Genomic DNA, 72,089 nt, shown 5'->3' on the forward strand with positions numbered 1-72,089 from the left:
TGCATTTTCATATTTAACTTGGATCACGTCAAGCCTAGTCTTCAAGTCAACGATCTCTTGGCAAACGGTCTCAAGCTGCATAGAAGTGGGGGTAGAGATATTGGACCCCTTCAAAGCGACCTGCTAAAACTCCAACTTTCTAATATTCTCGGTAGAAGAATAAGCTTCAACTGCTATAGTTTTTGCCATCTCCTTAGCAGCCTTGGTATCCTTATGGTCAATGAGCATAGACTCGGCTACTAGAATCGCTTTTTTTTTTTTGTATCATTGCAAACAGAGCAGTCCTCCTATATTCCATCGTATGCTTTGCAAAGGAACTTAGGCAGACAACCCATTTAACACCATCAATAAGCTTGGCACACGCGTCCATGTATTCAAGCATATATGGTTTCAAGAGTGCATAAATCTCAGCAGCCTCCCCAGAAACAAGCATGGTGGATTTCTCATAACTACCCACGTGAGCAGTCTCCTATTTCTCAGTAGGCGAATCAATCTCAATAGCGAGGGGAGTGGGTTTTGGCGCCACTCTAGCAGCAGAGTCTACCTTATCGCTCTTCATATTAGCATGTTTCTCCAAAGGTGAACTAGACTTAGCCCCGACAAACGTTTTGGCATAAATTTCGGCATTGGGGGCACGATGGAACTTCTACATTAAGCAATCCTATCAGCAATCATACTAGCCACCTTTGGCACAACAAGTGTCACTGGCTCAGATCTAGCAACCTCATATTTCTTCCCCTTGGAAGAAGTCAAGTCAATCACAAACTTATCAGCAACAAGCAGACCTTCACGAGCAGCGGAGGAAGTCTTTGGCTTTTTCTCAACCGACATCTCTTGAGTAGGTGGGGAAGATTTGTTTTTTCCACCTTCATTCGCAGCAGGCTCCACGACAGCGATTGGACGAGCCAATGTATCTGCCTTGATCATCTTCATCTCTTCTCTCCGAAGCAGCCTACCTTTCTCCTGGCAAAGATGACTATGCGGCCAACACTATTCACGGTACTTGGCAGGGGAGCTCAACCCATGATGGGTTTTCCCTCACTTTTTCTCTCTGACTAGCAGGCAGGAGGCCTACATGCCTAGCATTCTAGCAGCTCATAAGGCCCGCAACCTCTTCATTTATCTCAATCATCAGCTTGACCCCCATCAGGTCCAAACACCCAAAGGACATGAGCCATGCGGTTCGTTTAACGCCTCAATTCGCAGCCTGAGCCGCATAACTACCTTTGGCTCTAGCCAAGCCGAGCAGCCCAAGTAATGGTCCTTGCCACAACACCTCCTCGGCCCATACTAAGTCGACTCCTAGCCCCTGCCAACCGACATGCCGCACCACCCTGACGACTGCCTCACGACAGAACTATCCAAGAAGAAGACAAGGAAAATTAATTTTTCTTAATTCGGTGTGGCGATGAGATGACAAAGAAAGCAACGAAGGACGATCCTTTGCACGTGCAAGTGTAGAAGATTGCTAAGGGAGAGGGAACAAATATCCTTTAGCTTTCTCTCTCTTGTAGGGTAGAATACATTGCTCTCTAAAGTTGATTAAAGTTGATTCAATCATCTACTTACGATAGAATTAAATAGACTTTAGAAGCAATTTATTTCCCTTTCGTAGAATGATCTAATTTCCAAATTAAGGAGGAAATCTACATCAAAATAAGAAACAATATTATGTTTCCTAAAGCAAGGGAAGATCTCTACACCTGCTGTCTTTTCCTACGAGCAGCTTGATAGGTGTAAGGGCATTTGTGGAGCAAAAAATAATCAAGAAAAATATGGAGGTGACACATAAACTTTTGAGTAAAGAAGATAAAATTACCCTTGAGGCACACTGGGACTCCCACGCGTATGCAACATACAATAACGGCTTAATCGATGTCAAAGTTATCAAAATAGTATTCTTTTAAACCCTCTCGTCACTCCTCATCAAATCTTCACCTACAAGGTAACTCCCAATTATTCTTTTCAAATTGGGATTAATTGCCAAAATTAATAGATTAATTACCACATTAATTGATTAATTACCTAATTCATTGTGGGGTGAGACTCTTGACCTTGATCTTAGGTATTATTTGTTTTGCAGGTGCATTTTCGTACAAGAAAAAAAAGGCGGAAATTTGCATCCACAATAAGGTCTCACTCTCTCAGCTCCTCTGTCTTAAAAGTCCAAATGTTTCATCCATGTCTAAAATTAAGAGTACTCCTCAATCCTCATTACGTATGATCTGGAACTGCACATGATGCATCAAAGCGCCGACCAGTACAGCCTAGCTGAGGTTGGATTTCTATAACTAGTCGGCCAGCCCAATCCTTTTGTTTCAAAGGTAATTAAAATCCACAAAACATATAAATAATGGATTGTGCTACACCGTTTTTTAATTTTCGCATACCTTTGTTAATTTTTGTCCTTTGATATTTTTGAATTCAATGGATCCGGTTGCTGAAAATTAAAAGAGTTGTGTGAGAGGTAAAACTAGGTGTATGGATAGCACTATCCTAAATGATATGTCAATTAAATGAATTGTAAGAGATTCATGATACCAAAAACGTACTGCCCCACTTTTCAGATAAACAACGATATATCTACTATAATTAGTACAAGGGAGAAAAATTTGAGAGTGATTGATCCAGAGGAAATAAAATGGGAAAGGGATCCTCTCTGGATTCCTTTCATCAAATCCATCAAATCCACCAATCCAGGACCTTGAAATTTAATCAAATGGTTAAAACCAGGAGCTCCTTTTAAAAGTTACAATAATTTTAGCTGTTGGATCAAATTTCAAAGGTTTGACTTGGTGGATTTAATGGAAGGGATCCGGACCCTTTCCAATAAAATGGTCCAGGTCAAGATTTTACAGATTCTCGGGATCACTCACAACCCCTCCCTGTACTGAAGGAGTTATTTGGACCGTAAATGATAAGGTACAGTCAATTCATCAATCCTAAACCGCAAATAATTTCTTCATCAGCTTGATATATAGCCAATAACTGAAAACCTTTAGCTAATCACAAAAACTACATCCCCCCAGGTAGATACTGTTTCAAGAGAACAACTGGATTTGCTTAAGGAAGCTGTTTATGATGTAAGCCTTCTTAACTTTGTTTGGTGATTCCTCTGTCTTTCTTTTGTTTTTTGCTTTTTAAATTCAACAATTTAAGTCTACTAAATCTGAAATTTTGGCAATCGTTAAATAATGAATAAAACATTACTACTTTACAGTTAGCTGCCTTCATTTTGGAACAAACTAGCAAAGGTGCCTGTGCAATGCTGCAGGCGTGAAACTGAACATGTTCAAATGCATTCTTAAGTAGTATCAATTTGAATACAATTTATCAAAGCACAGGTTGCAGCATACCTTGTAATTTGTCCAAGGTGGAATTATTTTGTGATAAGGTACTGCAAAAACAAAGTTTAAACCTGTTACAGAACAATATTTCAATCAAATGAACGAATATGGAAATGTCGAAACAAATTAGTAACACAAACTGTGCATGAACTGGTTTGTCTATGTTCATTTTTTTATATAATTGTTTTGTGTTTTTATATAAGTTCAGATTTTTTTGCTAAACACAGATTACATAATGTTTGTTAAGATTATCTAGATCATAGATAAGCAGATCATGAGGAGTGGCAGCGTACCTTGTAATTTTTGCAAGGTGGAGATGTATAATATCAATAGTGATGTAAAACTATTGTAACACATTTGAAAAACTACAGCAAAAGGTGTAATTGTACGATATCCTTATCAAATGACACAAATCCATGGTGTAGAGAATGAAAAAAAGGAAGTTGCTAGAAAAATTTATTGGCCAAGAATGGAAAATAAAAAATAATATAAATATTGTAATAACGATAACAGAGAATGTTGAGAGATGGATCAGACATGCCTTATTATTTTTTATCTTTGTGGTAGACAAAGGTATGATTTGGCGAGTTGTTTGAACTTTGATTTATTTTTTTTTGGTATTATCATCATGTCCACGAGAAAGGATAAGATTAGGAATGAGGATATCCGGGGTAAAGTAGGAGTAGCCGAAATTGAAGGAAAGATGAGAGAAAATCGGTTACGGTGGTTTGGACATGTGCAAAGAAGGCCTACTGACGCTCCGATTAGAAGATGCAACTATAGGACAGAGGTTCAGGGCCGAAGGAGTAGAGGAAGACCTAGGAAAACTTTGGAAGAGACCCTAAGAAAAGACTTAGAGTACTTGGATCTAACGGAGGACATGACACAGGACAGAACACAATGGCGTTCTAAGATTCATATAGCCGATCCCACTCAGTGACTTGGATTTTCCAAGTCTCCAACCGAGAAGTTTTCCTCACTCGGGAAATTAAGGGAACACTACCTCAACCTACATGCTCCACTCACAAAGCTTCAACATACAAGCTTCAACAAAAAAAAAATTCAAAGAACTTAGCGAAGAAAGCTTTGGTGTATTTAACACAATACGTTGAAATGAAGGAAAGCTTATTTATTGATATCCCCGATAAGTTACAAATATGTACATATACTTGAGTCAAAATAAACAAACAAGAGGGAACCTTCACAAAGGTTGCTTAGGAGAAGTTTCAGCAGTCTGTAGAGCCCTAGAAAGAGAAGGCACCGGAGGGGGATCATTCAGAGCCTCAGTACTGGACAGAACCCTAGAAGGAGGAGGCATCGGAGGTTGATCATTTGGAGCTTCATTACACGGTACAGCCCCAGAAGACGAAGGCAATAAATGCCTTTGGAACAAACCCACAAATCTCTGATGATCAAGTAAAACCTGACCATCAGATTCCTTCATCTGGTCAAGCTTCCTCTTCATGTTTGTAGCATAGTCATGTGCGATCCGGTGCAACTGTTTATTCTCATGCTTGAGCCCTCTAATCTCCTGTTTGAGACTCATCACTTCAGCCGCCAATGATTCAACTTGGCGGGTTCGAGCAAATAGGCGCTGGGCCATATTAGACACAGAACCTGCACACTGAACACTGAGAGCTAGAGAATCCTTAACAGCCAACTCATCAGACCGTTTGGAAAGTAATCTGTTATCTTTGGGAGTGAGAAGGTTCCTGGCCACTACCGCAGCGGTCATATCATTCTTCATCACGGAATTCCCAACGGTAAGAAGACCAGTAGGGGAGACGAAGGATGGGCGCCATATGTTGTCTGGAGAAGGCGGGGCTGCCTCTTCAACAAGGTTTAAGTCAAAACGACGGTCGGAGGGGTCAGACATTTTCAAAGGTGTTGAAGAGAGAAGAGGTCGGACAAATCAAGATCTTAGAAGTGTAAGAATGGAGCTTCTACTGGTGGATATTCAAGTGTACTTTGGAACTTAATGTTAGCCCCTATAAAAATCGGCACTCGACGAAGCTTCAGAAATCGAAGAGGCGCCTGCTCAGAAATCGAAGAGGCGTTTGCTTTCTCAAAAGCTGGGCTGCTCAGAGACCACGAAGGGTCGATCTCAGAAATCGAAAAGGCGTTTGCTTTCTCAAAAGCTGGGCTGCTCAAAGACCACGAAGGCCGATCTCAGAAATCGAAGAGGCTTGCTTTCTCAAAAGTTGGGCTGCTCAAAGACCACGAGGGCCGATCTCAGAAATCGAAGAGGCACCTATCTTTCCAGCCTTGTCAGCACCTGTCACACGCACACTCAACTTTGCGGAAATTATGGGCATTTTGTCGAAGATTTCTGGCGAAGTAGAAAGCACATGAATCGTACTGTTCAATCACCCACTTCCCACACGCAACAGTAGCTCATGGGTACCACAGATAACTTTGCCAAAGTTCTCTGACAAAGTTGAGACACGTGAAGCTTGCAGCTCCCACTACATCGCTCTGACCAAAAAGGGTAAAAGAATAGCAAAGAAACAACACTAACAAAGTTTAGACACATAAATTTTGAATGTCTAGCTACCATATTATTACCCACAAGGGTAAAGGGGCAGTACCACTGCTGGATAATTGGAAAGTCCCGGTGTGTCAACCTCTGTGCTTCGTGGCAAGGTAGACTAGCAAACATGCCCAACCTTTACTCACATTCGAGAAAACACTCCCAACAAGATTGCTTGCTCCAAAATCGAAGAGGCACCGCCCTCCGAAACTCGAGAGCCAGACTCCCAACATGATTACTTTCTCAAAAATCGAAGAGAGGGTAAAGGAACAGTACCACTGCTAGATAATTGGAAAGTCCCTGTGTGTCAACCTCTGTGCTTCGTGGCAAGGTAGACTAGCAAACATGCCCAACCTTTACTCACATTCGAGAAAACACTCCCAACAAGATTGCTTGCTCCAACATTCGAGAAAACACTCAGCTTTCTTTCCCCCCGATAATACCTTTGTAAACAAGCTATACTAGAGCAAGAACATCTCATATCATCAGGGTTAAAAGCAAGAGTATCTCATATCATGCTTTTTCCCTGTCTTTTCCTTTGGCCTTGTTCTTACCTGCAAGACAAGGAGAAAGAGAGCAATCAGTCAGCACTTGGAATCAAGCTTCCAGCCATGAACTGACTGCCTGGAACCCCTTACCTGATTACTTACCTGGCATTGCTCTCGAGTACTCATCTTCAACATCTTATGCTTCCAGGGAAGATACCACATCTGCCTGAGGAACAGATAGGGCAAGTGAGAAGGATACAAGGAAGCATGTGGAGACAAGCGTAACAGCACACGTGCCGATACATCCAGTACTCTGTCAAAAGCAAAAGTATCCCATATCAGCAGGGTCGAATGTACTCTAGATTTGATGGACTTGTTTTGACCCTCAAATTCTTCAATCGGCCTTATACTTTGGAGGAAACCAGAAAACCCTCCAGCCTAGTTCAAGAATAAGCCTGTGGAAAGTTACTTCTTCAAAAGCAAAAGTATCCAATATCATCTCTTCTCATTTTTCTTCTCTTTATCCTTCATGCTGCCTGCAAGATAGGGAGAATGTGAACAATCAGCCGGAGCTCTGATTGCTTACCTTGTCTGTCACCTCTTTCAGCAGATCCCCTAGCTCGGCGACTTGGGGGACTCCTACTACATGGTTTGTATCGCGCTTGACCAAGCCTGAAACTACAAGTAAGCTTCAAGTGAAATTGATACATTACCTTGTGCATCTCCACCAGTTACAGATACCACCCATGGATGGAGGAAGAGTACTTTCAGAGAAGATGCCACATCTACCTATGAGACAGATAAGGCAAGTCAAGACGATACCACACTCCGGTACTTAGAAGTTTCGTGGTTACGAGATCATTCTCCCACAATATTTCCTAATGTCATTTGTACTAAATCATTCACTTGTACTCACTAAAGGAGAGCTTGAACCTATGTACTTGTGTAAACCCTTCACAATTAATGAGAACTCCTCTATTCCGTGGACGTAGCCAATCTGGGTGAACCACGTACATCTTGCGTTTGCTTTCCTATTTCTATCCATTTATATACTTATTCACATTAATGACCGGAGCAATCTAGCGAAGATCACAAAAAGTGACCATTTTCGCTACCTAGGATCTATTTTGCAAGAGAACGGAGAATTAGATGGAGATCTCAACCATAGAATACAAGCTGGATGGATGAAGTGTAAGAGTGCATCCGGCGTGTTGTGTGACCGTCGTAGGCCACTGAAGCTCAAGGGAAAATTTTATAGGACGGCAATAAGGCCAGCGATGTTGTATGGCACAGAATGTTGGGCGGTGAAGCATCTAACACGTACACAAATTGGGTGTAGCGGAGATGAGGATGCTTCGTGGGATGTATGGGCACACGAGAAAGGATAAGATTGGGAATGAGGATATCCGAGGTAAAGTAGGAGTAGCCAAAATTGAAGGAAATATGAGAGAAAATCGGTTCCGGTGGTTTGGACATGTGCAAAGAAGGCCTACTGACGCTCCGGTTCGAAAATGTGACTACGGGACAGAGGTTCAGGGCCGAAGGGGTAGAGGAAGACCTAGGAAAACTTTGGAAGAGACCCTAAGAAAAGACTTGAGTACTTGGATCTAACGGAGGACATGACACAAAACCGAGCGCAATGGCGTTCTAGGATTCATATAGCCGACCCCACTTAGTGGAAAAAGGCTTTGTTGTTGTTGTTGTTGTTGTTGTTGTATCATCATGTCCATCTTTCCTCTTCAGAGGAACTGACTGTTACCAATACATAAACTAGAGTTTCTTCTTTTCACGTGCGGTAAACACACGACAAATTGTTTGGCTATTCATTGATGGATTCAGGATGGACATCATATAGTATGAATCTAGATGTTTTAACCATAGGTATATTTTATGGATATCCTTTGATTGAACAAAACAACACAATATGAAATGGAAAATTGTTAGAGAAATGTATTTTGTATGAGAAATAAAGCAGATGATGAATCGCGTAACTGGGCGAGTGATGAAATGGGGGGTACCGCCCAAGCTTGAATTTTCATGCCCTGAAAATTTAGAAAAGAAGGTGTTTCAATCCACACATGGACACATTCAATAAGAAAAATACACGGAAATATAATGAGGTTCAGAAGCCCAACCATTTTGGTAAAATCCTCAGGTCAGGTTGCTCAAGGATGACCTCCTAGCCCTTGGAGCAGTCTGGGGACTCGGCTTACTGCTTCCAAGTTTAAAAGGAAGTAAAAGGTTCAGAGAATAAGTAAAACATAACTTGCATTTGTGTAACACTAAAATTATGTACACTTTTTAGTGAGAGTTGACTTGGTTTCACAATTCCAGACTCTCAAGTATTTTGGCACACCATTTTGTAAGGGACAAGTGACCATTTCACACAGAAAATTAAAATAGTAAGTATGCGTTTGATTGGAGCAAGATTGTAAATTTGTAAACCCTAATTTTTGTATTAATTATTGCAGAAGAAGGTGAGCCTGTGTGCAATTTGTTAATTTGTTCACCTTGACTGGGGTCTTCCATCTTCTTGCTCCTGTACAGATGATGAAAAGCAAAGCCAGAAAATGTAGAACAATATTAATCAGATATATACCTTAATTCATATTTAATCATAGTATCGAATCTTATATATAATTACTTGAAGATGGCTCTGAATCATTAATTCACAATTATTAATACTCCATTAATTCAGAATCAACATTAATATCCTTATGTAACCGTCAACTTGTTTGATTCATATGAGCGACTAAAGAATCTATGAACTGAATAAAGTTTTTTATGGTAAAGAGGAAAAATTTGGAATATGAAGTTTGTATGGTGAAATGATGTCACATGGTTTAGATTAGAACATTTTGTAAGGTGAAATGATGTCACATCGTCATGTAAGAAGGAATGACTCCTTAGGCACGCAGTGTCTTGAAATGATAATACATATACCAATATTGCTTATTTTGCGTTCATTTGATTCATTTTCGCTACACTCTAACTACAAAATTTCTAGTTAGAGAGAAGACGAGAGAATACAATTCAAATTTAAGTCAGATGATTACACATCCAATACATGCATGCGATTAAAAATTATAGTCTGAAAAGCTTCAAGAAGCTACCTAACTGATCCAAGTAGATCCTCTCAGCGACTGTCCTATGTAGATGAGCGTACAAAAGCTATTCACCCTCGAAATTTTGTCCCATGAATTCTTGTTAAGCCATCATCAGCTGCCCTATTTTCTTCTCAGAAGATATGCCAAAACCTCACTTGCTGGAGCTGGAAAGGAAGAAATTCCATTTTTCTTAGCGACATGCATTGCAATATGGTAATGCTAGAGAGACCAAATTTGGAGACTAAATTTGCAAACTAAATGATGTGTCACCAATAAGAATAAGCACGTTTATTAACGTATAAGTAATAAGTCAATCATCAACTTCCATGTCTTTTAGTTTTCAAAACTTTGTCTACAAATTTGGTCTAGCTAGCATTACTCATTTTTATTTCATTCGATCCACATTTCACACTATTATCTGTTAATTCATGTCCCAGAGAAAACCTGGACAGTCCCATGTATCACTATCATCCGGAGTCCATTTAAGATGATATAAATCGGACCCGACACTATTACAGTCCTGATTATAGGTTGTTCCACTTTGTTCACTTGATAGCTCAGATATCCAATCTGCTGATAACTGGGTTTCGTATGGAGAATTTGTTGCCTCAAAGTCCGATAAACCAAGATCATCAGAGCTAGTAACCTTGGTTTCGAATAAATTCTTGACTGAGACATGGTTTTGATCAAAGTCGTATTTTTCCTCATTCATATCACCTTCCTGACAGAAAATACCTTGTTGGTTTTTGTTCAATGTACGTTGGAAATTTCCTGCAGACAGAGCAACTGTTAGTAATGTGGGGCTTTGAAGAAGATAAAACAAGCGTTGGCATTTTCCACAATATGTTTCAGAAATCAGAAGAAAATGATGAAGTACAATATACCATCTTGAATTTGTATTTTCTTCTTTAAATGAGTTCTCCAGTAATTCTTGATCTCATTATCGGTTCTTCCTGGCAGCGCTTGGGAAATCATTGACCACCTACAGATTGATATTGTTGATGCACAAGACCGGAGGGGTCTTGGAATAATATAAATCCGACCGTGAATCTGCAAGAAAGTAAAGAACACAAGATGTATCGTGGTTCACCCCAATGTTTGGGCTACATCCACACTGATATTGTATTTCTCTGAGAGAATTGAGGATGAGAGGGTCTCTGTAATGAGAGTGAGGCTTTGGGGATCTCAATCCTAATAATTGGCCTCCTCCAATAAGGAGAGTGAGGAGTCCTTTTATAGAATAAAGGCTCTTCACTTATTACATATTTGCCCCTTCATTTATTACATAATTACATTTGAGTATCCCGAGTATTTATATGAGGTCTAAATACAGAGGCCCTAAGTATGGTATAAACAGTAGTCCTCCAAGTCTTCAGTCAAGAGTCTTTTGGCTGGAGACTTGAAATTTAGTCCATGTGTGGGCCGAAGTAACTAGATGTCGTCTAGGACTGATACTCGATATGAGACGGGGCTCAATCTGAAATGATGCTCAACTAGAAGTAGCACATGTTGCAAGGCTGCTCTGCTTGTGGCTTATGTTGCCTTGGTTGGCTCAGCTTATGGCGTTGAAGGTGAGGGAGTCCATTTTATAGAATAAGGGCTCGCTCCTCAATACATAAATGATGGGTTAGAGTTGATGTTCGCGGCGAGGCGGTTGCTCAGTAGGCCGTGATGCTCTCTAATGATGGTGAGGGAGTCCCTTTTATAGAATAAGGGCTCGCTTCTCAATACATAAGTGATGGGTTATGAGTGATGCTCGCGGCGAGGCGGTTGCTCAGCAGGCGGCGATGCTCTCTAATGAAGGTGAGGGAGTCCCTTTTATAAAATAAGGGCTCGCTCCTCAGTACATGAATAATGGGTTATGAAAGTAAGGGAGTCCCTTTTATAGAATAAGGGCTCGTTCATCAGTACATAAATAATGGGCTAAGTCCCCCAAGTATTTTTCATGAGGCCCAGTTGAGGCCTAATATATGGTACATAATGTAATCCCCCAAGTCTTCGGTTAATAGAGTCTGTTGGCTGGATACTTCAAATTGAATCCATGTATGGGCCGAAGTGGCGGTTGTTCGGAGGCGGTATTTGTATACCCTGCACTGAAGCTTTGTAGGTGAAGCTTTGCAAGTGAAGCTTTTGAAGCTGGAGCTTTGTAAATGAAGCTTTTGAAGCTGGAGCTCTCGAAACTAGAGCTCTGTAAATGGAACTTTCGAAGCTAGAGCTCTGTAAATGAAGCTTTTGAAGCTAGAGCTCTGTAAATGAAGCTTTCGAAGCTGGAGCTCTATAAATGAAGCTTTCGAAGCTAGAGCTCTGTAAATGAAGCTTTTGAAGCTAGAGCTCTGTAAATGAAGCTTTTGAAGCTAGATTGACATGAGTGATGCTCATGAATGTTTATGTTGATTGACATGAGTGATGCTCATAGATGTTGACATGAGTGATGCTCATGAATGTTGACATGAGTGATGGTCATGAATGTTGACGTGAATGATGGTCATGAATGTTTATGTATGATTGACATGAGTGATGCTCATGAATGTTTATATATGATTAACATGAGTGATGCTCATGTATAATTTTGGAGTATCGGACGTACTTTTGATCACCTGGTTGGTGATAATAGAGGTAGGCTGCCGAATAATTTTGGAGTATTAGGCGTACTTTTGATCACCTGGTTGGTGATAATAGCGGCAGGGTGCCAAATAATTTTGGAAGTACTAGGCGTACTTTTGATCACCTGGTTGGTGATAAGAGCGGTAGGGTGCCGAATAAATTTAGAGTCATAGGGCCTAACTCTTTTGGGCATATAGGCCTTCACTCTCCACATGACATTGTAGCCCATTAATTTGGGCTTGCCGTTTTTTTTATTACACTCTGATGGGGTTATACAGATGTCTCCGAAAGATAAGAAAAATAAATTACATCATTCAAAAATAAAGCTACTGAAGGTGGGTATGGCAGATGGTGAGATAACATGTGCAGTTGGCAGTTGTAGGGGGCAGAGCCTGCTCAATGGGTCACTCCCATAATTATGCCATTCAACGTCTACTTTTTCTTTATCTTCTTCCCTTTTTCTTTTCTCTGCTGCACTTAATGGCCAGCCATGCTTTCTGCTTTTTTTTTCTTTTTTTTTTCTTTTTTTTCTGCTTTTGCTTTTGTTTCGATTTTTCTGCTTTTGTTTCTTTTCCTGTAGCTTTACTGATGGTCTCCTTTTTCTTATTCTTTTTCTTTTGCGTTGTCCCCCATGTGTTCCCCCATGATTCGGAAGCAAACACAAGTCATGAAATGTAATGTACAACAATTAGCAACTAGTAACTAGCAATTACCTCGATGGTCATGGGAGTGAAGATGAAGAGATTGGTGAGATTGAAAGCAAATGCAGAGAGCAAAAAGTCGAGCTGGTACTTGTCGACAACAGAGGAAGAGCTCCACGGATGCAAATACCCAAACTACCCAGCCGATACTGCAAGGCATATCCCCATCATCGTGAAGTACACCGGAAACATCTTGCTCTGAAGATTCCCGAACTGATGCCGCGAAAGATTCTTGAACATGATGATGCCGCCTATGAAGGTGACCCAAAGAGCGGCGCCGAATGTGGTGGAGAAACAGAGCATATGTGCCAACTTTAGGTAGTGGAGAGGGTGGGCGATTTTAGACCATCCGATTTCAACCCAAAGGTCTCCGGAGAGAATATCACTTTGATGGCCAAGAAAGCCACGGCTACTTTCTTTCTCTCACTATTTTCTTTTCTTCTTTTCGTCTGGATAACTATTTTTTAGCCAATACATGCTTCAATTGAAGGAAAAATTTTGTCCTAGCTAAGAACATGTGAGAATATTTGAACACATGTGCAAACTATTAACACATTAAAGTAGGCATGCATTCAAAAGCAATTCTAAAACCCATGACTTTGAAAGCCTAGTGAATGATGAACCATAAGACTCTTTAACAACATTAAAGAGAAGGTAAGATTTAGAGATTTATTACCCTTGAAGCTCATCCTTGTTTACACAAGGGATTCACCCAAGTGGAGGGCCTTCAAGTCACCTCCTAGTTCCTTGGATCTTCCTTGTGATTTCCTTCCCTTTTGTGCTCCTTTGCTCCTTGAGGATGTAAGGAAAGGATCTCCAAAAACACCAAAGGTTTGGTGTCTCTAAGTCTCCACACCAAGGATGAGGTGTGAAGATGAAATAGATGACTTAGAGAAGAAAAGATTGCTAGCTAAAACTTCTCTAAGTGGCCGGCCTCTATAGAGAAAAAGAGAGAAAATGTTTCACCTCTTTTCATCAAGAAAACCCTAATAAGAAATAAAGCTATAAAGTTGATTTTATACTTCATTTCAAGTGAGTGGCAAACTTGTAATTAATCCAAGTTTGCAACCATCACCCTTATGGCCGGCCTTACCTTTGTTATTCGGCTAATTGCCCATTTTGTTTTAGTTGTCATATAACTTAAACATAATGGGCCTTGTGGACCAAAACACTTTTGGGCCCCGAAGCCCAAAACCAACTTAAAAGCCCAATACGAACATTTCGTATAATTAATTAACTAATTAATTAACCTTGACCATTTTTCAATTAAACCATTTAATTGCATATCCATTTCATTTAATTTCTTCACTTTCATCCTTACTCGGTGTACGATCCATTAGGTTCCATTTAGCGAGGTAGTGGGCGATTGTTACTCTTAACGATCGATTGTGAATTGAAACTATTTCAATTCTCCCTTTGATTAGTGTTTGCTAATCTTCAGGGCTTCCACAAACCATGAGTGACACATAGCAGTATGTCATGGTTACCCAAGCTAAGTAGAAGTGGTTGGAGAACCTATCCAATTACAACTACAATGCAATACAGTCATTCTCTAATACAATACTCTTAATCACATTGTTTGAGTGATAGTTTGTTTCATGTCTACTATCCAATGTGATACTTCTCTATATGATTCAATTGAATATGATTTGAAACAAACTTCCTAAGTCATATTCATATGCTTTGGCCAAAGACTCTCGAATCATATCTTAGAGTATTCTCCTTCCACCATGGAAGGTTAGAGATCCCTTGTTGCGCATTCATATGCCTACATGATTAGATAGCTTGACCCCAACAATGCCGTGGACACTCCAATGGAATGCCTTTGACATGATCAAAGATCAAGGACCTAACCATTAGACATCTATAATGCCTCAGGTCAAAGGACTACTTTGCATATTGCAACTATCGAGTTCTTACATGACATGTATGTTCAAACTCTCTTTTGATTGTTGTTTAGTGTACTCGATTACTCTTTCGAGCACCTATGTGTTTGTCTTAGTGTCCAACACTAATTGACTTGAGACTAGTCATACTCACGCTTGAGTCGACATAACACATACTAACCTTAGCGGATTGTCAATGCCCAATTGGCAATCCTATGGCTAGGAACGTTTTAGGAATGAACATAAGAGAAAGGTCTCGTTAATCTAACTTGCTTAAATCACTTGTCTCTTAGATCAAATACATTCCTTGGATTCTCTTATTGCTTAAACAAATGATACAATAAATAGTGATTAACAATAAGCTTTGCCCTTCATTAAACATATAAAAGTTTAATACAATAAGTATTCCAAAAGCTATTACATCAAATGAGTGGCTTTGTAGGCATACTTCCAACATCAATATTCTTCCAGTCATGATCAAACAGCTGGAGAGCTTCGAGAAACTTGTCGTGTTCTTGCTCCGTCCAGCTCTTATAGATTGTTACGGGAAATCAGTTACTTTTCTTCGTCCTGGACTACCAGAAGTTACTTTTGTGGGTGAAAGAAGTGGAGTGGGACATGGTGTTATTTCTACCATGAGAGCAAAGAAGTTTGTTATCAAAAGGTTGTCAAGGATACTTAGCACATGTGGTGTTAAATGATGTTATTCCTAGCAGTGTGGAGGAAGTTGGAGTAGTCAGGCACTATCCTGATGTATTCCCTGATGATTTGCTTGGATTGCCGCCAGACAGAGATGTGGAATTTTCTATTGATTTGCTTCCAGGTACGGATCCTATATCTTTGACTCCATATAGAATGGCTCCAGCTGAATTGAGAGAATTGAAAATTCAGTTACAGGAATTAACTGATAAAGGTTTCATTCAACCTAGTACTTCATCGTGGGGAGCTCCAGTGTTGTTTGTAAGGAAGAAAGATGGAACTTTGAGATTATGTATTGATTACAGGCAATTGAATCGGGTAACGATTAAAAACCGTTATCCATTGTCTCGTATCGATGATTTGTTTGATCAGCTCAAAGGTGCATGTGTATTCTCTAAGATTGATTTGAGATCTGGCTATTATCAGTTGAAGATTAAAGATGATGATGTACCTAAAATGGCTTTCAAGACCCGTTATGGACATTATGAGTTTTTGGTGATGCCATTTGGATTGACTAATGCACCTACAGCTTTCATGAGGTTAATGAATGAAGTATTCCAGCAATATCTTGATAGATTTGTCATTGTTTTTATTGATGATATTCTGGTATACTCTAAGTCGAAAGCAGATCATATTCGACATCTTAACTTGGTATTAAAGAAATTGAGGGAACATCAGTTGTATGCCAAGTTTAGCAAATGCCAGTTTTGGTTGAATCAAGTGGCATTTTTGGGACATGTGGTATCGGCACAAGGAATTCAAGTAGATCCTCAAAAGATTGCAGCAGTGGAGAATTGGGAACAGCCACGAACCGTCACTGAGGTGCGAAGTTTTCTTGGTCTAACAGGTTATTATCGACGGTTTGTTCAAGATTTTTCTATGATTGCTTTACCACTAACGAAGTTAACCAGGAAAGATGTTAAATTCGAGTGGGACGAGAATTGTGAGCAAAGTTTCCAGCAGCTGAAATATTGCCTCACTCATGCTCCAGTTTTGGTGCTTCCTGACGGTAATGGTAACTTTGAGATTTACAGTGATGCTTCCTTGAATGGTTTGGGATGTGTTTTGATACAACATAATAGAGTGATCGCTTATGCTTCTCGACAATTGAAGATTCATGAAAGGAATTATCCTACTCACGATCTTGAGTTGGTAGCCATTGTTTTTGCTTTGAAGATTTGGAGGCATTATCTCTATGGTGAGAAATTTAAGATCTTCACAGATCATAAAAGTCTTCAGTATCTTTTTACTCAGCATGATCTTAATCTTCGTCAGCGAAGGTGGATGGAGTTACTAAGTGATTATGACTGCACTATTGAGTATCATCCGGGTCGTGCAAATGTGGTAAATGATGCACTGAGTAGAAAACCTCAAGGTCAACTTAATGCTTTCTATGCTTGCCGTGTTCCTCTTCTTGCATATTTGAGAGCTACTGGAGTAAAGTTGGAGATCGAAGAACGAAGATAAGCTTTTCTTGCTAGTTTCCAAGTCAGGCCAGTTTTAGTCGATCGTGTACTTGAAGCTTAGATGGTTGATGAAGAGATCCAGGAAATGATCCAATTAAGAAATGAAGGGAAAAAGAAAGACCTCAGAATTCGTGATGGCATGCTTATGCAAGAGAACAGAATGTATGTGCCGAATAATGAGGAATTAAAGAAAGAAATTTTGGATGAAGCACATTATTCGGCTTATGCGATGCATCCAAGAGGAACTAAGATGTACCATACCATTCGACCATTTTATTATTGGCCGAGTATGAAAAGGGAAATTGCAGATTATGTAAGTAGGTGTATTGTTTGTCAACAAGTCAAAGCAGAAAGAAAGAAGCCTTTTGTACGGATGCAACCACTTCCAGTTCCTCAATGGAAATGGGAAAATATAACTATGGATTTGTGTATAAGCTTCCATGTACACATAATGGATTTGATGGCGTTTGGGTGGTTGTAGATCGAATTACCAAGTCAGCACACTTCATTCCAGTGAGAGAAAAGTATACCCTGAATAAATTGGCTAAGTTGTTCATCACGAAGATTGTGAAGTATTATGGAGTTCCAGTGAAAATTATTTCTGATCGAGATCCAAGATTTACTTCTAAGTTTTGGATAAGGAAGCTCTTAGTACGAAACTGCGTTACAGCACTGCTTATCATCCTCAAACAGATGGACAATCAGAGAGTACTATTCAGACGTTAGAAGATATGCTAAGATCTTCAGTGTTACAGTTTGGTGATTCTTGGCATGATCGCCTAGACTTGATGGAATTTGCCTACAATAATAGTTTTCATTCGAGTATTGGTATGTCACCATTTGAGGCACTTTATGGTAGAGCTTGTCGTACGCCATTGTGTTGGTCAGAAGTTGGTGAAAGAGTGCTAGAGGGTCCAGAGATTATGGATGAAACTACTCAAAATGTTCAGGTGATTAAGTCTAACCTAAAAGCGGCCCAGGATCAACAAAAGAGTTCAGCAGATAGACATGCTACTGATCGAGTATATGATGTGGGCAATTTGGTATTCTTGAAATTATCACCTTGGAGAGGTGTAGTGCAGTTTAGAAAGAAAGGCAAGCTAAGTCCTAGGTATATAGGACCTTATGTGATCACTGAAAGGATTGGTGAAGTTGCTTACAGATTGGAGTTGCCTCCGGAATTATCTAAGGTACATAATGTGTTTCATGTCTCGATGTTTCGACATTATGTTTCAGATCCTTCACATGTGATTCCTCCTCAACCTTTGGAGATTAATCCGGATTTGACATATGATGAGGAGGAACCACTCAGTGGAAGAAGGCACCAAAATTTATTTATGAATATTAGTAGATTGAATGTTGTATGAATTTCGAGGATGAAATTCTATAAGGAGGGGAGATTGTCACAGCCCGTCCCGAAATTTATTTATCGTGGATGTAAAATGACGGAATTGCCCTTAAAGGCTATTAAGGTACGTGTGACATGTTATTCGAATAAATGTATACTCTCCTAAGTTCTTGGCAAAATTTAATTAAGTAGATTAAATGGTATGCAAATTGTGTGGTTAGGGACCTAAAGGAATTGGATGGTGATTGTTTTGGGTGGACCACACACACACGGGACAAGCACTTCCCCGTGCTCTCTCTCTCTCTTCCTCTCAAAACCGTACGGACAAGGCACCAAACCCTCAAATCTTCACGGATCGACGTCAAAAAGGTGAGTTTCTTCATCCTTGCAACCTCCTGAGTTGAATGGTACCATTTTTAGAACTGGAACCCCTCGAAATCACGTAAAATCCAAACCCCAGTTTGATGTCACTGTTCATGCACACGTGAAATGTTGATTTTCAGGGAATTCTAAGCTTACAGGGAGCTTAGTAAGGTCCCAAGGAAGCTCAGAGTACTTAGTTTAAAGGTTTTGGACGTCGGGATCGTAGGGTTCGAAGTTGGCCGGTTTTCTTGGATTTTCTTCAGTGAGATTTCGTATGTTTTTTAGCCTTAAACTAGTATAGCGTGATTCTACATGCTTAGGGCTTCATTTTGATATAAAATGCGTAAAAAATGGTTGAGAATTAAAGGAGAACAAGGAGATTGAAAAATCTCCAGTTTTCCGACACTGGCGAAACTAGTCCGGCGACTGGAGGAAAAAGATGACTCTCGTGGGGGCGCATGCAGCATCGAAATTTTTTTCTAAAAATACCTCGACGTCCGTGACATCGAGTAAGTCACTGTGGTATATTCATATACCCAAATTGAGTATCGTATGAGAAGTTATTACGTATTGTTGGTTGTATGCTTTAAATAACGTTTTTATAGTTGTTTCGCATATAGGTGAGACCTATCTCTAGGACGAGCGCGTTCAAGGGCGTCACGGGGGTTACGACCCTTCGACTTACCAGTGAGTGGGCAATATTTTCTGTATTTACTTATATACTATTGATTTTTCCCAGAAATTGAATTTAAATGAAAGTATGTTTTCAAATGCCATGCATGCATATTATATGTAATACATGAATTGGTATTTGATGCATATATGTGAAATGGTGCTGCGGACGCATAGGTCAGTATCAGGTGAGTTTTATGTTGTTCATATGGTGTATTGATGATGTGAATTGTGTTGAGAGCTCATAACATGCACCCCTGGTGTTAGTGCTTATATTCTTCACCCTGCACCACACGCTCACCTTGGATCCAAATAGGTGCATGTCGTACAAACCATTGGAGGGTTCCGACATGGCGTACAGACCATTAGAGGTGGTTCCGACTTATAGGTGATCTTAGATTATTATACAGCTGTTGATGAGAGAAACACTAGAGCGTATTCTTACACTATTCTTATCGTACATACTACTTTAGGTAGTTCCGATTTATGTGCAGAGTAGCGCTGTACAGGTCACAGTGGTGACTCCGGTTGGATTGGATATTGAGCTATAGAATTAACCGTACAGGACAGCTGTAGGGTCTCCGGTTGATTCATTATTTCACCTGTTATATGGATGCATTCTTATTCTGTTGTTGACATTTATAGCATGGCATACTTTCTGGTTTTTTATAAAGATTGGTGATTTGAGATGTTTGAAGAATTATATGCATATTATGTTATTTTCTGGGAAAGTATACAGGTTTTACAGCGAGGGGTTAGAAATGTTATTAAATGAAATATTTTCGAAAAGTTTTGTTTTACTGACCAACTCAATCTTGTTTTGCGCCCCTCCAGGTTCTAGTTAGCAGCATTGGTGGCCCACGAGGATTCCCACGGCGTACTGACAGACTACATAAATGTAGGACTCACCTTCGGGTGTTGTAATTTAGTTATAGTCTTACTTGACTACACCTAGTACTTATGCTCTGAACATATTTATGCTCTGAACATATGTGTTTAACACTTAAACTCACTCTGGTATGCTAGTTGGTTATTATTGCTAGTAGATGGATTTTATTCCTTTGTAATTCTTTTATCTTTTACTTCTGTATCGCACTTTTGGTTACGTCATGCTCACGTGACGGCTAGCACGCCTTGATTCTAGGATCGGGGTGTGTCATAAGAATCATTTGTAATGTGCTTACCTGATTCCTTCGCTAACGCATGCCACCTCCTACCCCCCTTAAGATTTACATAGGTCTTGAGTCGCTCATCTTCCTCTTCGAGCCACTGACCTTTGCGCAAGTTCTCTCCTTCCACAGCCGCTAGACAAGTCATTATTGGTAGTGTGACAATCCAAGAGAAATTAAACCCTTATATATGTGAAGTAGGGTGGCATAGAGTTGGGCAAACGAGGAAAAGGAGACCTCTTACAGAAACCCCACTAGTTTGTGGGAACTCCACCATTGGCTTTGGCTTACATAAACTTATCGAATTACGGCAACAAATTAGGTCGTCCAGGAAGGTGAACAGTTGATGATTCTAGTTCTCTCTCCTTTTTTGCATCACATTTTTTTTTTTCTCTATAGCCATTTTGTCTCTGTCTATTGATCATACTATTCATATAATATATGATTAATTGGGAAGAAAAAAGGAAAGGATAGGGAGATAATGTTTTGGAAGGTAGTCCAGGGAAGCAAAGATTTTGATTAGATTAATAGATATTATGTAGGGAAGGCAATGGGGCGGATTGGGTTCGGATGTGCCATCCCCATAACTGAACCCATTTAATTTCCCCAAACCCAAAACCGTAAAATTCCTGAATGGGGATTCCCTGTAACCGAACCCATTGGGTTCGGATTCCCCATTGGGCAATTAACGGTTTTCCCCATTATGATATTTCTTTCTTGTGAAAAATTAAGCAAATGTTTGTAACACTTTCTAAAATTCAACTAATAAAATAGTGATTCTTAAACAACATTACTTGGCTATTCTAGAAAAGTTCATCATAATCCAAAGTAGTACAGAGAAAAAAAGGAAATTCAGTAGAAAAAAAAAATTCCAAAATGCTCCAGCTAATGCATTGCCCACATAACATATTAACATCTAATATTTCTCGCATCCACAACACAAGAAGCAATGCTTCATAATGTTCCTCCCTTACGACCATCTGCATGATGTTCCTTATCCACGTTCATATCCTCAAAGTTTGAGCAGCAAATGAGCAGCAACCAATATGTTCATCATCAGAAGAAAAAGCTGTTTATAAAACAATAGCCTAAATTAGTTTGTAAAATTCAATACACAACAGGATCTGCTCAAACTAATGTAATCATATTCATCTAAGGTAGTTTAATGCAAGAAAAATATTTCCTTTCCTCCTCCAATTATTCAATCATGCGCTACTTGTTGAATACAAAGAACCAAATGCATTTTGATCACACACAAGAGTTTGGAGAAAGCTTACTTATTGTCTATTGATGGATTCCCCAAAGAAGAAAAGTTTGAAGAAAGCATACCTACTAATGGATTCGGAGACTTGGAGTTTTGTATTAGCCAATGCAAGGAAGCAAATGGCTGCTGCTGTCAATTTGTAAGAAAAAAATGAATAGGATTTCTTTGAAATTTGAATTATTCCTGGCCTTTGAGCTCTCCCACATTCCATCATTGATTCAAAGGATTGATTTTTTTTTTTTTTTAATAAAGTTGTTGGTGACCTTTGAAATCTCCTAGAATCAATTGATAAAGTTGCTGGAAAAAAAAATTAAAAAATATTTATATTTATTTCATTAAAGAATGCAAACGGGGTGGTTTCGGGTACGGGTTCGGAGCGGATACCCTAATAACCATAACCGAACCCGAAACCGAACCACTTACCCCATTGTTACCCATAACTGTAAAATAACCGATATTTGATCCCTCAATCCGAACTATTTGGATCGGTTACTTGCGGGGATCAGATTTGACGGGTTAAATTGTCATCCCTAATATTATGGATACTTTGCATTTGCATATCTGGAAAGAAGGGAGGAAGAAGGGTTTGTCCTTCAATGAAGCAGTTAGTGAAATTGCTTGTCCCCGTTAGTGAAATTGCTTGGGACATTAGCAAAGTGTTGGTGATAGAGACTGGATCCAATAACTTGATTGGGCTTTTCATATTTGGTTCAAAACCATTGACTTGATTGAAGAACCACATGTTTGGTGCGTAGAATTGAATTGGATTGGATATACTGAAAGAAGAAATGAAGGTCATCTTCTAAAATTTCATCCAAGTTGACGGTAGAGAAAATGGATTTGTCATTAACAAAGTTTATCCCTTCCAATCCCCACAAAATGATAGAATATCAAAGACCTCACGTTCAGGGCTCATTTATCCCTTGTAATTCATCCAATTCTTTCACCTGGCACAGAATCTGGCAGTTGAAATTCATTTCTTACCGCAACCTACTTTGAATTAGGGTTCATTTGGTGCCTGGGATTGGAATGGAGCCAGCAACTAATAAGCTTCAAGGTACATTAAAAGTAGATGTGAATGATTTCCGTTATGAAGGGATTTGACATGAAGGAAACATATGCCTTGTAATCCTAGGTGAACGCTTCAAGACCACAAGTTTGGTGCCTAGAGAATTATTTGGGATTGGACATATTAACTCATTGGATTCAGGTATGTTGAATGAAGAAATAGAGATTACTTTACAAATTTTGTCCAAGTCGAAAGTAGAAAGATGGTTTAGTAATGATCAGAACTTATCCTTCCAATCCTACAAATTGGAAGGCCATCGACACCTTATAACAAATCCATCTAATGTCTTCACCTTAGACGAAATTTAGAATTTGGCAACTTGGCATTCATTTCTAACATCAATAAACCTTGAATCTCGTAAGTTAATATATCCAATCCTTGTCGTCGAACATGACCTTTACGTATGCATTCATGTGCAATATGTACAGTGAAGACAAAGATTTCAAATATAACTAGCATTACTCCAAGCCTCATATTATTCAAATTCAAGTATTAATGTCACAATACAAAATAAGAAACCTCCCGCTTCTGATCTATAGATACTAACTACTACGTATGCCTCAACCGCAGCACAACCAAAGACAACACAAGTGGAGACCTCATAATAAGTCATTCTTCCTGGCTAGGCTTCCGCTGACTGCAATTGCCCTATCCTCTTTGACAACATGAAACCGATGCACTAGCGATCTATAAATGATTTATTCATCAGATTGACAGCATCATCCATGAACTGCATTAGCAACATAATCAATGTATTAATTATTAAGACCTCTGGAACTCTGGATTTTCATGTTGTGTATGAAAGCAAAAACTGTTCTACAGTAAGTACTTGACAAGAATCAAACAAAAGTAAACCATCAATTATCAACAACGGTGGAGGTTACGTTCTGAAACTGAGACCACAAAGAAAGGAGTCCAGGCAAGAAGTCTTTCCTTATTCACTTTCAAAACAAGTGAATGATCAAAAATCAAAAAAAGAGAATAGAGAAGTCTTAATTCCGCACCACAGATCTTCCACCAATCAGATATAACTGGAACCCAACCTCCCTCCCGTTCATACAAAAATCATCAATTTTGAAGAAAAAAAAAGCAGGTCTAGTCTGCGAAAACTAGGCCACAGCTTGAAAATACAAGCTGATAAAGTCCTACAAACCCTAACCGCATAAGACATTTAGCAACAATTGAACGATATTAATGTATCCAATAATAAATTTCATTATGGAGCTGAGCAAAGAGCATTCTAGACTTCCAATGCGATTTGACCCAAAACCACTCATTTGTTTTTTCAAATGTTTCAGAAGAACAAATTGGCCTCATATCATTTTCAGCAGATCGAACCAGGAATGATTTATCATAAGCTGGTTTTATTATTGGGGAAAATAATTTCTGAATTACTGTGCTCAGATTGTTTACCTTATCTAAACCTTCTTTCTTCCCTTTATTACTTTAATTATCAATAAAGTGTATCAATCTATTGACTTTCTTACTATTTTCTATTCCATGGAATTGGGGACAACGCCATTTCTCAAGAGCATTCCCAGCTTTATTTTATCTTTATTTCTGATTCTTCTAAAGCTATCTACTCTCATTATCAATTCAACAAGGGTAACTCCAAAAATGAAACAGATCTGAAACATTGAAACTTACCTTTCCAAGCTGCTTGAGCTCTCGCCCGACTGGTTCCAAAAATTTGAAGTTAACTTCAAATGGCCATACCTGTAAGAAAAACAGAATTCAATTAAAAATAACAATAACTAAGAAAGATAATTGGAGCAATCATCCCTAATCTAAAAATTCATGAGTATTGGTCCCTGAACGTGTAATAATATGGAGACATGGTTGTTTTGGCTTCATTTTTCACCCCTTTAAACCCTTTATTTTGGATGGAAGTTCTAAGAGAGTTAGCGGAAATGACCACTGCTCCACATTATAACAAGTTCAGAGACCAATACTCCCGAATTTTTAGTTTAGTGACCAAAGCTCCAATTGGGCCAAAGTTGAAGGATAATTTCTCCAATTTTCTCTAACTAAGAAGTACAAGAGACTAGTTATACAGATAATTGAATAGTATAAAGTAAAAACTTGATACAGCACAGTAAGCAAATCGAAGCATCACAATATCTCTATATGTTGCATTCTGAAATAGCATCTGTCAAACAAACAATTCAAGCAGAGGAACTATCCTCCTAAAAGTAGACATGTCACCAAAAAATAAGCCTCTGGGAAAGCAGAACTAAATAGTCTGTGCAGCAATTGCAAGCGTTTGAAGAAAGTAATAATTTTACGAATGACATCAAAAGGACAAAAAAGAAAGACCCAATTCAAACGTTAAGCAATGGCATATACTGCCGTGTTGAAACTTTACAAAGAAGCCAGTAAAACGAATTAAAAGGAAGAAGAACAGGTAAACTAACATTGGCCCCAAGCGTTAGCAGATATTTCGATTCTAAATTCAAATAGGTACTGAGCATAACTTTAATCCTAAATTCCAAATTCAGATAGCATAACAGTTATAACAATCCACAAAAAGGCAGCAACAATTAGTAAAAATTTGGATGACTCCCAAAATTATTAATCAAAATTTGTAAATTAAAAATCTAATTACTGGATTAATGGACCAAATAAGTTTGAAGATATTTTTAATGATGGAAACAGAGCAGGAGGCAACCTTGAGACCAAGTAATTTGATGGGTGCAACTTGTCCAGGGACAATGCAATCCGGTCCCGCGGATTCCACTATAGCTTCCATGGCCAACCCACTTCCGACTGGATTCGGGTGCTGCAAAATTACACAATTTTACGACGAGCAAGATTATAAAAAACGAAAACAAAAATGTAATCAGAGGTGTAGAACGAGGGTAATGTTTGGAAGAAAACCGACCTTCATGACGGAGAGGGCATAGTTGGAAGTAGGGTTGGGGGCTATGCGGAGAAGAGGGGAATGGTGAATTTTGGGGATGGGTTTGATGTTTGAGGCCCTCCAAGGCACGTCCTTCGGGAGTGAAGAAGCACTTCCTCCTCCTTTGCGGGACATGCCTTTCTTTCGTACGTAAACTGACTATAGAGAGGGAGAGGGAGAGGGAGAGGTGAGCAACGCTAGGTGGATTTTTGAGTTGGATGATGAAGATGATGAGGAGCAAAGCCGCTGGAGGTTTTGTATTTCCTTTTGGCGTTTAACTTTTTTATTTTTCTTTTGTTAATATTTTTTTTAAGGGTTCAGTTTACTACTTTAAAATTTTTTGGTTTTCGATATTTGGTATATCAAGTTTTTTTTTTTTCATTCCAGAATAATACTTGAAGTCAAAAGTTTGGAACAGTTTCTTAGATTTGTTAAGGTTGCTGTTAAGTCGACCGTCAACCTATAACGCGAGGTTCACACGGGAGCAAGGTATAAAATATCGATGATATCGGAAATATCGGTAGTCCAAAAACACGGAAATATCGATGGAAATATCGGGATATTATCGATATCAATAAAAATTGAATAAAAACCGCGAAAATTGTAAGAAAAACTTGGAAATTTTTATTGAAACTTTGCATGATGTTTATTTAATCAATTATCTATTAGTTTATCACAAAAAATTGGAAGGAAATGCATTGCATGATGGATTTAACTGATTTAAGTTAATTATATAGCGAGCTGGCAAACATTGTGAGTGTAGAAAATATGTAGTAATTAATGAAAGAAGTTTAAACACACCATAATCATTTATATATAATGAATTAGTACAATATTGGGAGGTTTTATTTAGGATATTAAAAAAAAAGGAAGTGAATAAAATGATGAAAAATAATGTGCCGAATTTGACACTTTAAATTTCTTATGCATAAGCATGTGTCTAGGCGTTGAAGTTCCAAATTATAGTATATCAATTAACGATTGAAAATCAATACGTTGAATAAGACTAAACTTTAATTTGGATGCCGATTATGTTTTTTCAAGTTTATATAAACTAAAAGAATTGAATTTTGGAAGCCAAGAGTGTGTCAATTGTTTTATAATTTGTCCGAATACATATATCAGGTTGCTGCTCAACGTAATTTGAAAGTATATCTAGTGCAAGGACTTGTCTTTTTTTGTAGATAAGCAGAGGGTTTGTAGCTTTTTTTGCTAAGCAGTAGAACATATTATCTTTGTTTAATCTTTAGCATTTGATCGTTGTCCACAAATATAGGATAGAAGGCCTCAAATTAGATCTGACTCTTACCTAGTTGGAGTCACAAGTTCACATGCACCAGCCCTCGCGGCAAAACATTTTGGTTTCTGTAAGCGTTAGAATCCCACATCGCCCATGCGAGAGCAGTGAGCAAGCAAACAGGCCTATAAAAGCTACATTCCAAAGCTGAGAAAAGCAAACTTTCTGGGCCTTTGGGCTAAGATCAAGTGTAGTATCTTTTGAGACTTTTCAGCATTTTTTAAGTATTCTTGGGTTTTATCTTTCGATATTATTGATAAGGATATATTATTCAAATAATGCATTAAAATGCTGAAAATGTCGTTTTTAATATTATCGCGATAATATTGATAAAAATATTGATATATTTACAATAATTAAGTGGATAAGTGTGAAAATGTCGTTTTCTCAAAAAAACGATATTATCGGTGAAATATCGCCGATAATATCGATATTTAAAATCTTGGATGGGAGAAAGTTTTAGTTGTAATGGGAACATAAATGGTACACCAAGTGTTTTAATAAGAGTAGTGAGAAATTTTATTTTTTAAGTTATTAACTTTTTATTACACATATCCCACTATTTGTATAGTGACATGTGGTGTACCACCCCGTATACCTGTTACACTGAAAAATCTCTCCTTACGTGGACACTAACTTGACGCCACATGTCAATATGGGCCCATCTCAACATTAGAAAATTAAAAAATCAGAGCCCATTGCTGAATTGGGTGGGAGCTTCACGGGGACGAGAACGTTTTAGTTGTGACGGGAACACGGATGGTATACCATGTGTTTTTATGCAAGTGATGGAAAATTTTAAATTTTAAGTTATTAATCTTTTAACACATATAACCCACCATTTATATAGGGACACGTGGTGTAGCATCTCGTGTGACGGTCACACTGAAAAATCTCTCCACGGGGACAAACCCATCTTGGTCTCCACTTTCTCTCTCGAACCCTCTTCTTTCTCCTCCACATCTCAGCCTCCTTCACTACCTCCGATGACTACCTCATCAACTGCGGCTTACCTTCCAACACTTCTGTCTTCAACCGGGTTTTTTCAGCAGACCGATACAAACCCGGGTCGGGCTCCATTTCGATCGCGACCAAAACTACCTCCCAATTCGCCCACCCTCTATTGCTCCATTTCTGGGGGCTTTTAGCACACTGATTGGTGTTGCAGAGGCGTAAGGAGATACAACTTGTGCATGTTTTGGAGGAGGAAGAAGGGGTGGGGGAGGACAACGAAAAAGAAGTGGAAGAAGAGAAGAGCTTGGTGGGTTCGTCAACAATGGCGATGGTGTTGCTGCCATTGTCCTCCGGGAAAAACAACAAAAGCAAACCCATCCCCAAGATGGCTGCGGTCGGGAAAAAATCCCAAACGTTTCCTTCCAAATCCAAAGTTGTAGTTTTTAGGTTTTTTTTAATATCCACAAGGTATCCAGTCATTGTCTACATAGGCGTCACATTACAAGATAACAAAGGTTTTAACAAAAGGCTTAACGAATGTATGAAATTGTCCTAGAATTATCATTTAAGGTACTAGACTGGGATGAAAAAACTTGATGTGTCAAATATTGAAAATCACGAAACTTCAGAGTAATAAACTGAGCTTAACTAATTTTTTTTTTTAAATTCTAACTGAATCCGCTATGTTTATTATGTGATGAATTTTGTGGCTGATGAATGAGCTAATTTAAGTTTATCGTGTTATTTTTGTCCAGTTTATTTTGATTAAGCTCATATCCCTTGTTGACATCTCTTAGTAACAACACTACTGAAAATGTCTTATTGTAAGTTCATTTTGTTAGGCGTTTAGCCTCGTTTTTAAATAAAAAATTATGAAATTTGGCTGATAATTTATTTTTATCAATTTCCATTTTTTTGGCTCTTAATTTCAAGGATATTTTGGAAAATGGTAGCTACATAAGGAGAAAAATTTGTATAGAGCTCGACTTGCCACTAGAATGTGTTGAGTGGTATTACCACCCGCTCAAAACTTGTCATTTATTAACCCAAATTAATAAAAGACTCCATATTAATTTTAAGTAAAAATTAAAAAATAAATTAGTACATAATTAATTTGTTAATTAAAATCGAATTACAAAAATAAAAAGCTTTAATTTCTCAAGCGCACCTTCTCCCTTCTCCTTGTTGTTCCCACCAACCAATCCACTCCAATCATTAAATCAAGGGACTTTTAATGAAAAAGTCTTTTTATTATACAATCTTAATCATAAGGAATTTTTTGTGTAAAAATTTCATAATGAGTAAAACTATTTTCTTTATTTACTCTTATGCCATTATTTCATTCATCATGGTGGGTCCATAATCTGTTTACATTTTTGTCTGATGCTTCAATTATTGTACATTATTTGAATTGGTACTATTCCATATGCTACTTTTCATCTTTTACTAAATTGTTGCTAGCTCTCTCATGCTTCCATCATGTTGTCAATGTTATGTAGTTCTTCTTTTGTTTAAGTTGTTCTAGTATTGTTCATCTCCTTCTTCTAATTCTACCTCTTTCTCTATCTTCTTTTACCTTGTAATACATATTTGATGTTTCTCCTTTAAAATTTTGAGGCTTCTGGTAGGGCTGATGAAAAGTTTTTGCCTTGCTGTAAATATACATTTCTTTTTCTGCTACTAATATCATATCATACCTAAAATCTTCAAATTCATCTAAAACCAACATTTGGATTCCTCAATATCTCAGAATATTTTTGTACTAAGGAGTCCATTTGTATGGGGAGATAGAGGATAGTCTAAATGACTCTTCATTAATCATCATTATATGCCGAGCTTTCTCCTTATATATACATATGTACACATTCTAAAGGACCACTAATAAAACTTATACAAATTTTTTTCCACTCTTCTAGATAATCTTCTGCTATTTTCTTAAGCTTTTTAGAAAGTGATTATAATTGAGGACTATGGTTAATGAATATCTTATCAAAATAGCCAAATTCTAATAGTAAGGTTGGGGTAACTTCTACTACATTATGATGTTTCTTACATATTGAAATGTCATGTTCTCTCATGTTAATCCTAGCTAAAGCTATACTGACTTCTGGTTTACACATATAACTATTTGTACTATCATAAAGAGATGATGAATATATCTTTGTAATAATATTCATTCATAGTTTTGGATCAAAAATTGTCCAAACAAAGCACATTGTAATTGTAATTGTAACTCTTTCATGAACTATGGTGCTCTGCTCAGGATCTCATTTTGCATGTCTAGTGGCATTATTCTTAATTTTGCTTTTCAAAGTTCTTCTAATAAGATATCATCTTTTATTAAAGTCTAATGGTATATTCCTAAGAAATCTTTCATATCTTTCTTGTTTTTCTTTGTCTGTCAGATGTTGAAGTTACTTATTTATTTGATGCTGCTTATTTGTCTGATGCTGCTTCATTTCAGATTGAGCTTTTACAAGAAGATATTGAAATGGAGTAGCATCAGACAAATGAGCAGCATCAAATAAATGAGCTGCATCAACATCTGACAGACAAAGAAAAACAAGAAAGATATGAAATATTCTTAGGAATATATCATTAGACTTAATAAAAGATGATATCTTATTAGAAGAAATTTGAAAATAAAAATTAAGAACAATGCCACCAGACATGCAAAATGAGATCTTGAACAAAGCATCACAGTCCATGAAGAGCTACAATTACAATTACAATGTGCTTTGTATCAATCCATCTTTGATTCAGAACTAGAGACGGATATTATTACAAAGATATATCCACCATGTTTTTGTGATAATACGAAGAATTGTATTTGTAAACCAAAAGTTAGTATAGCTTTAGCCATGATTAATATGAGAGATTTTAGAGCATTTCATTTCAATTATGAGCATAAAAACAACATAATGTAATAGAAGTTACCCCAATCTTACTATTAGAGTTTGGCTATCTTGATAAAATATTCATTAACCATAGTTCTCAATTAAAATCACTTCCTAAAAAACTTAATAAATTAGCAAAAGATTATCTAGAAGAGTGGAAATAAATTTGTGTAAGTTTTATTAGTAGTCCTCCAGATTGGTATGTACATAAGCATAAGGAGAAAGCTAGGCATATAGTCATGATTAATGAAGAGTTATTTAGACTATTCTCTATCTCTCTATACAGATGGACTCCTTCATACAAAAATATTCTGAGATACCGAGGAATCCAAATGTTAGCTTTAGATGAATTTGAAGATTTGAAGTATGATATGATATTAGTAGTAGAAGAATAAGAAATGTATATTTATAGCAAGGCGAAAATAGATCATCAGCCCTACTGGAAGCCTCAAAATTTCAAAGGAGAAACATTAAATATGGATTACAAGGTAAAAGAAGATAGAGAAAGAGAGGCAGAATTAGAAGAAGGAGATGAACAATACTGAAACAACTTGATAGAAGAAGAACTACATAACATTGACAACATGATAGAGGCATGAAAGAGCTGGCAGCAGATTAGTAAAGGATGAAAAGTAGCATAAGTGTAATAGCATCATATAAAATAATGTACAATAATTGAAGCGTTAGACAAAAATGTAAACATCATTGTGAGACCTGCCATGATGAATGAAATAATAGCATAAAAGTAAATAAAGAAAAAAACTTGACCCATTATGGACTTTTTACACAAAAAATGTCCTTCGAATTGATACCATATTCGAAAGGCAAGGCCGGGTTAAATAGTCAAATGACTATTATAACAACTAGACATAAAACCTTGCACATGAAACTCGACTTGTTTCAGCATAATGGCTACTCACAATGCAGGTATAAAGCCTTAGAGGCTGAACTCAGAGTTATCCTGGTTAACGTCCAACCAATTATTTATATGGAAAGCATTCAACTATAACAGAGTGCTCAAACAAAGTACGATCGTTAGTTTAGCATGTTAATAATATAACTACAATAATGTTTTTCTGTTTTAGAATGGAAGTCTAATTAAACAAACGCACTAAAGAAAGAAAGAAAGAAAATTACTTAAGTCTAATTAAACAAAGTACGATCGTTGTTTACTTGCTACAACCACTTTTGTTGTATGGCATTTACTTATGTATGATATCTTTTTGTTTCTGATTGTATAAGAGACCAAGTTGTTTGAATATTTTGAAGGACAATATAGGTATTTAAAAATACTTTTGTTCTAAAGGTTAAATAATTTTTTTTAAGAACTTTTCATTAATTTTCTCTTTTCTTTAATGAAGACCACTTGAACATTTCTATATGTTTGTCTACTTGCTGCAACCACTTTTGTTGTATGCCATTTATTTATGTCTGATATTTTTTGTTTCTAATTTTATAAGGGACCAAGCTCTCTGAATACTTTGAAGGACAGTATAAGTAACTTTGAAAACCTTTCCTCTAACCTAGAAAAAACTTTATTTTTTATTTTTCTTCCACTCATCAAATTCCTTTTTTGTTTGATTAAATATATAGCATATATTGTTTCTGTGTTGTTTTAGAGTTTATAGAGGGAGAATTGCTAAGAAGGAAAAAGGAGGGTTTTATATGGTGGGGTGGCGGTTGCTTCTTGATCAATTTTTTTTCAATTAATTATAACCAGTAAAGCTAATATGTGTAGGAATCCTTCTTCCTTTACTCAGCCATTTTAATTTCTCAAGCTGAAAGAGATTGCCATTTCCATTTGTCCCAGAGTCAATATCTTTATAATTCTGATATGAACACCGTTGTGACTTTGACATAGCCATCTTATCATATCAATATTTCTAGCTGCCATCTCCAACCCTTCGTCTTTCTGATGGAGGTGGACTGGGGTGGGGTTTGTGTTTCATGTTATCATCTTTTACTTTTAAATTTTTTTTTAGGTTTTATGTTAATATTCTGAAACTGTTAAAAAAATTATCATATTTAATGTTTTTCCAAAATGGCAAGTTTTGAATGGGTGGTAATGCTACTCAGCACAGTTTAGTGGCAAGTCAAGTTCCACACAAATTTATTAGGTACAAAGTGATTTTTTTTTTACTTCAAAAGAAAAAGTGAGGTTATGTTCGAATTCTAGAGGAAATGCTAAAAATATAGTATTTTGCCCTAGAAAATGGGTAATTCATAAAAAGTTTTCCAAGAACGAGTCAAAGCCCAAGAAGAAAAAAAAAAAATTTAGTGGGAAATATACTAAATATCTTTGGGTTTTATCCTAATCTGCTGGTATATATCTGGTCCTTAGGTTGAAAACATTGTTTCCAATTCATAGAAGAGGTAAACATTTTGTTTGATTCAGAATTGTTTAGTAAATGACATGACATGAAATTATTTCTCTTGAAAATTAAGAGATTTCCTTATTCGATGAGTACAATACGAATTTCAAATCCAAAAAATCACACAAATTTTTCTTTCGACTCTAACAATAATATTCTAATCTAGTTTATACGGCAAGAAAAGAAATCAAACCTAGCTGCATCGCACTACTCTGTCCAACTAACTTACTCCCAATATCACACAACACAAATTTGAACTCACCAACTTTGGGACCATGGCACAGCAAGATGGTAGAAGAACTCAAAATACGAGAAGAGGGAAAGTAGAAAATATATATTTCACAAATCATTCTTAATCTGCAGCATATTGCTAACAAATTCCGTACATCTTAAATTACATTTTATCACTGCTTCTGATCTTCAATGATTCGAACCGGGATCAAAAAATTAAAAGACAAAAAAAATATATTAAGAAAGAATACCACCAAAATGAGAGGACCGGATTTATCTTCAATCCATCCCTTCATTTTCCAGTGCGGGTACACGAAACCCTGCTTGCTCGTTCAGGTCGTAACCATATCCGCTTCCCCTCTCTGTGCTGCCGCGTCAGCCAGTTTTTTCCATGTCAACTCTCGCTGTTCTTCTACCTCTCTTGCCCTCGCTTCTCTCTCTGCACGCTGCCTCTGGCACTCTTCAAACAACTCAGCATCCATTTCCAAAAACATTTTCCGCACATTGACAGTCAGCCCGTGAACGGCTTGGTTCCAGTGGTTTTGGATATTCATCTCCAATGCCTCAAAAATAATTGGTAGTATGACATTCCGGTTCTGAGCAATTAAATTCACAATGTGTTCATTATTCCATAAGAAGAGTGCCCGTTCCGCAACCTGCATTGTAAATGTGACTTAGAAAAATTTTCAAAGGATTTGTAATGCTTTCATCCCTTCACCATTTCATAAATGCTAAAGTGTTGAAATCATTTGTAATGCTTTCATAATGCATGATAGGAATACAACTAAAAGACCACCCATACAGTTACCTCCCGTTTCATAGATATTTTTTCAACAGAATATCAAAATAGAGCCCAGTTACCAAGTAAGATCAATTGTCGGCACACCAATATTCATGCCAGCAAGCACAAAAGCTAACTAATTTCACATTTCTTGTTCTGCCATACCAATACTTTCATGAAGACAGCATTTTGACAACCTACTAACAGGGGACAAGATAAAATAACAAAAAACACGTAAAATGAAAAAAAAATAAAGCACTTAAAATCAAACCACTGCTGCTGTTCAGCAGAAAAACAAAACATAAATATTAATAATTAAAAACTATAAAAAGCTCAAGATATTTTAGGGCCAACCACTTGGGCTATTTCATCAGAACATTACATACAGGTTTCAGGTTTCTTAGCAAATCAGGAGTGTTGTCAGCAGGAACTGTCAAAACAATGTCAAATACAGCACGCATTTTTTGCAAAAAAACATCGAAAGTTAGATTAATCAAGGTGAACTGTTCCTCTTCATAAATTGATCAACATCTTAACTACCCAAGGGATATCAACTTAAAATGTCACTCGAGAAGGTCACATCCATCATTGATTTTTATAATTGATGTCTAATGAACACTTAGTTTTCCCCTACATCATGCCCACCTTCCTGGGGAGTTGTCCTACCTAGCAATCTTGTGCTTTTGTCCCCGTAATATTGATACTATATGATTTCAGATAATCTTAACATGGCCCCTTATGTGATATGTATGTAACTACTTTTCCCATATCAAGTTATATGATCACTGTATACCGATAGACTACAACTTGATCCCACATGTCATCTTCTATATTCTGCATGTCCGCTTATTCAATAGAAATTCAATACGACAAAGATGCTAGTGTTGAGTGCATTCCTAAAACATTAACATAAGAACTATAGCTATCTATAACAAACCCTCTAGGGCTCTACCTTCCCCACTTATCAAATGCCAAGAACGAAAAACCCTCTGTTTCTACGTCAACCCATAAACTAGTGTCCAAATTATTGTGTAATTGACTCTCTTTTTTTCAAGTAACGTATCAACTTTTGACCTTTCCTTTAAAGATGGGCGTATGAAAATTACAAAAAGATCACATCGAATGTGAAAGAAACAGGCAAACCTGCTAAGGCAACAAAAATTATGTATGCAAGGCAGATTTCTCCATTGGAGGAACACAAAAGCAAACACTTATGTGTACCAAAATATAACAGAATGGAAATCACATTAGCATGAGAACTTTAGCCATCTATAACAAACCCTCTACCTTCCCCGCTTATTAAATGCCAAGAACGAAAAATTCTAAGTCAACCCATAAACCAGTCTTCCAATTATTGTGTAACTGACTTCTTTTTTTCAAGTCACGTATCAGCTTTTGACCTTTCCTTTAAAGATGGACCTATGAAAATTACAAAAAGATCACATTGAATGTAAAAGAAACAGGCAAAGCTGCTAAGGCAACAAAAATTACGTACTCAAGGAAGATTTTTCCCATTGGAAGAACACAAAAAGTAAACACTTATGTGTACCACAATATACAGAATGGAAATCACATTAGCATGAGATCAGCAACAAAAGAAAGAGACAATGGGTAAATTTATCAAACTAGAATAAACTGATAAGGCCGCAGTCTCAGGCAAAAAGAGAAACAAGGCAAGGAGAACAATGATGTGGTATTTAACAAAAAAAGTAGATTTAGAGAGATTGCGGAAAAGTGAATATTGGTTACAATAAATGCACACTAATGACACTTTCCACACACAGAAGCAGTTTCCATTTGCACGAGATTTCATATCACAATGATATTCAACACATTCATACAATGAAATAATGATAAGTACAACAAAAGCGGAACAACTAATGAAATTTAAATCGCAAAAAAAATGGAAAAGGTAAAACTTTTGACCAAGCTAAATACCAATAAGTAATGGGAAAAAACATTGAGAACCATTTCTCTTAAATAAACCAGCTAAACTATTAGTTTAAAGCTCCAGCAAAATAAATCCCAGTTTTCCATACAAACAAATAACCATAATGGATAATTAAATGAAGCAAACGCAATCAAATTTGAAAATATTCCCAAACCTGAAAATGAGAGCTGTTGAGGCAGCGGGCAATCTGTCTGAAAAGTGGAACCATGCACCGCTGAAACTCAGCAGCTTGTGTTGCCTCCAGAACTTCTTCAAGTTCTCCAAGGAAAAGAACTTCCTTCTGACAGTTGGTCACTGGCCAGTATTTCAACAAACCCCTTACAACCGTATCTGCCAACTTGTAATCCTTTTCAACAAACTGGATTATGCAGTAGGACAGCTGCTGATGAAACACACCAATTGACTTCGGCTTATGCAGCGGTATAAGTGCCCGAACAAGAAACAATTTATGCTCCTCTTTCATTGGAAGTGCAAACCCATTAATTATACTCCCAAGAATCTCTAAAAGCTCAGCAATGCCACTGTGCCTCTCGGTCTCATATATAAACCTATAGAATATGTTATTGATGGCTTTCCTGATGAAGGGTCGGTGCACCATGAACTTCCCATATATGCGGTGAAGAATGTTCTTCAAGTACTCGCGCTCACGCGGGTCCTCAGAATCAAACAAATCAAGTAACTTCAACACAAATGAGTGATCAATATAACGCTTGGCAACCTTGGTATCGGTATCAGATGACACAATGTACCTAAGAAGAAGCTCATAAACCAACTGCAAATGAGGCCAGGATGGCTCCAAATAAAGCTCCTCCTCTTCAGGATCGGCATTCTCTTGGCCCGTGTTTTCGTGGGATGCAGGGGGCAAGCACCGAAATATATTAACAGACACCATTTTAATCATCTCCTCCTGACAAGTCTCGGTGATCTTACCCGACCCAGATTGTATAAAATCAACCAATTCCAAAAGGGTTTGACGCTTAATTTCTTTCTCCCTAGGGGTCTTAAGGGTATCAGAAAAATCGAAGTGAAAGCAACAAACCTGCAATTTGCGGAGGAACAGGTGCTGGCGCTCTGAGACGGGCACATCACGGAACATAGGGAGAGGCTCGATGGTTCCGGAAGGCGGCAACGCCGTAACACCCGCGCCACCCACGTTGGGCCCAGAAGCAGCTGGCCCAGTGCGGGAGGCGTGGTTCACGACCACATTCGCCGAGACCGCCCCGGAATTGCGGGTTCCGGGCGGCCCGTACCCGTACGAAGAAGGATCATGAGTCTCGGATTTCGAGGGCTTCTTGTTTCCCTTGATGATCTTCTTAAACATAATTTCCCAATGCAGCGACGAATCCTAAACCCTAGAATTGCGGACAGCGATCTATTTGGGAATTTGGAAGCAGCTCTGGCGATGTGGAGGGAATAGTCGGCGATTGGCGATGATTTGATTCAGCATGCATGGAACGAGAGCCCTAAATTCTCCACAATCCAATAAAATCCCCGAGTGGTTCTATTCAATAGGCGATATCGGCGTCGGAAAACGAAATTGAAATCGAAAAGGGGCGTGAGGATGAGAAGAAATGTACCGTCTTAGGAATTAGGAAACGCTGAGTTGTTGTTGGTGGATCCGAATTCAAAGTCATCTGAGTCGGACCGCCGGAATGCCGGCGACTTGATCGGACGTTGGTGATTCCGGCGATCAACCCGATGAGAGAGAAAGAGGGGGGAGATAGAGAGAGTGTGTGCGTATAGAAGTGGAGGCCGGATGATTATGGAGAAAATGAAAAACAAGAAAAGTTTTAAGCAACAAAAATGGGAATGATTGAATAAACGCCCCTTGTAAATTAAAAAAATAATTAAAAAACACTGACAGTTGTTTATTTTTGCTAAGTTATTAATATTTGGGTAAATTACATAAAATTACTTTAACTATTGGATCAGTTATAATTTCATACTTCATCTTTAAAAAATGTCAATGTCATATCTTATCTTACGAATTTGTTACAATTTCATATCTTCCGTCAGTTTTTCTATCAATTCTTTTGTTAAATAGTGACATGACTTGAGACGGAGCCTATTATCTATAAAAAAATTAATTAAATATTAAAAACTAAAAAATAAAATCATTTAATAATTGCATGGGGGACCCACCCCTTATCCCCCTCACCCATTCTTCCCTGCTCCAGTCTTCCCCAAACCCAAAACCAGATCCCACCCCGCTCTCGTTTTCTTTGCATCGATCACTACCGCCACTCTCCCTTCAATTTCCCTTGCCGCTTCTCTGGCTTTGCTGACCACCTTTAGCTGTCACTCACCCACCTCACATGCGCCATGCCTTATCCTTGCACTCTTTCTTCCCTAATTCCACAACCTAGAATCCGATTCAAATCCCTCAATTTTCAAAATTCACATTTCAAAAAATTGAATACAAGATGAACTGAAGTGATGTCACCACTTATTGTGAAGTGAGCTTGCTTCATGTCTCTGGAAAGATCGACGATCTTCTTATGAAGATCGGAGAGGTTGAGGTCCTGACCGTAGCGTTGAGGAGGGCGAGGCAGCCAGAGATGGCGACTGTGTGGTCGCGGAGGGAGGAGCAAAGGGAGAGGCAGTTGATGAGGACGAAGATTTTTCCCTTGGTTCTGTAGAACGACAGAGTTTTGAGTGTGGAGGTGAGGTCGATGATGATGCCCTTAAAGGCGGTGTGGACGAAGGGAGAGAGGGAGTTGAGCGATGGCGTGGCACGGGTGAGGTGGTTGAGTAACAGTTGAAGGTGGTTAGCAAAGCTAGAGAAGCAGTAGGGGAGGTCGAAGGGAGAGTGGCGGTAGTGATCGGCGCAGAGAAGACGGGAGCATGGTGGGATCTGGTTTTGGGTTTGGGGAAGACGGAAGTGGGGAAGAAAAGGTGAAGGGGATAGGGGGTAGGTCCCCCATGCAATTATTAAATGATTTTATTTTTAATTTTTTAATATTTAACTCATTTTTTTATTTTTTATTAATTTTTTTAATAGAGAGTGAGCTCATCTTAAGCCACGTCACTATTTAATGGAATAATTGACAGACAAACTAACGGAATGTATGAAATTGTAACAAATTCGTAAGATGAGGTATGACATTGACATTTTTTAAAGATGGGATATGAAACTATGACTGGCTCAATAGTTGAGGTAGTTTTATGTAATTTACCCTTAATATTTTGTTAGTTAATTCAATCTTAATTTTGTTTGACAACTTAGTACTATGGTTTAGTTTTATTCATTTTTATTTGTAAGTGTAAGTGACATGTTTTAAGTTCAATTTTTGCCAAAATCAAATTTGAACCACATTGTTGTTTGCCCATTATGAGGCTTGATCCACTTTATACCCTTAGTATTGATAATATTGTTTGTTAACAAAAAAAAAATTGTTTTAGTTTTCGAATTTTTTACTTCTTTTTGTGGTTTTACACGTGGCATGGAACCAGGCAAGATAAATGTGATATGTGTTTGTTTTGCTCAGGTTAGGGAAGATTTTACCATGTTTATGTTTCCTTGGAGAGAACCTTGGAGTTGGGGTTTGATTGGACCCTTGTAGACGCTGGCGGGCCCCAACTGTATTGAGGATAATTGTTAGGTTAAAATATAGTGAAGTTTCTATTTTTAGGTTTGTTCTAATTTTTCATTATTTCATGATTTTTTTTTTCTCAACCGAAGCCTAATTTGCTCAATGGCATTGGTATTTTGTGCTTTACCCAAAAAAGAAAGGATCAAAGTTATTATCCTGAAAAGAAATAAAATAAAGTAGTTTTTTAAATGTATTTTTTATATAAGAATGTTGTAAACATTCATAGTTTAAGTATGATTGTGTAAATCCTAGATAAGATTTGATTCTAGTTATCCTTTCCTATTACAACTTGTATTACTTGGAGAAGAAGGAATATCTTCTCTCCCTTTACTACTATAAATAAAGGCACAATGTAGAAGGGATAACAACACACACATTCCCCTACAAATTCTACAAACACACATCTCTCTTCTCTCTCTCTCTGCCGCCGGCCCTAGTCCCTCTGTCAGATAAAATAGACCACAACACGTTATCAGCACGCTCTTCACGCTGTGCTTAGAAGAATTTAAAGAGAATTTATTCGTCTACAATCAGGGGAGTATTACGTTTCAATTATTTTTAATTGATTAAATCTTGATTTTATTGAATTCATATATTGTTATTGATTCAATTTATTTTTCTTCTTATGTTGAACGTGATACAAGCTTGAAGATGAAAGCCGAAATTGAAGAAATAATTTTTCTGCATCAAACCAGTTCATCTATATCATCACGCAATCAGGTTCTTTCTAAACAACGACTTTTAACTCGATATTTTGCAAGCCCTGATAGCATGAACATTCACCATGATGCATGACCCAACTTTACGTTTTACGTATTTTAGATTCTACATAAATTGTGTATGCTTCATAATCAAAATTGCTACAATTATGTGAATTTGATATTTGTCATGAATTGAATCCTACATATGTACATGCATTGAAACTATTATTTGCATATGCATCAACATAAATATGTGATTCATTAAAATTATACATGCATATAATATAATTGAATACAAAAAAAAAAAAAAAAAAAAAAAAAAAACGAAAAAAAAAAAAATTTTAGGGCTGCACACAGCAGCCCATTCCCTTCTTCTCACCCCGTGGGCCTGTAATCCCACTCGAGGGTTCTTGGCCTATATTTTTAGGCCCCGAGATTTTATTATTTAATTTTTTTTTAAATAATATGGGTTTTTATATTTTCACCCACACTTTAATTTGGCCCCGAAGACCAAAAATAAATTAATTCACTTATCATTATACAATATTTCTGCATATATTCTTTGCATATTTGTTTGCATATATATTTGTGTTTGCCTGCAGGAATATATGAACCTGAAGTTCATAATTACTTTGAAACCCGAAGTTTCTTATACACATGCCTTGTTTGAAAACCCGAAGTTTTCACTTAAATATATCACCCATGAAAACCCGAAGTTTTTCATGCAAAATTAAACCAATACATGTCTATTAGAACCTGTATGTTCTACTCCTATGTGAATGGATTGATTTTTCTCCATTACACTAACCACATCTTGTCCATCTATTTTGATAGGACCATGTCGAATTTGAACAAACTCGACTTCACCGCTTTGGAGGTTTCTGGAAGGAACTACCTCAAGTGGGTTCAAGATGTGAAGCTCCACCTCACTGCAAAGAACTTGCGTCCTGCTATTGAAGAAGCAACAGATAAACCTGTTGGCGAGGCTGAAAAAGCCACTGCTATGATCTTCATCCGAAGACATATCCATGACGCTCTACAAACTGAGTACCTTGCTGAGGAGGATCCACGTGCATTATGGGTCGCTTTGGCTGATCGTTTCGATCACCAAAAGGACATATTCTTGCCTGAAGCAAGACACGACTGGCAGCACTTGCGCTTCCAAGACTTTAAGTCTGTGAATGAATATAATTCTGAAGTTTGTCGAATCCGATCACTTCTCAAGTTTTGCAATGAAACTTTGACTGAAGAGGATCTCCTGGAGAAGACCTACTCGACCTTCTCTGCTTCTAATATTGTCCTGCAGCAACAATATAGAGCTCAGAAGTTCACTAAGTTCTCGGATTTGATCTCTGTTTTACTTCTTGCTGAAAAGCAGAACCAGCTGTTGATGAAGAATCATCAAGCTCGACCTACTGGGGCTACTGCTGTGCCTGAAGCACATTATAGCACTAATCAGCACCCAAAACGCCAAAAGAGGCGTGGTAAGGGCGGCCAGAAGCCATCCCACCAAGGTCAACAGAGCCAAGGCCCATCCAAGGGAGGAAACAAAGCCCAGAAGCGCCCAAACCTCGCTCCCAAGGCCTCGAACTTCAAGAATAAGGGCAAAGCACCTGCCACAATGAATGACGATATGTGCTATCGTTGTGGTTCCAAGGACCATTGGTCCCGTATTTGCCGTGCTCCCAAGAAGGTTGTGGATGCATATCATTCTCGTCGTACGAAGTTTGAATCAAACTTCCTGCAAGTGGACGAACCGGAGACTACAAAGATGGAGGTTTCTGATTTTCAGGAGGATACCACTCCTATGGAAGATTAGAATCTTAGACATAGACTTATTTTTCAGTTAAAATAAGACAATTGGGGCCGAATTCCACCTTGTGGCCGAACCCCACCTTGTTTTTTGGTTGATTTTGAACAATTTTCCTTTATGTTTTGGATTATTAGTTGGCGATTTATTTTGGATATTCAGTTTTTTCCTTGAATAAATGAAATTATTTTGAATTGATACTTGTTTTTATAAACTTTTATGCATGTGACCGATTCAAATTAATTTTTCATTCTAGGTATGACTAGTGGGAAAGTTAGTTGTCTGGCAGATAGTGCAACCACGCATACTGTTTTGCGTGAACGCATCTATTTCACTAACTTCGTACCTAAGAATGCACCTCTGACAACCCTCTCAGGCCCATCCAACCTGATCGAAGGATACGGTCAGGCACGTATAATGTTGTCCAATGGTACAATCTTGACCATTGCTGAGGCACTCTATTCTCCACGTTCCGGAAGAACGTTACTAAGTTTCAAGGACATTAGAGATAACAATTACCACGCTGAAACCCACGTAGAAAACGGAGTTGAATTTCTGTGCGTAACTTCCTACGAATATGGCCAGAAGCGTATTCTAGAGAAGATGGAGCGTAACCCGAGTGGTCTGTATACTACGACCATACGCCCCATAGAATGCCACTATGTGGCCGGCCCTACCACAGGGACCGCGCACGAAATTACACTTTGGCATGATCGTTTGGGACATCCTGGACGAATAGCGATGCGCCGTATCCTCAAAACTTCACACGGGCATCCACTAACCCGAAGCTTAGGTTCGATCCATGAAATTGCATGTCAAACATGTTCTATGGGAAAGCTTATTACTAAGCCTTCTTATGACAAGATTCGTTCGAATCCTCCCATTTTTCTACAACGGATTCAGGGGGACATTTGTGGACCGATTCAACCTCCCTGCGGACCATTTAGATATTTTATGGTTTTGGTTGACGCTTCTACACGTTGGTCACACGTGTGCTTGTTGTCCACAAGGAACGCTGCATTCTCCAAACTGTTGGCTCAGGTTATCAAGCTCAGGGCTCACCACCCTGATTATCCGATCAAATCTATTCGATTGGATAATGCTGGAGAATTCACATCTAAAACTTTTGATGACTATTGCATGTCGGTTGGGGTTGAAGTTGAACATCCTGTACCCCATGTTCACACCCAGAACGGCCTGGCAGAGGCTTTCATTAAGCGTTTACAAATGATTGCTCGATCGTTGGTCATACGTACCAAGCTCCCGATCGCTGCTTGGGGCCATGCAATATTGCACGCAGCAAAGTTGGTCCGCCTGAGGCCTGTTGCGACACAACCATTTAGTGCCCTTCAGTTGGTCACCGGATGCGAACCTGACATATCGCATCTGCGCGTTTTTGGTTGTGCGGTCTATATGCCGATCTCGCCGCCCTTACGTACAAAAATGGGGCCTCAGCGAAGGATGGGAATCTATGTCGGATATGATTCTCCTTCGATTATTCGTTACTTAGAACCTTTGACAGGCGATCTGTTTACCGCTCGTTTCGCGGATTGTCACTTCTATGAGACAATCTTCCCGTCGTTAGGGGGAGATAAGAACGTCAACGTTCCTAATGAACGACGCGAATTATCGTGGACGACTCCCACTTTGTCTCATTTAGATCCCCGCACCGCTCAGTCTGAAGCTGAAGTGCAGCGCATATTAGATCTCCAGAGCATAGCTCAGAGCATGCCAGATGCTTTCACCGATCTAGCGCGCGTGACAAGATCACATATTCCAGCTGCGAATACGCCTGCAAAGATGGATGTACCAAATGTACGACGGACTACCCTCCTGGAAGCCCGGGACACCAATTCTGGTGATCCACGTACATTAGCGGCTAGCCAATCATCTGCCCCTACACAAAAGCGTGGCAGACCCCTTGGTTCAAAGGATTCACACCCCCGGAAGAGGAAAACCACGGCACAAGGTCCTGAAGAGCCTACCGTGAATCCGACTATCGCTTACTCATTTTACCCAACTCATGAGGAAATTCTAGATTATGGAAGCGTCCTTGAAGAGACGAATCCTCCTCCCGAGAATCGTGAGATTTCGGTCTATTATGCTAGCTTAGATGATGTGTGGCGTAGAAATGAGATGATTGTCGACGATGCATTAGCATTTGCAGTAGCTACTGAGATCATGTTGAGCGATGACATTGAACCGCGTTCCATTGATGAATGTCGACGTAGAGCTGATTGGTCAAACTGGAAACAAGCAATCCAAGTCGAACTTGATTCACTTGCGAAACGTAAGGTGTTTGGACCTGTAGTTCCTACTCCTCCACATGTGAAGCCCGTTGGCTACAAGTGGGTTTTCGTTCGGAAGCGTAATGAGAAGAACGAAATTGTGCGTTACAAAGCTCGTCTTGTAGCACAAGGTTTCTCACAACGCCCCGGGATTGACTATGACGAAACTTACTCACCCGTTATGGATGTGATTACTTTTCGATACCTTATCAGTTTGGTAGTTTCCGAAAAACTGGATATGCAGCTAATGGACGTAGTAACCGCGTATCTCTATGGGGATCTCGATACGGAAATTTATATGAAAGTTCCCGAAGGACTTACATTGACTGGTTCAAATATTTCCAAACCCCGGAACACGCTCTCAATTCGGCTGAGGCGTTCACTATACGGTTTGAAACAATCCGGAAGAATGTGGTATAACCGTTTAAGTGAGTATTTGACTAGTCATGAATATGTGAATAACAAACTATGCCCTTGTGTGTTCATTAAGAAGTCACATTCCGGATTTGCGATTGTTGCAGTATATGTCGATGACATGAATCTCATCGGAACTCCTGAAGAGCTCGCGAGAACTGCTTCGCACCTGAAGTCGGAATTTGAGATGAAAGATCTAGGTAAGACTCGATACTGTCTCGGTCTCGAGATAGAGCATTGTTCGGATGGAATCCTAGTACATCAATCGAACTACACCCAGAAGGTGTTGCGCCGTTTTAATGAGGATAAAGCGAAGTCTTCGAGTACTCCTATGGTCGTTCGTACGCTAGATGCAAAGCGAGATCCCTTCCGTCCGAAAGAGGATGATGAAGAGATTTTGGAGCCTGAAGTTCCTTATCTAAGTGCGATAGGCGCTTTATTGTACTTAACTCAATGCACTAGACCCGACATCTCCTTCGCTGTTAATCTTTTGGCAAGATACAGCAATGCACCAACACGCAGACATTGGACTGGCGTGAAAGACATCTTCCGTTACCTTAAGGGTACTACGGATTTGGGCTTATTCTATCCCTACGAATCCTCGAGTGATGCCGCACCCTATGCTCATCGGGTTGATTCTCGCCTTGTTGGTTATGCCGACGCTGGATACTTATCTGATCCGCACAAGGCGCGTTCTCAAACGGGTTATGTCTTTACCGTTGGAGGCACCGCAATATCTTGGAGGTCAACTAAACAGACCTTAGTTGCCACTTCGTCTAACCATGCTGAAATTCTCGCCTTACATGAAGCAACTCGGGAATGCTTTTGGTTGAGAGCAGTAGTGGGCCATATTCGAAGCTCCTGTGATCTTCATCCCGCCGTTAATGCCCCGACGACGATTTTTGAAGACAACGCAGCTTGCATCGAACAGCTCAAGAAGGGTTACATCAAAGGAGACAACACCAAGCATATTGCGCCGAAGTTCTTCTTTACACATCAACAACAAGAGCATCAGAAGATTGAAGTCACGCAAATCCGATCACAAGACAATCTGGCCGACCTCTTCACCAAATCACTACCGAAGGCGACGTTTCAGAAGCTTGTTCATGGAATTGGTATGCGTAAACTTTCTGAGTTGTAACTTTGCTATTTCTCTGTGGAATTATGTCAAACTCAGGGGGAGTATCTTCTAGATACTTGCTTGATCTTAATGTACTCTTTTTCCCTACGATTAGGAGCATTTTTCCCACTGGGTTTTTCCTACCTAACTAGGTTTTAACGAGGCACCCACCTTGGGCTGGTCATATCCCTGATGACGTCCTGTAGACGTTTCTTTTGACTTTGCATTTCTCACGCATTTTTCCTTAGACTATGGATTTTGTCCCTACTTGGGTTTTTGCCATAGCCTTAGGGTTTTTTTTAGTGAGACTTACTACTTATGCAAGTTCCTACCTTATTGAGAATAAGCGTTGTTCCTTGGAATCAGTGCCAACGAGTCGACTTCCTCAACTTCTGCATGATGCTGAATCTACCTTGAGTATTTACACACTCAAGGGGGAGTGTTGTAAACATTCCTAGTTTAAGTATGATTGTGTAAATCCTAGATAAGATTTGATTCTAGTTATCCTTTCCTATTACAACTTGTATTACTTGGAGAATAAGGAATATCTTCTCTCCCTTTACTACTATAAATAAAGGCACAATGTAGGAGGGATAACAACACACACATTCCCCTACAATTCTACAAACACACATCTCTCTTCTCTCTCTCTCTGCCGCCGGCCCTAGTCCCTCTGTCAGATAAAATAGACCACAACAAAGAATACATTATTTGTTTTTGTTAAGATTTTTTAAAAGAATAAGAGCACAATATGATTGAAAAAATAGCATTACAAATACATATCATAAAGAATCGAATTCTAAAAGATCCTCACAAACTAGATCTAAAACATATTATAATAAAGCATCACCAATCAAAACATTTAAAAAATGAAGATTTTTAAATGAAAAGTAAATTATAAGGCCTGATCACTCATATATTTCATACATATATACCATCCATTTCTATAGTCTTTGTGATGTTTTTGTGTTAAAATTGTGGCAGTTTACCTTATCTTGTGTTAATGTGTAGTTAATTTTGTTGTAGGATCAATTTTAAGCAAAAAGAAGAAAATGAAACAGAAAGAAAACAAAATAAACAAAGGCAGTGGAAAGGATGATTACACGAGTAGTGGACAGAATGTCCACTAAAGAAACGGAAAAAGAATCCAAAGGATCCAAGAGAGAGATGGAATAGAAAAATAGAAAGAGGAAGCTGGAGGCGTGAAAAGAAGACTCGGGGGGAAGGTGGAATGGGAAGAAGACAGCGAGGCTGCCAGGTGGAAAACCAGGAAAAACGTGAATGGAAGGGAGACGCGGGATCCAAGAGCCCAAGGGGCTGTCGCAGGGTGCATGCGGGGATAGGAAAGAAGAGGACGTGCAGGAAAAAGCAGAGACGCGGGCCCTTGCAGCTGGCAAAGCGTGAAGGATAGGAGAGGGTGCGGAAAAAGAATAAAAAAAAGAAGAGAAGGGCAGGTCAGAAGTGGGGGGCTGCCAAAGAAAAGAAAGAAAACAATAAAATAATAGAAGTGGAGGGCAGCGAGGCTGCCAAACAGAAGATAGAAGAGAATAAGGTGAGACGTGCGAGGGAGAGAGGGGAGGTCTTGGAGCGGGAGAAGGGAGCTGCCCTTTGGGCAGCTCGCAGAGACGCAGGAAGGAGGCTGCCTTTGGGCAGCGTGGAAAACCAGAAAAATAAGAGAGAGGAAGGCGGAAAGAAAGGAGAGCTGCCTTTGGGCAGCGTGAAAGAGGGCGAGGGAAGAGAGGTCAGCACGGGAAGAGAGGTCAGTACGGGGGAGACAGCTGCCTTTAGGCAGCGTGAGAGATAGGCGGAGAGAAGTCAGAGAGTCCAGCTGGCAGCGTGAAAGGCTGCCTTGGCAGCAGAAGTGAAGGCGTGAGGAGGAGGAGAAGAAATTTGTGCACTTGCAGCGTTAGCCTCGGAGCTGAGAAGGCAGGCGCACGGACAGAATGAAGCATCTTCCTCTTTCGGTTTAATCTCTCTAAACTTCTATTTTATTTCTGTTTTAATAATGTGTAATTAAATTTATTTTGGCTAGAGGTTAATTCAAAACCATGAATATATTTGTAATATGAATTGATTACCTTCGGTTGTGATTTCATAAGTTGTGATTTCAATTTACTTATCCGTTCGTATAAAAACTGATTTGTGTATGTTGGTTGAGAGTGCACGCTTAATTTACATGCATGAATTTGATGCTAGAATATAAGTGAATTTCACCTAATCGTTATGAACTTATTTTCACAAGTAGTAAAGGTTGCTAGTCACAATCACGTTAAGTAAATTCTTGGCAAGAGTATCATGCTTTTCATAGTTACGAATGCCTCGTCAATGCTTATAGTTTTCACAAAGTTTAATGATCTTTGATTGTATCTCTATTGTGCTTTTCACGTAGGGGACTTTTGAAGAATGTTTTGAATTGTTGTATGCGTTTTCCCGTCCAATTCAATAACTTAAGGAAAACTTGAAGATTAAAAAAAAGTGCTGTTCACGGTTAATCTGGAGTATTGAAATTCACAACTTATTGAAAGAACAACGGAAAATTAATTTAGGTTGCATATGTGTCATGTGTGGAGAAGAACCCTCTAGCTAGTCTGTCATTTATCATTTTACCTTAATTTTATGCTTTTGTCAATTCTGTAATTTAATTAAGTTTAATTTACTTTTCATCAAAACCAAACACCCATCCATTATTAAATTATATTATTTAGTTAGTTTTCTTTATTGTTAGTCTTTTAATTCAATTTCCGTCCATTTCAGTTCTTAGTGTTTAATCAGATCATTTTCATTATTTTGAGTCATCCTAAGTGTGTTTCGAGTTATTAGAGTTTTTAGCCTAGTTCTGTATCATTGAGTCTTGTTTAATATTTTTAAATTAATTTAGAATAGATTAGCAATCCCTCCTAATCCCCGGCCTAGAACGATACCCTACTTACATCTATACTACAATTGTCAAAAAGAGGGTTTAATTTGTGTGTCAAGAAATTTACACATCAAATTTTGGCGCCGTTGCCGGGGATTAGCAACTTTGCTAATCCTTTTATTTTTGTTTTTGTTTATGTTTATATTGGTGTTTGTGTATTTTACTTTTGATATTTGATTTATTTTTCTTTCTTTGATTTTAGGTTCAAATGGAGCCGAGGGAAATTTAAAGGAAATATGCGTCGGGCTAAAGACGTTAAATCAAGCGCTTCTTGGGAGGCAACCCAAGCATTCAACGAAGGGAGACTTTGGAATCACTAACCCAATCAGCTTTGCATTCTTCCACCCTTATCTTTACTGCTTTTATTTTGTTTAGTTAGTTGTGTTATTTGGTTGATTTCTGTGAGTTTGTGTTATTTAGTTTAAGTGTGGGGGAAGGTTAACCAAAGTCTCTTTACATTAATTTAAAAAAAAAAACATTAAAAAAAAAAAAAAAACAAACAAAAAAAAAAAAAAAAAAACAATTAAAAAATCAAAAAAAAAAAATTAAATTAAAATTAAAATTTTACAATGATGTAAACTAATAGTATTCATTGGTCGGGTGGTGCTTCAGTAGTAGGCGGGGCTTTAGCAGTCGGCGGGGCCACAGAAGTAGGAGGCGGCAGAGGTTGATCAGTTGGAGCTTCACTACGCGGTGCCGCTCCAGAAGACGAAGGCAGATGTTGTTGGAACAAACCCACAAACCTCCGATGATCAAGTAAAATTTGACCATCGGTGTCCTGCATCTGGTCAATCTTCCTCTTCATACTGGTGGCATAGCTGTGTGCGAGCTTGTGCAATTCCTTATTCTCATGCTTGAGCCCTTTAATCTCTTGCTTGAGACTCTGTATTTCAGCCACCAAGGATTCAACGTGACGGGTTCGGGCATATAGGCGTTGGGCCATGTTGGATACGGAACTCGCACACTGCACACTGAGAGCCAGAGACTCCTTAACCGCCAATTCATCAGACCGTCTAGCGAGCAGTCTGTTATCTTTAGGAGTGACAATGTTCCGGGCCACCACCGCTGCTGTCATGTCATTTTTCATCACTGAATCCCCCACGGTAAGAAGACCGGTAGGGGATATGAAGGATGGGCGCCATATATTGTCTGGTGAAGGAGGAGCTGCCTCTTCACCAATGTTCAAGTCAAAACGACGATCGGAAGGGCCAGACATTTTTCAGAGGTGGTGAAGAAAGAAGAGAGTCGGAATGATCAAGATTAAACAAGTGCAAGAAGGGAGTGTTTACAGGAGGGTGCTCAAGTGTGTTGTGGAACAAGCTTAACGCCTCTATAAAAAGAAGAAATCGGAGAGGCGCTCCTTAGAGAAGCGTCCTCTCGCAAATCGAAGAGTCGGGGCTCCTTTCTCAAAAGCCGGATTCTTTTCTCAAAAGAGGAGTTTCCGTTCTCAAAAGCCGGATTCTTTTCTCAAAAGAGGCGTTCATTTCTTAAAAGTCGGGCTTGCTCAGAAACCACGAGCCGAACCCCGGATTTCGCAAGATCAATTCGTCCAGACGTGTTGTCACCCGTCACACGCAAACTCAGCTCTGCGAAAATCACGGGCAGTCTGTCGAAGTGCCGATTCCAACCATCTGTCTCTCTCAACCTAGTCAGCACTTGTCACATGCAACTGGCAGCTTTGCGGAAATTACGGGCAGCTTTGTCAGAAAGCGCGTAATTTGTATTCTTCACCCATCCACCGGCTGCCGACACTAAGTGAGAGAACAGTTCCGGTTGTGAAGACAAGTCCCATAAGTATCTACCTTCGCCTTCCACAGCAAAGGCACACCCTTTCAGCACTTATTCCTCTCTGAAATGGCTTTCCAACAAACCCTCTCGAGTCACTCAGTGTTCCTCATTCCTTGGGATACTCCTGCGAACAACCCATTCAAAGCAAAAGTATTTCATATCATAAAGGTTGAAAGCAAGAGTATCTCATATCATGCATTCTCCATGTCCTTTTCCTTGTCTTTGTTCTAACCTGCAGGACATGGAGAAATTGCTCTCGAGTACTCGTCTTCCACTGCTGATGTACTTCCAAAGAAGCTGCCACATCTACCTGAAGAACAGATAAGGCAAGCGAAAATGATACCAACAGCATGTGGAGACAACGTGCAGAAGAAACAAGCAGAGAAGAATGCAGCTTGCACAATCATCCCAGCGGAAGGAGTCTGAGATGAAGAACTAGAGAAGCTGCCACATCTGCTTGGAGAACAAATAAGGAATTGAGCCTGCACAATCAACTCGAGAGCAGAAGGAATCTGAGTTGAAGAACTCAAAGAGCTTCAACAACATCACCAAAGAGCAAAGCTTCGCCGTACAATATCATCAAATCATCACTAAGCTAAGTGTCACCCCGTTCAAGAGGAAAGCTGTGGAAAGTCAACAAGCACGACCAATGATCACTTATTAGTTTTATTCATTATCTTTTATCGTGATTTTCAATTTTTCGTTTGCAATTTTATTTTATTTTATTTTCTTGCGTTACTTAACTGAATTATTTCTTTTCTTTGCAGGAACTTTTGGTTATTTCCACCCTTGAAGTTGATTGCTGAATTTTAGCTTGGGGGGTCATCGCTTGGTTTTACTGCAAATTAGGGAAGTTTTCAGTCCAATTGCTTTATTTTGTTTCTTATTATTTATTTATTTTATTTTATTTTTATTTGCGTTATAGTGTTTTCTGACATTGGGGACAATGTCAAGTTTAAGTGTGGGGGTAGAAATCTCTAGAATTTCATTTTGTTTCTGTGTTGTTAGTTTTTGTTTTCTTAAAAAAAAAAAAAAAAAAAAAATCGGAAAATTTAAAAAAATCCAAAAATATTGTCTTGTTTCCCTTATTGTTTTGAATTAGATTTTTTGTTAGTTTCCCTACCCAATGATATAATTGGATCAAATTTGAATCAGGATTATCAAGAACTTAGTTAACATGTGTTTTGTGAAATTCCTAATTCTCTTGTTAGTTTTGTACATGTTTGATCATCTTTGAAAAACCAAATGCACATAGCCTTGTTGATGTGAAACTAAAGTATGAATTAAAGCTTCATATGTGAATTTAGTGACCATATATATCCTATGTGAGTTTTTGAGCCTATTGAAAGTGTGTGCATTTTTCATACACTCCTATTCTTTCATGTGTGATGAACTTATGTGAGATACATCTTTAGAACTTGCGTAACGATCTTTCGAAATGTTTGTCATTGATTGCATGAACTTAGAAATGATAGAGGCATTAGGTTTACCACCATGGCCCAAATAACCATGTTTCCCAAAGAAAAATGATATCATTAGATTGCCAATTTGAGCCGTGTATGTTGAGCCTTTTATTTCTTATCACCAGATATGTCTACCCTTATACCTGAAACATTTTTTTTTCCTTACCCTTTCCAAGTAAGCTAGTGAGCAATGTGAGATTGTCTTATGAGAAATGTTTGTGAAGTACTAAGAAGGTGTTTGGCAAAAGAATAAGTGTGGGGGTATTTCATGTTTGTATTTAAAAAAATAAAAAATAAAAAAATAAAAAAAAAAAAAAAAAGAAAAAAAGAAAAAGAGAGATTGTATACAAAGAAAATAAAAAGTTTTTAAAGTTTCAGTTTAAGGGGGGTGGTTGGAGGTGCGAGAAGAATCGCGGGAAAACTTGAGTTCTTATAAATCTAAACAAAAGAATTGCTTGCAATGTAGCTTGGAACTTGTGTTTTCCTATTCTTTCGTTTCAATAACCCTATCCCTAAGCCTCATTACATCCAATAAAAGTCCTCTTGATTTAAGTTTTGCAATTATGACTGTGGAGAAGTGATCTTTATGCAAGCTTATGGTAGAACTTTCACATTTGATTCTTTGAGCGAAACACATTTAAACTAAACACATATGTGATTGAGTGTATATCCCGTGAGAAGGTCGCTAGTTTGCATATGATGTTTTTAAAAAATATAAAAATTTTGAAATTGCATTAGCATGGCTATCTCACACACTACACTTCAAGGATGATTTAAAGATTACTGCTAATATTTGAATAAGGAAGATGAACTTGAATTAGTTCCTTGATGCTAGCTATGGTTCTTGATGATTTGTTTTCTTAAATGAAATTCTCTGAGGGTCACATAGGGGGAAGCTAATGTTTTTCTTGTGACTTCTTGTTCTAGTTTTCTTTGTTTTGCTCGAGGACTAGCAAAAGCTAAGTGTGGGGGTATTTGATCACTCATATATTTCATACATATATACCATCCATTTCTATAGTCTTTGTGATGTTTTTGTGTTAAAATTGTGGCAGTTTACCTTATCTTGTGTTAATGTGTAGTTAATTTTGTTGTAGGATCAATTTTAAGCAAAAAGAAGAAAATGAAACAGAAAGAAAACAAAATAAACAAAGGCAGTGGAAAGGATGATTACACGAGTAGTGGACAGAATGTCCACTAAAGAAACGGAAAAAGAATCCAAAGGATCCAAGAGAGAGATGGAATAGAAAAATAGAAAGAGGAAGCTGGAGGCGTGAAAAGAAGACTCGGGGGGAAGGTGGAATGGGAAGAAGACAGCGAGGCTGCCAGGTGGAAAACCAGGAAAAACGTGAATGGAAGGGAGACGCGGGATCCAAGAGCCCAAGGGGCTGTCGCAGGGTGCATGCGGGGATAGGAAAGAAGAGGACGTGCAGGAAAAAGCAGAGACGCGGGCCCTTGCAGCTGGCAAAGCGTGAAGGATAGGAGAGGGTGCGGAAAAAGAATAAAAAAAAGAAGAGAAGGGCAGGTCAGAAGTGGGGGGCTGCCAAAGAAAAGAAAGAAAACAATAAAATAATAGAAGTGGAGGGCAGCGAGGCTGCCAAACAGAAGATAGAAGAGAATAAGGTGAGACGTGCGAGGGAGAGAGGGGGGGTCTTGGAGCGGGAGAAGGGAGCTGCCCTTTGGGCAGCTCGCAGAGACGCAGGAAGGAGGCTGCCTTTGGGCAGCGTGGAAAACCAGAAAAATAAGAGAGAGGAAGGCGGAAAGAAAGGAGAGCTGCCTTTGGGCAGCGTGAAAGAGGGCGAGGGAAGAGAGGTCAGCACGGGAAGAGAGGTCAGTACGGGGGAGACAGCTGCCTTTAGGCAGCGTGAGAGATAGGCGGAGAGAAGTCAGAGAGTCCAGCTGGCAGCGTGAAAGGCTGCCTTGGCAGCAGAAGTGAAGGCGTGAGGAGGAGGAGAAGAAATTTGTGCACTTGCAGCGTTAGCCTCGGAGCTGAGAAGGCAGGCGCACGGACAGAATGAAGCATCTTCCTCTTTCGGTTTAATCTCTCTAAACTTCTATTTTATTTCTGTTTTAATAATGTGTAATTAAATTTATTTTGGCTAGAGGTTAATTCAAAACCATGAATATATTTGTAATATGAATTGATTACCTTCGGTTGTGATTTCATAAGTTGTGATTTCAATTTACTTATCCGTTCGTATAAAAACTGATTTGTGTATGTTGGTTGAGAGTGCACGCTTAATTTACATGCATGAATTTGATGCTAGAATATAAGTGAATTTCACCTAATCGTTATGAACTTATTTTCACAAGTAGTAAAGGTTGCTAGTCACAATCACGTTAAGTAAATTCTTGGCAAGAGTATCATGCTTTTCATAGTTACGAATGCCTCGTCAATGCTTATAGTTTTCACAAAGTTTAATGATCTTTGATTGTATCTCTATTGTGCTTTTCACGTAGGGGACTTTTGAAGAATGTTTTGAATTGTTGTATGCGTTTTCCCGTCCAATTCAATAACTTAAGGAAAACTTGAAGATTAAAAAAAAGTGCTGTTCACGGTTAATCTGGAGTATTGAAATTCACAACTTATTGAAAGAACAACGGAAAATTAATTTAGGTTGCATATGTGTCATGTGTGGAGAAGAACCCTCTAGCTAGTCTGTCATTTATCATTTTACCTTAATTTTATGCTTTTGTCAATTCTGTAATTTAATTAAGTTTAATTTACTTTTCATCAAAACCAAACACCCATCCATTATTAAATTATATTATTTAGTTAGTTTTCTTTATTGTTAGTCTTTTAATTCAATTTCCGTCCATTTCAGTTCTTAGTGTTTAATCAGATCATTTTCATTATTTTGAGTCATCCTAAGTGTGTTTCGAGTTATTAGAGTTTTTAGCCTAGTTCTGTATCATTGAGTCTTGTTTAATATTTTTAAATTAATTTAGAATAGATTAGCAATCCCTCCTAATCCCCGGCCTAGAACGATACCCTACTTACATCTATACTACAATTGTCAAAAAGAGGATTTAATTTGTGTGTCAAGAAATTTACACATCAAGGCCTTCAGGTACCGTTTGGACGGGACGGAACGGAGATTCCGTGTTATGTTTGGTATGCGTAGGACGGAACATGACGATTGTTCTGTTATTTGTTTGGTACGCATTGGACGGAATGAAACCAAAAGATTGAATGACTAACTTACCTCTTTTCTGTCTTTTGTTTGGTACAATGTTATGCGTGGGACAGGACGGGACATTTTTTTTTTGAACTTGTTCATATTTGAACACATAACAATACCATGATTAACTTTTGGAGATTGCAGAAGAAGCAAAACGTGGCAGGGAATTTAGAGAGAAAAAGTGAATGACTAAAGATTGTATTTCTTAAACAATTAATGAATTACAAAGAGAGGTGTTTGGTATTTATACAAGTATTCTTTGCTTCACTCATACGCTACTAACCAACTAACTTATATCCCTACAATCCCAACAGACCTAATGTGCTGCAACAACATACATGGAGACCTATAAAATGAAAAGCAAAGAGCATTGGTAAGTAATAATAAAACAGAAAAACTACACAAATCACAATCATAAAAGTCTGCTTCCATTTCCCTTTCAAACTAGTTCTCCAAAGCTCTTTCATATTGCCTAAAGAACAATGGTAATGTGGTCTGTTGATTCACATAACCTTCAAAAAAGGAGCCATAGTACTCTTGATTGGGAGATATATCAGCAAAAAAGGAATCTCGGAAATACACAGGTACCCATTGAGCGTGAGGATTGTATAATGATTGAAGCCAATCATTTCTCTACCATTCCATGATGCACCATTCCTCGACATCAATCGCTTCAACATCCATACTAAACTCATTGTGTAATGCTAAAGAATACAATTATCTTTCGAGCTAATAAAATAGCAGTGCACCATGTGTTATCTAATGATACAGCAACTTTTAAGTTGTTGAGTTGTTAACACGATTAGAAATCTTCTGCACGAATTCTAGTACCATGTCAGTCTAATAGTCATTCCCAGAAATAGTTAGATAGTTGAAGCATCTAAGCTCTCAAAAGTCAAATACAACTTTCACTATATTCTTAATGAATGCAACAAATTTCTCAAACACAAACAAAAACAATAAGATATTACCTGCAATTGTATATTGTAGCCATCAATGGTTCAAATAACTAGTTAAGGCAAATAAATGTATAGTCTACGAGTTCAAGTTGAAGCATATAAGCTCACTAAACATGCAACTTCCACAAGATTTCTCAATTCATTCAGGCAATTTTTCAAACACAAAGCAAACAACCAGACATGGAGGCTTAGGATTGTACCCGCAGCGGACCCATTAGACGAGTGAGACGAAGTAGCCATAAGCATCGGCTTTGGAGCCACAACCGAAGGTATAGAGACTGCGGGGCTTCCGCCGGCATTGTAAGTGTTCATCACGCTCAGCAAACTCTTCGGCGCCTGCAAAAAAAAAGAAAAAACCCAAATCCCAAATCAGACAAATAAGAAATCTTTCAGACCAATTTCAAACAAATCATCGGGAAAAACCAAGTGGGTACCTCTCGAATCGGCAATTTGGCGATGAGGGACGAAGCTTCGGTTCTGAAAAGAGAGCGAGTAACCAAGTAGTTGTTGTCGCAGAGGTATCGGTTGATGATGAAGGCGATTTGGACGGGGGGTGACCATTCCCTTCCCTAAATTCTTAGATTTCTTGCCTTTGGATGGCTTCCCCATTTTTTGAATATTGAGAGATGCTGTGGAAAACTAGGGCTCGGATGGAAGGGATGAGGAAGAAGATGGAGACAGAGAGATTGAGATATGAGGAAAGAGACAATGGGGGAGGGGCATTTTTATCTGAAAATGTTATAATTTTGTGTTCTATGGATGTGGAACGAGTCGTTCCAGGGGGTAAGGCGGAACGAAAATTCATCCAAGCACGTTCCACCCATTTTAGGAGCATCAAACGTGGGATGTAACGCCTCTTAAGGAACTAGTAAACATTAGAGCCTCCCCAACAAAAGTTGGGCGGTATATAATTCAACCTGCATTAGAGGATAAGCTATGCCCATAATTGTATTGTTTTGCTTTGTGTACATGAGAAATGCTGAGGAGACTCTCTTAAAAGTAGGACTCTTTATGAATTTTTGTCACTTTATATTTTTGACAATATTTTTGACACAATATGTTATATTGTTGACACTAAAATTGATATTAAACTGTGAGCTGGTAAAGAGTCCATAGAGACTCCCTGTTTGAGAGTCTCCTTAGCATATCTGTACATATATTCAAGTCATGGACTCGGTTGTACAAGGATATAATTACAAATAGGAGTTAAGTTCCTAACCCTAACACAAAAATTGTTAGAAATGAATATCTTGAAGTGGGCTCTGGAGCCTCCTTGAGATAGAACATGATTTAAGAAACTATAAGAAACTCGATATTATGTCATTGGCACTAAACTTGTTACCACTTTCACAAGATCATGCTTTGGTAATCCTTAATGAAACTTATACACATCAGAAATGGCTTCATGCCTCGACCACTTCTCATGAAAATTAGCAATTATAACATAGTGAGTGTAGATTTGAAGAAAGCAGTTTCTCAATTCATCAAGAAATTTCGTCCAACTATTAGCTTGCAAGATTGCACTAGACAACTGCATCCAGTTCGGACTTGATCTTGAAACCCAGATGATACAGATTAGAACTAATAAACAATTCAACTCTAAAATCACATATTCACACCATAATTTCTAAGGCCCAGAAGTTATCAACAATTTATGAGCAAACCCAGATAAAAATGAACCTAAATATTACAGAATTATGACAGAAACAGTGAAGATCTTAATGGTAGTTCTTAAATTTCTTCAAAACAAGTTATATAAGTGTTGATAGGGTTAGTACCAATTTGAGAATTGAATTGGGTAATGCATAAGACAAAATAAATTAAGAGGCAATAGAAACTAATGAAAAATACAACAAAAAGGGGGTGAAGTACCAATTTAGTCCCTGAACTATCACCTTAGTGAAAATTAGGTCCTGAATTATTTTTTCAGTAAAATAAGTTCCTAAATTCATTAAAAATTGTTAATTTCATCCATACTATTATATTAATTTTTTTGGTCGATTACCCTTCAAAGTTAACTCCATACACTCTTTCTTTATGTAAAATTACCAATCTACCCTCCAATGTGTATCACTTGCAAGTAAAGTGACTTAAATTGATGGAAAATTGAAATAGTAGCTTCAAATATAATATTAGGGATGTAATTGGCAGATTTTTATAATTTAATGACTGATTTTTCTTAAAAAAATAGTTTAGAAACCTAATTTTTATTCATGTGATAATTCAAAAACTAAATTAGCAGTTCACCCCCAAAAAAGGTAACGACCATCAAGATATCCTGGTGGCTCTAGAATCATATTAACTACATTATATTGAATGAAGAAATACAAAATTGATTATAAATATCAGATGAGAAAAGAAATTTAATTAACTATCATACTAGTAAATTATACAAGCAATGCCGAACTAACTATGACTAACGTTTTATTTTTTACATCTAATTTTGAAAATTAAATTAGAACCTAGGCAATCATACATTATGAACATAACGATTCAATATTCCAGCAGATAGAATCATACATTATCATTTAACAAAGTTTAAGAAAATAAATAAATCAAAGTATGTATTTTTTAAACCCAAAAGATAGCAATTCAATAATTCAAATGTTCAGCAATTCAATATTCCACCTGAGATGGTCATGAATGTGGTGGTGGACTTGCAGTCTATGGTGGAATGATGTTAGGCCCCAGCAAACGGGCTGGCTATTAGGCCAAATTTGGCCAGCCTGATGTTCTGACTTTATGAACTCCACTAAATTTTAGCCCAGCTTTCAAATGGAGATGAGATGATTTTTGTTTAAATCAAGCCATATTTTGGCACTTTAGCCCTTTAACACTCTTCATTGAAGATTGACTAAAAGGTTAGGCCATCTCCAACCTGGCCGGCCATAAAGCTATAAACCAAATGATAGACCTTTTTTGACACAAAATCCATTTCCAATAGAGGTTTGAGCCAAAAAAACATTAGGACCCACAGGCCCAAAATCCAGCCATATGGTCGGCGGGCTGGCCATCCTTATCCAGCCAGCCCGTTTAGTTGGGCCCAGTTGGAATTTTTTTTTTAAGATGACATTTAAAAAAATTTAAAAATTCTAATTTTTTTCCTATAAATACCTAAGATATTTCTACACTATTTTTCAAATCCTTTTCACCCTTTCATACTATCTTACCTCATTTTATTTCAATTCTTCACATTGTTTTCACCTCAAACACTCTTCATACACACCCCTCTCTTATCTCTTCCAATAATCTTTCCTTTAATTTTTTAATAATTTTTAAACAGCCACATCTTCAAGTGACACTCAAAATATGTCTGGAAACCTTATTTTAATATTATAGTTTAATTCAATTAACCAATAAAATTAAAGAACAAACTTAAAATAATAAATTATTGAAGGGGCTAAAAAATAGTCTCATTCAGTTGAAGATGATAAAGAAATATGGTCTGAGACTGTTCATTAAAAAATAATTTATTGTACGGCTATAATCTGGACGGAAGCTAAACATAATCCCTTCGGTTAGAGATGTGTATAGAATGAGGATCCTCTCTGATCCTCTTTGTGAGAATCTCGTAGATCCTCACATTGTGTTCGTTCATCGTATATCATACAGTCATAAATAATTTTAAATATTTTTATTTAAAATTAAACACAAACAGTACCTGACGAAAACTGACCGCACGATATACGATAAACAGACATGATGTGAAGATCCCCAGGATCCTCACAAAGAGGATCCTTTCGTATGTATAAATATGTAATCCCAACAAACTTGTCGTTGTCATTTGTATTGTAAGGAATGAATTTTAGTACTGAAATTGGACCCAAATGTTGAAAACTAACTGGAAGGGACTCTCAACTAATTTTTATTTGATGAAAGCAGATAAGTATTTTGAGGTTAGCAATCTAATTAACGTATTAAACTAAGCCCTAATAAGAAAGAGGTATCTGTTGTTATTCATATACATGATAGGAATTATGTCGCCATCTTTAAAAATTTGGTTTAAAAGTTTAGTCTCTCTAACATTATTTTATATAAAATGACTAAATTCTAATCGGAAAATTTACAAGAGGGTTGACACGTGTACAAGCAAGAAAACGCATTGTCTCATGTGAAGACTTGGTCATTACTCATGAACTATATATTTGTGCAAGAATCATTTGGTAAATTTAGGCCATCTCCAACCGAAGGGTCTAGAGGGCCGAAAAACGCTTGAAAACCATCTCCAACCGAGGGACAGGCCAGAAGGCTCATGGGTCCCACGAAATCTGAAAAGGCCAAAGGGCCAACTGGCTGGCCCAATCCAGCCAGCCAGCTAGTCAGCTGATGCGAATATTACTTGACACACAAATTAAACCCTCTTTTTGACAATTGTAGTATAGATGTAAGTAGGGTATCGTTCTAGGCCGGGGATTAGGAGGGCTTGCTAATAACCTCTCACTTGACTCAAAAATATAAGAAGAAACTTAAAAACACAAAAGTAGGCTTTAAAACACTAAACTAGACTCAAAGAGTTCAAAACAAACTTAAGCACACTTTGATACAAGAAAATAAATGGGGGGTATTGGTTTTGGTTGTGATTGAGATAAAAAGTAAAACTAAATATATGGTTGATGGATTAGCTAGAGATCCATTCTTCACACATGACACACTTGAACATGAATTGATTTTCAGTTGCTTTTCGATAAGCTATTAATACTCAATGCCCCAAATTAACCGTGAATTGCACTAATTAACCCTCAGTTTTTTCCACAAGTTATTGGGTTGGATGATTGCATACGACAACCCAAAACATTCCCTACAAGTTCCCTACATGAGTTGCATAATAGAGATACAAGCAAGAATCATTAAGTTCTATGAAAAACATAAGCATTGACGAGACACTCGTTACTATGATTTGCATGAAACTTATGCCAAGAATTTACTTAACGTGATTGTGACTAGCAACCTTCACTACTTGTGAATATAAGTTCATAACGATTAGGTGAAACTCCCTTATATTCTAGCGTCAAATTCATGCATGAAAATTAAGCGTGCACTCTCAACCAACATACACAAATCAGTTTTTATACGAACGGATAAGTAAATTGAATTCACAACTTATAAATCACAACTGAAGGTAATCAATTCATATTACAAATATATTCATGACTTTGAATTAACCTCTAGCCAAAATAAATTTAATTACACATTATTAAAACAAAAATAAAATAGAAGTTTGGAAAGATTAAACCGAAAGAGGAGGATGCTTCAGTCTGTCCGTGCGCCTGCCTTCCAGCTCTCCCTGACCTCACTGCCAAAGGGCAGCGTTCTTCCCTTCTTATTTTCTTATTCTGTCTGCGCCCTGCTCCGTCAGCCTTCCACGCTGACTGCTCTCTCCTCTGGTTTCGCAAGTGTCTCCCTCTCTCTCCCCGCCAGTCTTTCCGTTTTTCTTCTGCCTAAGGCAGCTTACTCTCTCTTCTTCACGCAGCTTCTTGCTGCTCTCTCGTTCCTGCGTCTCTGCGAGCTGCCCAAAGGGCAGCCCCTTTCTCCCGCTCCCCAGACCCCCTTGTCTTTTCCGCTCCTAGCTAAAGCTGCCCAAAGGCAGCTTTCCTCCGAGGCTCCTGCCCTCTCGTTTCTCCCCCCTTTTTGTGCTGCGCAGGCAGCGTTTTATTTATTTTTCTTTTCCGCTACACTAAGCAGCTTTTCTCCTCCGGATTGAATCGTGGCCACTTTCTTATTTTAGTTTCCTCCACCTACCACGTTGCACAAGCAGCTATTATTCCTCATTCGTTTTCTTTGTCACGCTGCACACACACCTTTCCTTTATTCTTTTCTTTTTCTTTGTGCTCCCACTAGCTGCAAAGGCAGCTTCTATTATATATTTCTTTCTTCCACGCTGCCAAGCACAGCTTATTATTAATCTTCTCCCCACTAGTTTTCACCAAACTCGGCATCCCTACATCCTACCTGAAACATGAAAGAAATAATTAATTATCATGAATTGGCCTATAATCCGTGACATAATTCTACCAATAACCCATGATAGAATGAGAACGACTAAAGCAATTTTCGACGAATTTATTATTTAAAACTCATTTGTGCCATTTTTATTTTCTTTGCATAACAAATCCTATAAACACAAAAATAACGTAAATAGCTCAAAAATATAAGGAACTAACTAAGAAAAGACGAGTGAATTTGAAGTAAAAATATATATAAATATGATCCGATCAAATACCCCCATACTTAGCTTTTGCTAGTCCTCGAGCAAAACAAAGAAAACATGAAAAAGTACTAACATGAAAAACATTAGTTTCCCCCTATGTGACCCTCATAGAGTTTCATTCGAGAAAACAAATCATCAAGAACCATAGCTAGCACCAAACAAACTAATCCAAGTTCATCTTCCTTATTCAAATATTAGCAGTAATCTTTGAATCATCCTTGAAGTGTAGTGTGTGAGATAGCCATGCTAATGCAATTTCAAGTTTTTATTTTTAAAATCATCATATGCAAACTAGCGACATTCTCACGGGATATGCACTCAATCACACATGTGTTTAGTTTTAATGTGTTTCGCTCAAAGAATCAAATGTGAACGTTCTACCATAAGCTTGCATAAAGATCACTTCTCCACAGTCATAATTGCAAAACTTAAATCAAGAGGACTTTTATTGGATGTAATGAGGCTTAGGGATAGGATTATTGAAACGAAAGAATAGGAAAATACAAGTTCCAAGCTACATTGCAAGCAATTCTTTTGTCTAGATTTATAAGAACTCAAGCTCTCCAACGATTCTTCTGAAACCTCCAATCACACCCTTAAACTGAAACTTTAAAAACATTATTTTTTTTTTCTTTTCTTCGTATACAATCTTTCTTTTTCTTTTTTTTTTTTTTTTTTTTTTTTTTTTTTTTTTAATACAAACATGAAATACCCCCACACTTATTTTTTTGCCAAACACCTTCAAAGTACTTTACAAACATTTCTCATAAGACAATCTCACATTGCTCACTAGCTTGCTTGGAAAGGGTAAGGAAAAAAATGTTTCAGGTATAAGGGTAGACATATTTGGTGATAAGAAATAAAAGGTTCAACAAACACGGCTCAAATAGGCAATCTAATGATATCATTTTTCTGTTGGGAAACATGGTTATTTGGGCCATGGTGGTAAACCTAATGCCTCTATCATTTCCAAGTTCATGTAATCAATGACAAACATTTCGAAAGATCGTTACGCAAGTTCTAGAGATGCATCTCACATAAGTTCAGCACACATGAAAGAATAGGAGTGTATGAAAAATGCACACACTTTCAATAGGCTCAAAAACTCACATAGGATGTATATGGTCACTAAATTCACATATGAAGCTTTACGTTATGCTTTAGTTTCACATCAACAAGGCTATGTGCATTTGGTTTTTCAAAGATGATCAAACATGTACAAAACTAACAAAAGAATTAGGAATTTCACAAAACACATGTTAACTAAGTTCTTGATGATCATGGTTCAAATTTTATTCAATTATATCATTGGGTCGGGAAACTAACAAAAATCTAATTCAAAACAATAAGGAAAACAAGACAATATTTTTGGATTTTTAAATTTTCCGAATTTTTTTATTTTTTTTTTAAAGAAAACAAAAAGCAACAACACAGAAACACAACACAGAAACAAATGAAATTCTGGAGATTTCTACCCCCACACTTAAACTTGACATTGTCCCCAATGTCAGAAAACACTATAACGCAAAATAAAAATAAAATAAAATAAATAAATAATAAGAAACAAAATAAAGCAATTAGACTGAAAACTTCCCTAAGTTGCAGTAAAATCAAGTGATTACCCCCCACGCTAAAATTCTGCAATCAACTTCAAGGGTGGAAATAACCAAAAGTTCCTGCAAAGAAAAGAAATAATTCAGTTAAGTAACGCAAGAAAATGTAAAAAAATTGCAAACGAAAAATTGAAAATCACAATAAAAGACAATGAATAGAAACTAATAAGTGATCATTGGTCATGCTTGTTGATTTTCCACAGCGTTCCTCTTGAACAGGGTGACACTTAGCTTTTTACTTGCAAGTGATGATTTTATGCTATTGTACGGCAAGGCTTTGCTCTTTGGCGAATGTGCCCTCCAAATGTTGTTGAAGCTTCTCGAGTTCTTCAACTCGGACTCCTTGTGCTGGGTTGATTGATTATGCAGTCTGCATTCTTCTCTGCTTGTTTCCTCAGCACGGCGGGCAGGCACGAGGTAGAGGTGTTTTGGTCTGATTCTTTCTTCAATCTTTCCAAGTGCCCACCTCTTGCTTTCTTTCTCCTTGTCCCTAGCTGAGGATGAATCAGCACGTTGTCTCCACATGCTTCGAGGTATCATTTTCACCTCCCTTACTTGTCCCCCAAGTAGATGTGGTAGACAAAACGGAAGCATAAGATGAAGAAGATGAGTACTCGAGAGCAAGGCTAGGTAAGCAATCAGGAAGGGGTTCCAGGCAGTTGGCTCCAGATCGGAAGATTTATACCAAGTGCTGGCTGATTGCTCGCTTTCTCCTTGTCGTAAAACAAAGACAAGGAGAAGGACATGGAGAAAGCATGATATGAGATACTCTTGCTTTCAACCCTTATGATATGAAATACTTTTGCTTTGAATGGGTTGTTCGCAAGAGTATCCCAAGGAATGAGGAACACAGAGTAACTTAGGAGGATTCTTTGAGAATGCATTTTCGGAGATGAAGAAGTGTTGAGAGGGTGTGTCTTTGCTGTGGAAGGCGAAGGTAGATACTTAAAGGACTTGTCTTCACAACCGGAACTATTCTCTCACGTATTGTCGGCAGCCGGTAGATGGATGAATAGTACAAATTACGCGCTTTCTGACAAAGCTGCTCGTAATTTCCGCAAAGCAGATTCCTCATTAATATCTGGAATCGGCGCTTCGAGCTCTGAGCATCGTCGATTGTAGAGGTAGCATGTGACACGTGCGGATAAATCTGGAAAAGAAGATTTGCCCGTGGGTTGAAGCCCAGCTTTTGAGAAAGCTAGCGTGTCTTTGACTGTTGAATTTCCCTCTTCGATTTCTGAATTGGTGCTTCGACAAACTGCCCGAGAATTTCGCAAAGCAATTTCCGTGTGACAAGTGACGACACGTCTGGACAAATTGATCTTTTGAAATCCGGGGTTCGGCTCGTGGTTTCTGAGCAAGCCCAGCCTTTAAGAAATGAAACGCCTCTTTTCAGAAAAGAATCCGGCTTTTGAGAAAGGAGCGTCCTCTTTTCAGAAAAGAATCCGGCTTTTGAGAAAGGAGCCCCGCCTCTTCGATTTGCGAGAGGACGCCTCTTCAATTTCTGAGGAGCGCCTCTTTGGTTTCTTCTTTTTATAGAGGCGTTAATTTTGTTCCACAACACACTTGAGCTCCCTCCTGTAAACATTCATTTCTTGCACTTGTTTAATCTTGATCTGTCCGACTCTTCTTTCTCAACACTTCCAGAAAATGGCTGGCCCTTCCGATCGCCGTTTTGACTTAAACCTTGGTGAAGAGGCAGCTCCGCCTTCACCAGACAACATATGGCGCCCATCTTTCATATCCCCTACTGGTCCCCTTACCGTTGGGGCTTCGGTGATGAAGAACGATATGACAGCTGCGGTGGTGGCCCGGAACCTTGTCACTCCTAAAGATAACAGACTACTCGCTAGACGGTCTGATGAATTGGCGGTTAAGGAGTCTCTGGCTCTTAGCGTGCAGTGTGCCGGTTCCGTGTCCAACATGGCCCAACGCCTATATGCTCGAACCCGTCATGTTGAGTCGTTAGTGGCTGAAATACAGAGTCTCAAACAAGAGATTAAAGGGCTCAAGCATGAGAATAAAGAATTGCACAAGCTCGCACACAGCTATGCCACTAGCATGAAGAGGAAGATTGACCAGATGCAGGACACTGATGGTCAAATTTTACTTGATCATCGGAGGTTTGTGGGTTTGTTCCAACAACATCTGCCTTCGTCTTCTGGAGCGGCACCGCGTAGTGAAGCTCCAACTGATCAACCTCTGCCGCCTCCTCCTTCTGTGGCCTCGCCGACTGCTGAAGCCCCGCCGACTGCTGAAGCCCCGCCTACTACTGAAGCACCACCCGACCAATGAATACTATTAGTTTACATCATTGTAAAATATTTGTACTTTTTTTTTTATTTTTTATATTTTTTATTTTTATTTTTATTTTTTTTAAATTTTTATTTTTTTTTATTTATTTATTTTTTTATGTATTTTTTTTTTCATTAATTTTAAATTTTATCTTTTTTATTTTTTTTTTATTTTTTATTTTTTTATATATGTAAATTAATGTAAAGAGACTTTGGTTAACCTTCCCCCACACTTAAACTAAATAACACAAACTCACAGAAATCAACCAAATAACACAACTAACTAAACAAAACAAAATGAAAGCAGTAAAGATAAGGGTGGAAGAATGCAAAGCTGATTGGGTTAGTGATTCCAAAGTCTCCCTTCGTTGAATGCTTGGGTTGCCTCCCAAGAAGCGCTTGATTTAACGTCTTTAGCCGGACGCATCTTTCCTTTAAATTTCCCTCGGCTCCATTTGAACCTAAAATCAAAGAAAGAAAAATAAATCAAATATCAAAAGTAAAATACACAAACACCAATATAAACATAAACAAAAACAAAAATAAAAGGATTAGCAAAGTTGCTAATCCCCGGCAACGGCGCCAAAATTTGATGCGAGAATTACTTGACACACAAATTAAACCCTCTTTTTGACAATTGTAGTATAGATGTAAGTAGGGTATCGTTCTAGGCCGGGGATTAGGAGGGCTTGCTAATAACCTCTCACTTGACTCAAAAATATAAGAAGAAACTTAAAAACACAAAAGTAGGCTTTAAAACACTAAACTAGACTCAAAGAGTTCAAAACAAACTTAAGCACACTTTGATACAAGAAAATAAATGGGGGGTATTGGTTTTGGTTGTGATTGAGATAAAAAGTAAAACTAAATATATGGTTGATGGATTAGCTAGAGATCCATTCTTCACACATGACACACTTGAACATGAATTGATTTTCAGTTGCTTTTCGATAAGCTATTAATACTCAATGCCCCAAATTAACCGTGAATTGCACTAATTAACCCTCAGTTTTTTCCACAAGTTATTGGGTTGGATGATTGCATACGACAACCCAAAACATTCCCTACAAGTTCCCTACATGAGTTGCATAATAGAGATACAAGCAAGAATCATTAAGTTCTATGAAAAACATAAGCATTGACGAGACACTCGTTACTATGATTTGCATGAAACTTATGCCAAGAATTTACTTAACGTGATTGTGACTAGCAACCTTCACTACTTGTGAATATAAGTTCATAACGATTAGGTGAAACTCCCTTATATTCTAGCGTCAAATTCATGCATGAAAATTAAGCGTGCACTCTCAACCAACATACACAAATCAGTTTTTATACGAACGGATAAGTAAATTTGAATTCACAACTTATAAATCACAACTGAAGGTAATCAATTCATATTACAAATATATTCATGACTTTGAATTAACCTCTAGCCAAAATAAATTTAATTACACATTATTAAAACAAAAATAAAATAGAAGTTTGGAAAGATTAAACCGAAAGAGGAGGATGCTTCAGTCTGTCCGTGCGCCTGCTTTCCAGCTCTCCCTGACCTCACTGCCAAAGGGCAGCGTTCTTCCCTTCTTATTTTCTTATTCTGTCTGCGCCCTGCTCCGTCAGCCTTCCACGCTGACTGCTCTCTCCTCTGGTTTCGCAAGTGTCTCCCTCTCTCTCCCCGCCAGTCTTTCCGTTTTTCTTCTGCCTAAGGCAGCTTACTCTCTCTTCTTCACGCAGCTTCTTGCTGCTCTCTCGTTCCTGCGTCTCTGCGAGCTGCCCAAAGGGCAGCCCCTTTCTCCCGCTCCCCAGACCCCCTTGTCTCTTCCGCTCCTAGCTAAAGCTGCCCAAAGGCAGCTTTCCTCCGAGGCTCCTGCCCTCTCGTTTCTCCCCCCTTTTTGTGCTGCGCAGGCAGCGTTTTATTTATTTTTCTTTTCCGCTGCACTAAGCAGCTTTTCTCCTCCGGATTGAATCGTGGCCACTTTCTTATTTTAGTTTCCTCCACCTACCACGTTGCACAAGCAGCTATTATTCCTCATTCGTTTTCTTTGTCACGCTGCACACACACCTTTCCTTTATTCTTTTCTTTTTCTTTGTGCTCCCACTAGCTGCAAAGGCAGCTTCTATTATATATTTCTTTCTTCCACGCTGCCAAGCACAGCTTATTATTAATCTTCTCCCCACTAGTTTTCACCAAACTCGGCATCCCTACATCCCACCTGAAACATGAAAGAAATAATTAATTATCATGAATTGGCCTATAATCCGTGACATAATTCTACCAATAACCCATGATAGAATGAGAACGACTAAAGCAATTTTCGACGAATTTATTATTTAAAACTCATTTGTGCCATTTTTATTTTCTTTGCATAACAAATCCTATAAACACAAAAATAACGTAAATAGCTCAAAAATATAAGGAACTAACTAAGAAAAGACGAGTGAATTTGAAGTAAATATATATATAAATATGATCCGATCATCAGCCCCGAGCTGGGCTAGAAATTTGAGCATTCTTGTCGGATATAATAGACAACAATATAACATATTCCTGTCGGTTATATCCGACATGAATGCTAGGTCAAAATTTTAAATACAACGGCTAGCTGACGTTAGTTAGCAATTATTTTTGATTTTTTTTTTACAATTTTATTATTATTATTTTTTTTTTACAAATTGTTTTCCCTGTAACTTCCTATAACTTCTATTTTACAAAATTTGTTTCATATATTTTTTTTAAATTCTATTTTTTTCCTATAACTTCCTAAGCCATCATACAACATTAAATTAAATTAAGTAACATGAAACAACATTAAACAATATGAAACAACATTAAATAACATTAACCAAGTTGTAGTTTTTAAATTTAATTTGTAGTTTTTAAACATAAGTTGTAATTTTTTAAATTTAAGTTGTTGTAGTTTTTAAATTTAAATAATAAATTATGTTTGGCCCTATGTGTAACATCTCATATCGTCCAGGGGAGTAGATCTTATAAGCTTTATATGTATATTCCCATCTCTACCTAGCACGAGACCTTTTGGGAGCTCACTGGCTTCGGGTTCCATCGGAACTCCGAAGCTAAGGAAGTTCGCGCGAGAGCAATCCCATGATGGGTGACCCACTGGGAAGTTCTCGTGTGAGTTCCCAAAAACAAAACCGTGAGGGCGTGGTCGGGGCCCAAAGCGGACAATATTGTGCTACGGTGGAGTCAAGCCTAGGATGTGGTAGGGGCCGGGCTGGGATGTGACACTATGACCCTTTGGCCCGTGGTCGGAGATGAAAACAAATATGGTCATGTACTGGTCATTAAAATATTAATATCTTGGAGGACTAGAGGGCTAAAACGAGCCATCTGGCCAGTCTTCGGTTGGAGATGGCCTTAGATTTGTCTAATAAATTTGGTTGGCTAAGGCCTAAACAAGCTAACAAGATTCTTCATTCAATAATTTAGGCATTCTAATTATGGTTCCTTGCTGTGGAGCTTCAACTTTTAATTAACTCTAGATTTATGATACACAAAACTTAAAAGGAAGTAGACATTATGTCACAGCCCATCCCGAGATTTTCTTATTAAGGACGTAAAAGGACGAAAGTACCCTTGACGTTACTAAGGTGTGTGTGTGATATGTTTTGAATATTTCATATTTTCCTAAACTATTGCAAATATTATTTAAGTTGGATATAAAACTGGTATGTGGGATTGTTTGTGTGGTTAGGGAGTTAGGAAAGAAATGGATGGTGTGGATTTGTGTTGGACCACACACACACACTCCCTGCTCTCTCTCCTTTCCCCCGTGCCTTCTCTTTCTCTCTTCCCTCACGACTCTCTCTCACTCTCTCCCTCTCGAAATAGTACGGACAAGACCAAAAACCTTCAAAACTTCGCGGATCGAAGCAAATAAGGTATGATTCTTCATCCTTTTGATGTTCTAAGTTGAATGGTACTAGTTTTAGGAAGTGAAACCCTCGGAATCGTCATGAAACCCTAACCCTGAAAATGTGCACTGTTCATGCACACGTGAAATCTTACATTTCAGGGAATTTCAAGCTCACAGTGAGCTTAAGGACATCCTCACTATTTTCGGGGTACTTCGTTGGTAACATTTGGACGTCGGAGGACGGAGAACGGAGTTTCTCAAAATTGCCGGATTATCGTGCTTCCCCAGGTAAAATCTAGTGAATTTTAGACCTTGAAACTAGTCCATCGTGATTCTACATGTTAAGGGCTTCAAATTGATATAAAATTCGAAGAAAACGGTTGAGAAATGAAGGAGAACAAGTGATTGCAAAATTCACCGGAATCCGGCCACCGGAAAAACCAGTCTGGCGACTGGCTGAGGAAGAAGATGTGCGTGGGGGCGTGTGACAAGCCCAAAATTTTTTCTAAAAATTCCTCGACGTCCGTGACGTCGAGTAGGTCGTTGTGGTATATTCACATACCCAAATTGAGCACCGTATGAGAAGTTATTTCGAATTATTGGTTATGTGTTTAAATTAACGTTTTTATAGTTGTTTCGCATATAGGTGACACCTATCCCGAGGACGAGCGCATCTAGAGACGTCACGGGGGTTACGACCCATCGACTTACCAGTGAGTGGGCAGTTTTGTTTTCGTATTACCTATATACTACTGTTTTCCCAGAAAATGCATTTATATGAAAATATGTTTTAAAATGCCATGCATGCAATCGATGAGATATTTGAATTGATAATTGATGCATATATATATAAATTGATGCGGTGGACACACATGTGAGTTTTTACATTATTCATACGATTTATTTTTATGTGAATTGCATTGGAAGCTCATAACCTGCACCCTAGGTGTTAGTGCTTATATTATTCACCACACCGCACGCTCGCCTTGGATCCAAGTAGGTGAATGTCGTACAGACCATGTGAGGGTTCCGACATGCTAGTCGTATAGATCACTAGGTGTGATTCCGACTAGTGGGTGACCTTAGTTATACGCGCCGATGATTGATGAGAGAAGCACTAGAGCGTATTCTTACACCTTTCATCGTACAGACTACCTTACGTAGTTCCGAGTGACGTGCAGAGTTTGGTCATATAGGTCATTGTGGTGACTCCGGTTGAGTGGGATATTGAGCTATAGAATCAGCTGTACAGGACCACTGTATGGTCTCCGGTTGATTTATTATTTCATCTGATTTATATCGATGCATTCATATTATATTTTGGCATGGCATGGCATATTCTTTCTGAAAAGCGTTGAAAGATTGTGAGCTGAGTTTGATGATATATGTATATATGTTTTATAATAAATTTCTGGGAAAGTATACAGGTTTTACGGTGAGGGGTTAGAAACATTTTAAATGAAATGTTTTGGAAAATCTTTGGTTTTACTAACCCACTCATCTTTGTTTTGCGCCCCTCCAGGTTCTAGTTAGCAGTTGGTGGCTCACGAGGTCTTTTTTGGCGTTCTGACAGACGTTCTGCATGTAGGACTCACCTGCGGGTGTTGCACTTTTAATTATAGTCCTACTTGACTGCACTTGATACCTACGTTCTGAATTCGTGTGTTTTACCTTATAACTCACTCCTTTATGCTAGTAGGTTATTACTGCTAGAGGTTGTTTTAAATTCCTTCATATTTCTATTATATCTTGCTTCCGTGTCG

The 72,089-nt window shown here is 38.2% G+C and overlaps 4 protein-coding genes and 1 long non-coding RNA gene across 6 annotated transcripts; 1 reads left to right on the forward strand and 4 right to left on the reverse strand.

The window, feature by feature from the left end:
• Positions 1-1,794: 1,794 nt before the first annotated feature.
• Positions 1,795-9,073, reverse strand: LOC126618494 (uncharacterized). 2 transcript variants are annotated; one of them, XR_007621737.1, is made up of 5 exons: positions 8,876-9,073; positions 8,501-8,577; positions 8,358-8,407; positions 3,357-3,397; positions 1,795-2,440 (listed from the first exon to the last, which is right to left on the reverse strand). It is a non-coding gene; the product is annotated as an uncharacterized LOC126618494 (long non-coding RNA). The 2 variants fall into 2 exon arrangements; XR_007621736.1 differs by lacking the exons at positions 1,795-2,440; positions 3,357-3,397 and having other exon boundaries at positions 8,128-8,407; positions 8,876-9,060.
• An 820-nt stretch (positions 9,074-9,893) lies between these two features.
• On the reverse strand, positions 9,894-20,528 carry LOC126618143 (uncharacterized). The gene is made up of 2 exons (XM_050286237.1): positions 20,396-20,528; positions 9,894-10,243 (listed from the first exon to the last, which is right to left on the reverse strand). The coding sequence occupies exons 1-2, from the start codon at positions 20,526-20,528 to the stop codon at positions 9,894-9,896; spliced, it is 483 nt and encodes a 160-aa protein (XP_050142194.1).
• A 2,625-nt stretch (positions 20,529-23,153) lies between these two features.
• LOC126618858 (uncharacterized) lies at positions 23,154-25,892 on the reverse strand. Its single transcript, XM_050287051.1, has 4 exons — positions 25,595-25,892; positions 25,382-25,492; positions 24,361-24,429; positions 23,154-23,443 (listed from the first exon to the last, which is right to left on the reverse strand). The coding sequence occupies exons 1-4, from the start codon at positions 25,745-25,747 to the stop codon at positions 23,393-23,395; spliced, it is 384 nt and encodes a 127-aa protein (XP_050143008.1). The 5' UTR covers positions 25,748-25,892; the 3' UTR covers positions 23,154-23,392.
• A 7,547-nt stretch (positions 25,893-33,439) lies between these two features.
• LOC126618856 (serine/threonine protein phosphatase 2A 57 kDa regulatory subunit B' beta isoform-like) lies at positions 33,440-37,904 on the reverse strand. The gene is made up of 2 exons (XM_050287049.1): positions 36,250-37,904; positions 33,440-34,019 (listed from the first exon to the last, which is right to left on the reverse strand). Exons 1-2 carry the CDS (start codon positions 37,414-37,416, stop codon positions 33,696-33,698), a joined length of 1,491 nt encoding a protein of 496 aa, XP_050143006.1. The 5' UTR covers positions 37,417-37,904; the 3' UTR covers positions 33,440-33,695.
• Positions 37,905-40,146: 2,242 nt separating this feature from the next.
• LOC126618857 (uncharacterized) lies at positions 40,147-42,349 on the forward strand. The gene is made up of 2 exons (XM_050287050.1): positions 40,147-40,408; positions 41,224-42,349. The coding sequence occupies exon 2, from the start codon at positions 41,228-41,230 to the stop codon at positions 42,206-42,208; it is 981 nt and encodes a 326-aa protein (XP_050143007.1). The 5' UTR covers positions 40,147-40,408; positions 41,224-41,227; the 3' UTR covers positions 42,209-42,349.
• The last annotated feature ends 29,740 nt before the right edge of the window (positions 42,350-72,089 follow it).

Source organism: Malus sylvestris, chromosome 4, assembly GCF_916048215.2.
Source record: "Malus sylvestris chromosome 4, drMalSylv7.2, whole genome shotgun sequence".
Taxonomy (NCBI): Eukaryota; Viridiplantae; Streptophyta; class Magnoliopsida; order Rosales; family Rosaceae; genus Malus; species Malus sylvestris.

Excerpts from the sequence above, each read along its gene's own strand:
- LOC126618857 (XM_050287050.1), top strand. The coding sequence starts at position 41,228 with ATGTCGAATTTGAACAAACTCGACTTCACCGCTTTGGAGGTTTCTGGA.
- LOC126618856 (XM_050287049.1), bottom strand. The coding sequence starts at position 37,416 with ATGTTTAAGAAGATCATCAAGGGAAACAAGAAGCCCTCGAAATCCGAG. Across the intron at positions 34,020-36,249 it reads TCAACAGCTCTCATTTTCAG|GTTGCGGAACGGGCACTCTT; the intron begins GTTTGGGAATAT and ends TTTACAATGCAG.
- LOC126618143 (XM_050286237.1), bottom strand. The coding sequence starts at position 20,528 with ATGACTTGTCTAGCGGCTGTGGAAGGAGAGAACTTGCGCAAAGGTCAG. Across the intron at positions 10,244-20,395 it reads TGCGTTAGCGAAGGAATCAG|GAAATTTCCAACGTACATTG; the intron begins GTAAGCACATTA and ends CTCTGTCTGCAG.
- LOC126618858 (XM_050287051.1), bottom strand. The coding sequence starts at position 25,747 with ATGTCCCGCAAAGGAGGAGGAAGTGCTTCTTCACTCCCGAAGGACGTG. Across the intron at positions 25,493-25,594 it reads ATGCCCTCTCCGTCATGAAG|CACCCGAATCCAGTCGGAAG; the intron begins GTCGGTTTTCTT and ends GTAATTTTGCAG. Across the intron at positions 23,444-24,360 it reads AGCTCAAGCAGCTTGGAAAG|TTCATGGATGATGCTGTCAA; the intron begins GTAAGTTTCAAT and ends TTGCTAATGCAG.